The sequence below is a fragment of the Triticum aestivum genome, chromosome 3A (assembly GCF_018294505.1).
Source record: "Triticum aestivum cultivar Chinese Spring chromosome 3A, IWGSC CS RefSeq v2.1, whole genome shotgun sequence".
In the NCBI taxonomy this organism is placed as follows: domain Eukaryota; kingdom Viridiplantae; phylum Streptophyta; class Magnoliopsida; order Poales; family Poaceae; genus Triticum; species Triticum aestivum.
In genome coordinates, this window is record NC_057800.1 from 1,061,641 (window position 1) to 1,113,302 (window position 51,662).

General features: G+C 46.6%; 5 protein-coding genes across 9 annotated transcripts in view; 3 read left to right on the forward strand and 2 right to left on the reverse strand.

Annotated features, from left to right (window-relative positions):
* Positions 1 to 3,176: 3,176 nt before the first annotated feature.
* On the forward strand, positions 3,177 to 5,227 carry LOC123059745 (transcription factor bHLH168). Its single transcript, XM_044482227.1, has 2 exons — positions 3,177 to 3,577; positions 4,415 to 5,227. The coding sequence occupies exons 1-2, from the start codon at positions 3,323 to 3,325 to the stop codon at positions 4,865 to 4,867; spliced, it is 708 nt and encodes a 235-aa protein (XP_044338162.1). The 5' UTR covers positions 3,177 to 3,322; the 3' UTR covers positions 4,868 to 5,227.
* An 8,429-nt stretch (positions 5,228 to 13,656) lies between these two features.
* Positions 13,657 to 16,430, forward strand: LOC123059746 (uncharacterized). Of its 5 annotated transcripts, none has more exons than XM_044482228.1 (6): positions 13,664 to 13,865; positions 13,991 to 14,061; positions 14,231 to 14,894; positions 14,965 to 15,147; positions 15,243 to 15,334; positions 15,453 to 16,430. In XM_044482228.1, the coding sequence occupies exons 2-6, from the start codon at positions 14,009 to 14,011 to the stop codon at positions 16,165 to 16,167; spliced, it is 1,707 nt and encodes a 568-aa protein (XP_044338163.1). In that variant the 5' UTR covers positions 13,664 to 13,865; positions 13,991 to 14,008; the 3' UTR covers positions 16,168 to 16,430. The 5 variants fall into 5 exon arrangements, with proteins under 5 accessions (XP_044338165.1, XP_044338166.1, XP_044338163.1 ...); XM_044482229.1 differs by having other exon boundaries at positions 13,666 to 13,865; positions 14,986 to 15,147; XM_044482230.1 differs by lacking the exon at positions 13,991 to 14,061 and having other exon boundaries at positions 13,657 to 13,865.
* A 4,458-nt stretch (positions 16,431 to 20,888) lies between these two features.
* On the reverse strand, positions 20,889 to 29,707 carry LOC123063770 (phenylcoumaran benzylic ether reductase POP1-like). The gene is made up of 7 exons (XM_044487686.1): positions 29,702 to 29,707; positions 29,264 to 29,323; positions 29,016 to 29,153; positions 28,694 to 28,937; positions 28,405 to 28,608; positions 28,283 to 28,308; positions 20,889 to 21,029 (listed from the first exon to the last, which is right to left on the reverse strand). Exons 1-7 carry the CDS (start codon positions 29,705 to 29,707, stop codon positions 20,889 to 20,891), a joined length of 819 nt encoding a protein of 272 aa, XP_044343621.1.
* Positions 29,708 to 33,142: 3,435 nt separating this feature from the next.
* LOC123057399 (subtilisin-like protease SBT3.9) lies at positions 33,143 to 36,376 on the forward strand. The gene is made up of 9 exons (XM_044480394.1): positions 33,143 to 33,324; positions 33,415 to 33,604; positions 33,692 to 33,850; positions 33,980 to 34,596; positions 34,714 to 34,787; positions 34,871 to 35,134; positions 35,241 to 35,358; positions 35,471 to 35,642; positions 35,747 to 36,376. Exons 1-9 carry the CDS (start codon positions 33,208 to 33,210, stop codon positions 36,292 to 36,294), a joined length of 2,259 nt encoding a protein of 752 aa, XP_044336329.1. The 5' UTR covers positions 33,143 to 33,207; the 3' UTR covers positions 36,295 to 36,376.
* Positions 36,377 to 50,377: 14,001 nt separating this feature from the next.
* Positions 50,378 to 51,662, reverse strand: part of LOC123063771 (isoflavone reductase homolog IRL-like) — a 1,776-nt gene continuing 491 nt past the window's right edge. The window contains exons 2-6 of the mRNA XM_044487687.1: positions 51,369 to 51,428; positions 51,123 to 51,260; positions 50,801 to 51,044; positions 50,512 to 50,715; positions 50,378 to 50,415 (exon numbers count right to left, since the gene is read on the reverse strand). Of these exons, the coding sequence (XP_044343622.1) occupies positions 50,378 to 50,415; positions 50,512 to 50,715; positions 50,801 to 51,044; positions 51,123 to 51,260; positions 51,369 to 51,428 (684 nt within the window). The remainder of the gene's footprint in view (positions 50,416 to 50,511; positions 50,716 to 50,800; positions 51,045 to 51,122; positions 51,261 to 51,368; positions 51,429 to 51,662) is intronic.

Consider the following 51,662-nt stretch of genomic DNA (forward strand, 5'->3'; position numbering starts at 1 on the left):
GCATTCTCAAGAGCCCAGTTTTCGCCGGCTCGGGCCAAAATTGACGCCGGCGGACCCAACCCGAACCCGACGCGCTGGGGGTCGCTCGGGGGCGCCAGGCGAATCGTTTTTGGCGCAAAGAGCCGCGGGCCCGCCGCGTCAGCGACTCTACTCTCTTCTCGCCTCTTCGTCGTCCTCATCGCCTCGTTTCCCGTGGCGAATCAATGCCAAAGCTGCCGCGCGCTGCCGCACCGGTCAGCCTCCATTGATGCCTCACGGGCGGCGCAGTGAAGGCTGGGCGACGCGTCCCTCGGCAACCACGCAATCACGCCACACGTAACGCGCCGGTCAAGCCTACCACGCAGCGTCTCCGCCTATAAAAGTCGACTGCAAGCGCGCCGGAGAGACTCACCTCGATCATCCACCGACGACGCGCTCATTTCTCCCCCTTTCCTCCTCTCGCCGTCACCAGTTGAGAAAGCATGGCCGAGCGTTTCCCAGGCGACGGCGCGGCGGCGAATGGATTCGGGCGCCGTCATCTGCACGAGGACGAGGCTCGCCTCCTTTTCGAGGCCGAGTACCCGATCCCGCCGGACATGCGGGTGCCCGGGGCGTGGAGGATCAGCGTCGGCGGCGTGCCGGTGCCCCCGGTACCCACCGGCGCGGCGCGGCGTGTGGAGATCGCACGCATCCGCTCGTCCCTGCCGCGTGCGACGAGGGAGGGGCCCCGGTACATCCCCGACAGCCCAATCTGGGAGCCATACTTCCGCCGCCGGCACGACGAGCAGCTCGAGGCCACCAACGGCGTCGTGCCCTCCGGCAAGTTCAACGCCGACGGCCGGCGTCGGTGGTGGGGCGTGCCCGGGCGCATGTTGGAGTCCGCCCTCGAGTACATCGAGGGCGGCAACACGTCGCGCCTCTAGTACCCCGCTCCCCCGTCCTTCTCACGCCGTCGGGGAAGCTCCTGGACGCCGAGGCGCATGGAGACCGGGGTGTCCTCCTCCTCGTCCGGCGGCTCTCCCTGCCTCCACCTCTGCCCCGTCAAGCCGGAGCCCCAGGACACGCCTGTCAGCGCGCGTACCCGCAGCTCCGGCGCCCTCGTCGAGCCCAAGGTGGAGTCCAGCCTCCCCCCCCCCCAGTACGAGGAGATAGCCCGGCGCGGCTTCTCCGACGAGGACGCCATGCGGTGGTCGCGCGACGACTACCTGCGCGAGGAGATGGTCCGGCAGTGCCGGGCCCTGGAGGAGATCGCCGCCCGCAAACGTGGGCGCGAGGACGAGGACGGTGTCGTCGTCCTCGATAGCGACGACGACGACGCCCCCGGACCGTCCAACCCGCTGCGCCAACCGGGGGAGGGATGCAGCAGGGACGGCGGAGGCGTAGGCGGGGGCGACGACGACGACGACGATGATGACGACGACGGCGGTGACTACACGCGGTTCTACAGCCTCCTCGGCATGTAGAACCGCGTGGGCGACGACGACGACGACGACGACGGTGACTACACGCGGTTCTATAGCCTCCTCGGCATGTAGAACCGCGTGGGTGACGACGACGACGACGACGAAGGCTGTGACTACACGCGGTTCTACAGCCTCCTCGGCATGTAGAACCGCGTGGGCGGGCGGCGAGGCGGGCGGCGAGGGAGACAGCGGGGGTAGCCCGCGGTAGTTTTTTTCTTTTTTTTGTAAAATATGTTTAAATTTGAACGAACTCGCCCGTGTTTGCGTTGTGTTTGCGCCGAATTTGAACATTTTAAAAACCCGTGGGGGCCGCGACAGGGGGACATCACGCCCCCAGTGCGCGGTTTAGCGCCGGTGCGCCCCCAGGGGGTGATTTTTTGCCGCTCCTAGGGGGCCAACGGCTGGAGATGCCCTAAGTTGCTACTCATCCTTCCTCCGTCCATCCCTCATGCACTCAACTGATTCTTTCTGCTCTTTGTGGCTACTAGGGTGATAGATAACCATCGTTTTTAGCGAAAATCACAAAAGACCACTACCTCCACGGCAGGCAAGCGAGCAACAAATCACACCGATTCACAGGTTAGCTCGCAGAAACGGTAAAAACTGATCGGCGGGACCCACTTGTCAAGCCAACATGGCTAATCCATATATACACTTTGCTGAGGTGGATCGTGGGTCCCACATGTTATCCACCCACCTTGTTTTCCCTCTCTTCTCATTCCAGTCCATCCGTCCTCCTCTCTCTCTCGCTCGCTCCGGCGACTTCAGTTACTAGGTCATGTCACCGCCAAGAGCAGCACCCCATGAGATCCAGATCGTAGCCCTGCCATCCCGAGGATGACAACGAGATAGCCATCCTCCGCGCGCTGGCTCGATGGCGAGATCCGGTTGGGCCTGAAGCAACCCATCTATGTCGTGCACGCTCTACCCGGAGGCCTTGTTGCCCGGGTTTCCCACCAAGGTGCGCGTCGTCGTTAGGTTGCTATCCGGGGACCTGCACCCTCCTCGGATAGGGTATGGAGCCGATCCGATTCGGGGGATCCCTTCCCGTCCCATTTCGAGCCTCCTTGACCTCGCTCAGGTGGCCGCGGTGACCGACGCTCTTCATGGCGCCATCGACTAGGGGGCTGCTCGATCCCCTCTCTTGTGGAGCGCCGAGCCGATCTCCTCGGCCCTTGCTCTCGTGGAGCGTTTAGCCGACGCCTCCGACTCCGACTCCAGCGGCGGCAACTACGATGACGAGGAGAGTGGCCATCATAGGTACCCACGGATCCGGTCGCTGGAAATAGAGGATGGCTGTCTCTTCTTGCCCGGTTCGACTGCCTCGCCACATCATCTCGACAGACGGGTCCCGCATGTCAGTTCAGCTGTTAGACACAGCTTATTTTTGAATCAGTGTGTTTTTGTTACTCGCTTGATACTGAGTTGGCGGTCTTTTTGTGATTTTCGACAAAAACAGTGATAACTCGTTACCCTAGCACAGATGTGATTGGCTTTCATCAATTGACTCCATTTCACACAGCCGAGCAAAGCAACAAGGTGGTTGCGCGTGGCGGGCTACAGTGTAGAGAAAGCAGAGGATGATCAGTTGGTGGGACCCACACGAAACCAAACACGTTCCTTTTCTACCATTCTTTTTTCCTTTTTCTTTAGCTGGCCGCTTGCTCCATTTTAGTATTAATTAAGCAATCGCCGTCCGTCCAGAACAGAAGAGAGCACGGCTGTATAAATAAGCTCCTCCGTCCACCCCCGACTCCAATCTTCATCCACACCTTGAATCAAATCCATCCCTACACCAATACAGACTTCAACCCAATCCAATAGACCGATACCTCCTTGAGACTTGAGATAGACCACCCGCAGCTCGAATCGACTCGGCAATGAAGAGCAGGAGGCAGAGCGGCCGCGCCGGTGGCCTGGCCGTGGACACCACAAGCAGCGGCTGCGGCGGCGGCGGCGTCGTAGGGGGAGGAGGCTGCAGCGCCAGCAAGATGGAGCGCAAGGACGTGGAGAAGAACCGGCGGCTGCACATGAAGGGACTCTGCCTCAAGCTCTCCTCCCTCGTCCCGCCCTCCTCCGCACACCACCTCCGCCACTATTCTTCTACTTGTTCCTCGCCGCCGTCCAGCAACAAGGTCTGTCCCAAAATAAGTGTCTCAAGCATCATTCTTCTCTTCTCTTTTGGTCTCCTCTTCTGTTGATTCGCCATCAAAAGAAAGGTACGCGCGTAAAAAACTATTCATCTCCTGTTGATTCACCAGCACCAGCAAAAGGCAGATCGATTAGCGCAACTCATGCCGCTGTCACACTGTTACCGAGCACTAGTAACATATACTACTATGTAGTACACAGTTGAGAATACCGTATTTTTACACAAAAGAAAGGCGTCACTGTTGCTCATAGCTGCCTGTACACATAATATACTAGACCTGTTTTCTTTCTGAAAACAAATACGTACACACATATCTACTCCGGACTAATACATATGTACACATAATATACTGTATTTGTTTCTGAAAACAAATACATACGTACACACATAAGTCCACTCAAGATGAATTATTGTGCTCTCAAATTGGTTGGTGGTGGCGACGTGCACACCAAACGTGCTACTAGTATAACTCCACCAAGATTTTTATTTCCACACGCGGCAGATTCATTGATTCGCTCATCAGATTCAGACAGCGATTTCATCAGTCTACTATACTACAACTAGTACCACTCACTCATTCACCCACCTACACAAGATTGCAGGCAGATCACTCCTCTGAAATCTGAATCGAGGCACATGCCTTTTGTCAGACAAAATCTGATTTCTCTTTTGTACCAATCAGTGGATCATTTCTTTATTTTACCACTACTAGCTAGTAGCCACTAGAAAGGACAAGATTGTTTGTGTGTGTGTGCAGAACTGCAAATCAGTGGATCAATCGCACCATCTGACGACGACGGCTTTGCTTCTGTGTGTGCAGGACGCGGCGACGCAGCTGGACCAGCTGGACAGCGCGGCGGCCTACATCAAGCAGCTCCGGGCCCGGATCGACCACCTCAAGCGCCGCAAGCAGGCCGCCCTCACCGGCGGCTGCTCATCCTCCGTCTCCGCGGGCGACTACAAGGGAGCTCCTTCAACTTCAACGGCGCTGCCGGTGATCGAGGTGCGGTGCCAGGACGGGTCGGCGCTGGACGTGGCGCTGGCGAGCGAGGCCGGGCGTCCCTTCCGGCTGCACGAGGTGATCGCGGTGCTGGAGCAGGAGGGCGCCGAGGTGGTCAGCGCCAGCTTCTCCGTCGTGGGCGACAAGATCTTCTACACGGTCCACTCCCAGGCGCTCTGCCCCCGCATCGGCCTCGACGCCGGCCGGGTCGCCCAGAGGCTCCGCGGCCTCGCCGCGGCCGCAGCCACCGTCTCGACGCTGCTGACATGCTGATCTCTCTATGTCGTCTATCTATCTTTTTTGGCATGGCGACCGAACCGCCTGAGCCTGACTGACCGGAGGCTAGCTGATGCTAGATGGATTAATTTGCAGCTGTGCTGCGGGTAGTTGATCTTTTTTTCATCGGTCGGGTCAGGGCAGCAATGTTCTCCATGATGTTTGTTTCAGCTTAACCAAGATTTCTCTCCTTGTACGTACTACGTACTAGTAGCTAGTGTTGTTGCTGGCTGGGTTAGGCTTAGTGGTAGATAAGGTTGGTTGGCTAATGGCTCCTCTCTCTTCCGCTTGTGAATGAGTAAAGCTAGCTTGAGGTTTGTCTGAAATTGGGCTTCTGAGATACTCTTTCCTCCACAAGCTAGCTGTGTTGTTGAGCCTCCAGAACGCCTTGAGAAACTGAGTGGTGGCCGAATAATATGAGTGTGAATGAATGCAGTATAAGTAGTTTCTTGAAAGAAAATCAGTATTTTTTGAAAAAGAGTTGATCTCATCGTGATACAAAACATGCATTTTTTGTTGAAACTAGCAAGGTGGGCACCACATTTTACCTTTTTGAAAGCGGAGCTGCTAAAACTCAGTCGACTGAGACTTCGCGAAGTCTCAGTCGACGAGTTAGCCATTGGATGTTTTGTTCGCTTTAAGATTCACGCCAGGTGTGTTTGTCTTTGTTTCAGCCTGTATAAGGCGACCAGCCCGTTTCCTTGTTTTGTTGGGCCTTTTTGTAGCGTGCGTGTGTGTTGCTTTTGTGTTGGGCGGGTGTTCAGCCGGGCCTTTTTCATTGTTTTTTGCTTTTTTTGTCGTTGCTTCCTGTTGCTTTCGCTCTGGATTGTTTACCTGCTTTGCTCCCATTTTTCCTTTTCCCATTTCTTTTTCTGTTTTTCTATTAGTTTTTGTTTTTTCATAAATATTACCACATAGTTTGTTTTTGTGCGTAATTACATGTCAACTATCGGTATGCAACCTTTTCTTTTCTTTTCAAGAGTATTGTCATCGGTCACATCCATCGATCATACGGAGTTGCATGCGCATCAGCCACACGCTATTGTATATGTATGTCATCCGCGTGCAACTTACCTTTCTTTTTTTTCCTTTTTAAAAGTATTTTCTTGCCGGTCAACTATAAGTGTCGCGCTGACTGCAAGTGCATGTCTTCAGCTCAGTTGCAACTTACCAGTGTTTTTGTCGGAGGGGAAAGTTGCATGTCTGTCACTAGGCACGCAATTGAAAGTGTCGCTTCCGACTGCAACTGCATTGTCTTCAACACGATTACAACTTAGTGTTTTTTTTGTGTGTGTGTGTGGGGGGGGGGGGGGCAATTGCATGTTTTGTACTACAAACACAACTGCAAGTGTTGCCCTCGACTGCAATTGCATGTCTTCAACGCGACTGCAACTCCCTGGTGTTTTTTTTGTCGGGGAGGGGGTAGTTGCATGTCTGCCACTAGGCACGCAACTGCAAGTGTTGCCCTCGAGTGCAATTGCATGTCTTCAACGTGACTACAACTTTGTGGTGTTTTGTCGGGGAGGGGGTAGTTGCATGTCTGCCACTAGGCACGCAACTGCAAGTGTTGCCCTCGAGTGCAATTGCATGTCTTCAACATGACTGCAACTTTATGGTTTTTTTGTCGGGGAGGGGGTAGTTGCATGTCTGCCACTAGGCACGCAACTGCAAGTGTCTCCTCCGACTGCAATTGCATGTCTTCAACGCGACTGCAACTCCCTGGTGTTTTTTTTCATCGGGGAGGGGGTAGTTGCATGTCTGCCACTAGGCATGCAACTGCAAGTGTCTCCTCCGGCTGCAATTGCATGCATGTCTTCAACGTGACTGCAACTCAATGATGTTTTGTCAGGAGGGGGGCAGTTGCATATCTTTTCACTAGACACAATGTCGCCACGACTACAACTGCATGTTGTTGTTGTTGTTCTTGTGGTGGTGGTGGTTGTTGTTGTTGTTGTTGTTGTTGTTGTTGTTGTTGTTGTTGTTGTTATTATTATTATTATTATTATTATTATTATTATTATTATTATTATTATTATTATCATATTTTATTATATTTTTTATGCTTATTTTATTTTGTTGTTGCATTTTGAGTTCTTTTTGAAAACACACGTGAACATTTTTTTCAAAATACTTGATGTTTTTTAGGAACATTTTTTCCAACACATGATGAATAATTTTAAGAATAAACGAGCAATTTTTCCAAAATATCATGATAAATGTAAACAAAATGCTTCCATTTTTTTTACAGTGAGCTGATAACTAAATTTTCAAAGGAAATGAACGTTTAACAAACAATAGGAAAAAACAGAAAAACTAAACATAAACAAAAAAAACGGATGGAAGGAAAATCATGCAAACTTACTACTGGCCGGGCCTGTGTGCCAGAACGAGCAGCATCTCCAGAAACTCTCGATGGACTCAAAAAAACGCTGGCCTAAAGGCACAGAGCAACGTGAGAAACTGACAAAGGCATTAGACGCAATAGCGGGGCCGGCCCAACAATACTAGAAAAGTAGCAGACTAAATGAGAAATTAAAAATGGGCTGGGCTATTGTTAGATGATGTCATCTGACTGAGACTTCGCGAAGTCTCAGTCGACTAAGACCTAGACAGACCCTTTTGAAAGAGTTAACCACCTTTCTTATCTTATGCATACAATTTTTTACGAGCTATTTACCCATTCACTGCATAATACATAACATTTTAGGCATCGATTCTTTCTCGAATATGCACGAGTGTGCATATCATATATTAAAGAAGATAAGGCAAAGAGTGCCTCCACCAATTTTAGGCATCGATGTACATGTCTAAATGAGTGATATTGTCCTTTATTTTGTATAAGGGAGCATATGCTTGTGGTGCTGATACATAACCAGGAAGAATTGTTTATACATTGAGGCGTCGAGCTGAAATGGACCAAACAAACTAGGCCGCAACCATCTTATTCTTATCCGCCACATCAATTATCCCATGCTTTAGCATATGTCTTCATTTCTACGCCTCTTCGCCGTTTTATGCACAGAGTAATACTATTATTTTTCCCATTTGGTTTCCTCTCCTTTTATTAAATGTTAACGTTTTTATAAAAAAAAAACAAGGAGAAGGAAACCAAAGTGCCGGAAAAACCAACGCCCCGAACCAAAAAAATAAAACAGTTTGAACCCCTAATTCCTATTCGCCGTTTACGGGCATTTAAACAACCTGGCACACACCGAGCCTCCCAACCGATTTTTTGTAGGCCGGTCCATTTAAAAGGTACTCGATAGATTCAATCACTGGTTTTAGGAAGATTCCAGAATCTTCCAAGCCGGTTTTCTTTTTCTTTTTTTGTTTGTTTTGGATCAGTTTTCTTTGGTTTTATCTTTTTCATTTTTTTACTTTACTTTTCCTTCTTTTACTTTACTTTTTGTCTTTTTCAAATACATGAACATTTTTTAAAATTTCTGATTTTTTTTCTCAAATTCGTGAAATTGTTCTGAAATTTTGTGAATGTTTTCATTGAGTTCGTCAACTTTTTTCAAAGTTATCAACTTTTTCCCTCAAACATGTGAACCATTTTTTCAAGACAACGAATTTTTTAATCTATGAACTTTTTACTAAAATCAATATACTTTTTTTTCAAAATTGTGGTCGTTATTTCAAAAATTCTATAAACTATTTTCAAATTTCATGAAATTCTCTCGGAGTTTTTGTTAAATATTTCCAAATTAGTGAAATTTTTCGTATCCATGATGTTTTTATTTCATGAATTGTTTCCAATTTTGTGATATTTTTTTTCAAAATCCATCAACTTTCTTCAAATTTCATGAACTTTTCTTACTTATTCTAAATTTATTTTTCAAATTCGATAACTTTTCCATATTCATGATTTTTTTTACTTCATGAACTTTTCACAAGTTTGCAAATTTGTTTTCAAAATTTTGGAACTTTTTCGGATTTGTGATTTTTTTCTGAAAATATGAAAGTTTTTAGAAATTTTTGATTTTTTTTGTTTTTACGACTTTTTCTGAATCTTTTGAACTTTTTTGTCTGAAAATTCAACGGTCTACATGAGCCTAGTCAACATCAGCGGCGACCGGTCAAGCTAGCAACAGACCAAACCCTTTTAAACAGGGAAAGATAACCTAGCAAACTAAAAACTTACTCTTTTTTCGGAGAAACCCTTACTATTGAACAAGTGCTCGAAACGTTGTGTTTGGCCGGCCCATCAGCGCGAGTTGCCCCAAGTGGTGCATAAGGCGCCAATTAGGAGCTCTCCCGGAAATCACTATTCCACGCTTCAGGCGCCCGTTACAGTATAAACTTCAAAAGGACGCACACTCCCGCTTCGCTCTGGGCTGGCCCATGTCTGTTTCTTTTTTCGTTTAAACCTTACCGTTCGAAGGAAAGTGCAGCAACCACGAGGTCACTCATCCTCTCATGCATACCTACTTCTTTTTTTCTTCTATTTTATTCTTTAATTCGGTTTGTTCTTTTTCTTTTTCTCTTATCCTTTTTCTGTTTCTTTTCTTGTTTCCTTTAATGTGCGTTTTTTAAAGTTCGTGAGCATTTGTTTTCTAAATTGATGAACTTTTAAAATAGAATGAACATTTTTCCAAATTTGATGATTTTTTTTTGAAAATTACATAACCTTTTTTTTCCAAATTCAATGCAGTTTTTGCAAATTGGAAGACTTTTATTAAAATGTCATGAACTTTTATTTTCAAATTCAGGGGCTTTTTTAAAATTCAATGAACTTTTTTGAAAGATTCATGAACAATTTTCAATTTTGCAACTTATTTTGTTTTTAGTTTTATCTTTGTTTTCTAGAGTCAACGACTGGTTAACAACGACCGGTCGAACAATGCTCAAGTGCGCAACCAGGTGGGCGACCGCTGAAGTGATCAAGCACTTGCAATATGGGCCAACAAGTACTCTCTCCGTTCTAAATTACTCGTCGTAAAAATGGATGTATCTATAACTAAAATACATCTAGATACATCCATACATACGACAAGTAATTCGAAACAGAAGGAGTAGATGGCTGTGAAGCGCCAATTAGGACCTCCCAGCTCTCCCCCCGGCCCCCAAGAAGAATCAACGGAACGTTCCCCGGACCCTCAGGGTGATTCGCCCATAGAAAAAACAAACCTGAAATCCCCATAAAAGGGAAAGAAAACCAAAATAAGAAAGCCCATAGGCTGGGTCGAATACCAATTACTTCAGGGTGTGCCTATGCCTCGCTTGTGCACAAGGTATTTAAAAAATGTGGTTCTAAAAAGGTATTTAAACAATATTAACCATGTATAGAAAATATTACTGGTGTATAAAACAAAGTACAAGGTGTATGGAAATACGTAGACATCAAAAATAATATTTCAAACAATGTTGATCGTGCATTTAAAAACGGTTATGTGTATATAAAAAATGTTCCTGGTATATAAGAAAAATGTGGACGTGTATGAATAAAATTCAAATCAAAATGTATCTCTACTTCTATAAAAGTTTGAGTTGATGATGATGGCGTGTCTGCCATCCGTCGCTCACGACCGTCGGATCTGCATCAAACGCACACGAAACAACCTGTGCAATTTTGCAAAAAGACGCCCACCGCTCATTTGTAGATAACCCCCTCGGAGCCCCATTTTTCCCGTTCAGCTCTCTCTCCCACCTCCTCGAACCATCTGGAAACAAATCGATAGCGCTAGAATTGATCTGGCCGGGTGGTCGCTGCCGGCGATGTCCTCCCCCAGTGCCTCTCATGCCTCTCAGCCCCACCGCCCACCACCATGACGGCCCTCTAGCTCGACGTCCTCCCCACCCCCTTGCCCGTCTCCTCCGACGCGGACCTCGGCAAGCACGCGCCGATGTCGTCCGCCTGCCGATGCCGCTCCTGCATCCTCTACTGATGCCGCAGTTCCAGCGCCCCCACCTCCACCTTCCCGTCCTCATCTTCATTCCCTCCACCCCCTCCACCGCCCCCTGTATTACCAGCCACCGCAAGTACGTCGCAGGCGCCGTCCGTGCCCCAACGCCTCCCCTCCCTCCACCCTTTCTTACAGCAGCAGCCGACAACGACCTCTACAAGTATGCCGCCGGCTACGCGCTGCTCATCCTCGGTGTTGGTGGCGTCATCTACTGCATAACTGCGACACGCTTCATACTTCATACTTCAGGGTGTTTGACATGTTGTTAGTGTATTTTATTTTCCCACTACTAGCTACTACCAGATTTGAACCTTATTATCAGGCCTGCTTGTTGTGACAGGCTCTTGGCAAATGCTCTGAAATGATTTTGTATTTTAAGATTTTGATTCTTTTTTTCGCTAACCTTCCCTTTTGTTTTTGGGCGAAAGCACGCAGATCTTATGCCAAAATGTTACAGCCCTGAACGTGAGTCGTTCATTGCTTTCACTTGATAATATGTTGTTTGGTCATTTTTGTGTTCATACCGAAGTGATTTGGTGGCTGGTTTGCAGGATAGTTTAATTGCGAGAAAGTGTTATCTTTGCAATGTAGTTGTCAATGCATATTAAGGTTGCTTCATACTTAAAACATTTACATGTGCATAAAAATTGTGCATTCTGGCTATGAGGTAAAACTATAAATTATTCTTTCCTTTACGCGCATGCTGTGATGGTTAGGAGGCTTGATGTTTCATGTCACAAAGAAACCGACCAAGTACTTAGTTCCCTGTATGATTTCGAACTGACCAAATGGAGCTTGCCACCTTTTAAAGAGTAGTGGAAATTATTTGTCTAGCAAAATTGTGCTGGGTGGTTTACTTATGCAAATTTAGAATTTTGGTTAGGATTAATGGTAACCTTTGAGCAGCTTGATGTGTCTGATGGTAATTCCAAACTACTGCATAAGAGCGTCCCATCAATTTTGATGTGTGTAGGGCAATTGTACTTCTGAATTTTCTCAAAGAAATTTGCATTGTAGGGCTCAACTAATTCTAAATTATGGGGTGGCGACAACAAGGACGAGGTGCATGATCGTGACACAAAGATGGGCGATCGCAAGGAATGTAGGAATCGGCAAGGTGTTGCATTGCGGTTACCGCTGCAGGGTTGACTATGGAGGTTACTACTCCTAACTTAATTCATTTTGCTCGGCCATAGAAGCTTTACTTGCATTCTGGATCTTCCATCCACATTCGTTGCCATAAGTGATGCATGACCTTGAGGAGTAACGATTTCAATACCTTATGTTTTCTGCTCGAGCACTAATAATTTTTTTTGAATGGGAATATACCCAATGTGTGGATGTGTGGTAACCCTTTTGGTGATGTTGTTCGCCGTCCACACTCACCGTCCTCCTCCTCGCCCCACCCACCGTCCTCCTCGCCGGTCATCACCCCAAATCACCGACTTGGGGGCTAATCCTTGCCCGATTCCGGCAATCCCCCCAAATCGTCCACTAACCTCGTCTCCCCCAATCGCCGATGTTTATTTTGCTAAGAAACTTTCACCCTGGGCGTTTCTTCCCTAGGAAAACTTCCCCTAACTACCAAACAAAGCCTAAGGGGGCAAATGCCCCCCCCCCCCCCACACAAGGTTTGAACCAATTTTATGAAGAATTCTTTTTATAGGAGAGCATATATGAGAATATATTTGGCGCCCCTCCTCACCCCAACACTCGTATTCCGTCTTTGGCCTTCCGTGGATACATTTCGTCTAGCCCCGCCACTGCATACTAGTATACAATTTATGGAAGAAGGTATCAATAAGTTCGATTTTGCAACTCATATTTTGTCTTTGGCCCTCCTCGGCAGATTTCGTCTAGCTCTACCACTGCACACTAGAATATAATTTAACAAAAAAACATATAAACAGTTGGCTGGCTCAATAATCATCATGATGAAGATCGGCTGCTATTGCTCAGTTTATGTGTTCGTTCAAAAGCGTAAGCTCATGCATTTTATCTACACTAAAGACAGTTCAAGAACATTTTACATAAAGCACAACAGAAAGAAAAAAAGTAATTACCCACGTGCGAAGAGAAAATAACAGGCATGCACCCTGTTGCTACCGAATGCTGGGTATTAGGTCTAGACAGTGCATGGCCGACACATGTGCCATACCCGTTGTCACGATAATTGAAACAACTTTTCCCTCCACTCCTTAATTAATATTCACCATCTATAAAAAAATTATACTATGGTTCTTTGGCCTAGCACAATTGCGGAGGCGTAAAAAGGGGACAGAACAAGAAAGGGTAAACGGCATGTGGCGAATCATGGTAGCGATGAACGTACGGCGGCCTACGAGAGGGAAGGGCAGCACCGTCATCCCACCCGTGGGCGATCATCGGGACACGGAGAACTCTTGCATCTACGAAACACATATAGACAAGTCCGGCGATCCAGGCGAACACAACAGCGAATGAAGACAAGGGGGAGGAATAAGGGAGAGACACAGAAAGAAGGGTGCAAACATGAGCATACGTCATGTAACGACCGATGCTGGCAATGAACGAGCAGACAGGGAGAAGGGAGGAGGGGCGGCGCCGTCGTTTTGTCACATGGTCGAGGAGCTGAACACGGATGTCGTTACTGCTTTTAAGAACATGTAGACAAGTTGGACGATCCAGAAGAGCATTTTTGTTGTGGAGTCAAGGGACCAAATTGCACTGTAGTAACAAATTGTTGCATTTTTTTAGGAAAAAAAACAGAGCACAGGTCACGTGACAGGTGGCAGGGGCAGCGCCGTCATTTCGCCCCCTCAGCTCAGAGTCGACCGTTAAGCAACGTTCCAATTTCGTTTTCCTCATCTTCTCCCCTCCTCCTCCTTCTTTACCCTTCGTTGCTCCCTCCCCCGACCAGCTGCAATCTTTCTCTCCAGCTCCCCCCCGCGACCAGCTTCTCCACCCCCTCCCTCCCTCGTCGGCGGAAAGCTCCCCGTGATCTCGCCGTCGGCGCAAAGCTCCCCTCCGAGGCTCTCTCCGGCTGTCAATTCGTCGGCGGACGGCCGGCCGGCGCGGAGATCAAGCAGCCCCCCGGTCTCCTCTCCCAGGTACTGATCAGTCCATCACCCTGTTTGGTGGTTCCTCATCCCCTGTCTGCCCCGCTCGATGCCGCCATGATTGATTGGTTTCCTTTGCGCCAAGAACATTTCTGATCTGCCCTCTTCTTGAAAAGCCAAGAATTGAACTGCCCATGGCTTTCTTTCCCCGAATCAGCCGGGGTTTGCTCGGATCCGCTTCGTTCGGGTGCGGATTTGCTCGAATTCATACGCCCCGCACTCCAATTTAGCCTGGATCAAGAACGCGTTCCTGTTTTCTTTCCAAGAACAGAGCATTTCTTTCTTTCTTTCTTGCGATCCCCTCCCGGATCGCCGCCGGCTAGTGTGACTAACAGACTCGATTCCCATCTCGCCAGATCAGACCGCCAGGCGGCCATGGCGACGCTGTCGGCGGGCGTGCTGCTGAAGCTGCTGGACGGGATGAAGACGGGCGCGGCGAAGCCGGTGGGCGAGCACCGGACGGCGGTGCTGCAGGTGACGGACATCGTGCCGGCGGAGATGGACGAGGTGGACCTCTTCCCAAAGCACGGCCGCTTCTACGTCAAGGTCTCCGACTCCTCCCACTCCATCTACGCCACGCTGCCGCCGGCCCAGGCCGACCTCGTCCTCGCCAACAAGCTCAGCCTCGGCCAGTTCCTCCACGTCGACCGCCTCGACCCCGGCTCCCCCGTCCCCGTCGTCGTCGGCGCCAGGCCGATCCCCGGCCGCCACCCGCTCGTCGTCGGCACCCCCGAGCCCCTCGCCAGGAAGCCCGCCGCGCCGCGCAGAGGCTCCTGGGGCCCCGAGAACCATGGTGGCGCCACGGCGGCGTCGCCCAAGGTCGTCAGGCCCATCGCGCTCAGCTTCGAGGAGAGGACGCCCGTCAAGGAGCGGCCCTCGCCGGCGCGCAGCTCCGCGTCTTCCGTCAGGAAGAGCACCAGCGTCATGCCAAGGCTCATGACCCGCAGCCGGAGCTTCGTCGCCGACCGCGGCGACCCCCCTCCGCCGCCCAACAAGATCCCCAAGAGCCCCTTCCAACCTGTATGTTCTCTGTCTTATCTGCACACCTGAACCGAATTCCATGTTGCTGCTTCTGAAGTCTGAACTGAAGCTAAGCTGTTTGTGTGTGCAGGAGAAGAGTTCGCTGAGCTGCACGGCCGTCCGGACCATGAGCAGGAGGCCCAGGGAGGAGGAGCCCTCCTCGCCGGTCTCCGATGACGACGTCGGCAGCACCGCCACCTCCTCCAGGGCCGCCCGCGTGCCGGTGCCAGGGAAGCTCAGCTCCCTCGGCAAGGTGTGTGATCGTCAGATATTCAGATAGGCTTTTCTCTGTCAGTTCAGTTGTTCTATCTGAACTCTGAACCGATGCTGCGAATTTTGCCATTTCAGGAGGCCATGGAGCAGAGGGAGCAGGCGCAGAAGGTGGCGTTGGAGGCGCTGCGCAACGCGTCGGCGACGGATAACGTCGTCAGGATCTACAAGTATGTTGTCCATCAATGGCGGTTCTTGTTACTCATTGCGATCTTGAGTGACACTGTCTGTCTGTCTGCCACGAGCTGAGCTTACCAGAATGAATGTGTTTGATGGTTTTGTTGCCAGGATGTTCGCCGAGGTGAGCAAGGCGGCGAGGCCGGACGCGCCCGCGGCCTGCTTCGACGGCTTCCTCAGCTTCCACCAGGAGGCCGCGCAGGCCGTGGCCGACATCGAGTCCATCCAGGCGGCCACCTCCATGGCTGCCGCGGCGGCCACGAGCGACGTGCTCGCCGAGGCTGAGGCGACGCCGGCGCCGGCGCCGAACGTGCTCCAGGAGATCGCGCAGAACAGGGCCACCACGCCGGGGAGGCGGCGCGGCCTGCTCGGGTTCGGGAGCGTGTCCAAGTCGGTGTCCTTCGCGCCGGGCACGCTGCAGGACCCTTCGTCGCGGCCGGACGGCGCCGCCCGGAGCTCCAGCGCCAGCAGGAAGACGCCCGTCGGCGACGGCGACGACAAGAGCAAGAGGTCGTCGGCTCCGGCAGCGGTGGCGGTGGGCAACTCGCCTCTGGGGTCGTCGCTGAGGATGGCGAAGCAGATGCAGGCGGAGGCGGGGAGCTGGTTCATGGAGTTCCTGGAGGCCGCGCTGGAGGCCGGGCTGAAGAAGAAGCGGAGCAGCACTGGCAAGGGGGCGACGGCGGCGCAGGGCTGCCCGCAGTCGCTGGTGCTCCGGGTGATCAACTGGGTGGAGATGGAGCAGAGCGGCGGCGAGAGCCGGAAGGCCGGGCACCCGAGGGCGGCCGCCATCGCGAGGAAGCTGAGGATCAAGGCCAAGAACCCCTGAGCTGAGGCCCTCCTCCTTGCCCTGATCGATTGCTCATCAGTGAATGAGAGTGAGCTCTGCTCGTGTGCACTGAAGAACGAACACTGAAGCTCTTGTTCGGCTTTTTGTATGACCAAAAGCAACTTAAATTAGGGCGACGAAATCACATTTGGACCGAACAAGTTTTATCTTTTTTTTTGGCCAAGAATTCCACAAAAGTCAATTTGTCCTGAAACTTTACACTAGACAATGCTTTGTTCGGACAAATTTCATATATTTTTTTACATTTTTTTCGCCTAGTCCCAGCTTCCAAAAATCCGCACCGGACTTTCCCAATCCTGTGAGCTACACTGAAGAAGTGTTGGGAATTAGCACGTACTGCACTAAAACTGCATCGGAAACAAAGAAATATTAGCACCGCTCACTCCAAAGATCATGCTCATGTCATGTGTTTGTTTGTTTATATTTTGGAAATATTCTAAATACACATTTTTCAAAACTTTTTTTAAAATCTCATTTTAGAAATGTGAAGACAGTGTAATTTTTTATACATGTTTAATATTTATAAATATCTTTTTAGAATCACATTTGTTTAATACCTTGTGCACAAAGCGAGGCATAGGCGTATCCCACCCAACCTATGGGCTTCCTTATTTTGGTTTTCCTTCCGTTTTTATGGGGATTTCAGGTTTTCCTTTTCTTATTTCAGGTTTTTAAACAGGGGAGGCATCAGGGTACGTTGTTCCTATCATAAATAGATAAGAAAGAAAGGAATCGATAAGGTAATAGTAGAACCTTGAATGTTTGGTTCCTATGTTTTTATATGTGTAAAAGCACCCAAAAATCATGCATGGTTTTGTTTTGTCTATATATTCTAGTTAATCATGATACTAGTTATTTCCTAGGAAACATTCAACTAGTACTAGCACCTACAGGAGTCATTGCTTACTGCCAACACAGCAAGCTTGCATCCTTTCCATCCAACTACATGTTACAATGATCCAGATAAACAAAAATGTATTGTCTTGTTCGCTATGAAGTCCTCTGCTACACCCCTCGGCATCTTCATAAGGGCTTTGCTCTTCCTCGGTGTCCTTGTCATTGTTCTGGGAATATCGCTTGTCACAGCCGACGTTTTGCTCGTCAACTCTGTCCTCATGTTCAGCGTCATCTTCATCATCGTTGTTGCCATTTGCTCGCCACATGTCTTGCTCTTCATCGATGTTTCGTCCATGTCGCCATCTCTTCTTTTTGTCTCGGATGGGCCTGCTGACTGTTGACTCAATCTCCTCAGTATCCACTGTGGACTCAATTAGCTTCACCATCTCCTTTTTAAAAACAACACACTTGTTTTTCACCACTGCTACGATCTTTGTTCTTTTCTGATCCTCGTAATTGGAAATAGAATTGAGAATGGCCGTTAGATTGCTGTTGAAACAATAAAACAAAAATAAAGAAGAATACTATGGAAAACAGAAAGACATCCATGAGGGATTTACCTCAGGGTGGTGGTCGGGAGTTGGAAGCTTCGATGTGACGAACGCTTCAGCGGCTGCCACTCCAGTAAACAAATTATCTTTTGCCCTAGTGGTTGACTTGAGCTACAAAAGAAAAATGTGAGAGAAGGCACGAAAAGAAGAGAAAAGTAAAAGGAAAAATGTGGTGTGGGTTGTTGCTTACTTGCAGCTGCCAGAACTCCCCGCATGCATTCATGTCCATGCCTATTACATCCGTGATCATTTTGTTATCCCATGCTTCGGCGCGTATAACACAGTTGCTGATGGGTAATACCAATTTTCTCCTGATGTAAACCATACTCCGAGGCAATAAAATTTGTTAATTCTTTTTTCTGCTCCAAGTTTACCCTAGTGAGCGATGGAGAGGAACCCTAGCTCGCTCGCTCTATTCAGGTTCGGGGAGGGGGAGTGGGGGTGGGGTTCAGAGCCGGTTCAAAGTATTTTTGGGCCCGGGGCGATGTAAAATATTTGTTTTTTATACTAAACTTTTATAATTATTTTAAATAATGTGTACCACATTATAATTGTAATTAATATATATTTTATATTGCTTAGCCACATAAGATTGTTTTCAAATAATAGTTATATTATTCATTGTTATGCAATTGTAATGTATATCATTGAAAATTTTAATTCTACAAAATGAAAATTTTATCATGTACCAAAAGTTTTCTTTATTGTTAAAATAATTTTTGGATCTATTTTTCGAATATTGCATAAACAGTGTAGTGTATACACATTTGAATATCTATGCATGTGTTCATATATATTTTAATATTATTGAATATTATGGTAGAGATTTCTAAATCATATACACACTAACAAATATTTTAATAGTTCTTTCTAGTGTATATTAGGCAGTCATATTCTTGGAAACTTCTAGGGCATAGAAATTGTGACTTGCAAGTTGGGTTCGACAATAGAATCATCGAAGAACTAAAAATATTGTTGATTATACTTCTACATATGATTTGATTAACTAACATGTTCATCCAGACTCACATGGTTTGATTTGATGCAAATGAGATGTCTTACATGTTTACCGAATTAAAAATTATGCATTTGTTTAAACATTAAAAATCTAGTTATCATAATTTTCATTATGATATTAAAACATCCATCATAAAGAGAGACTAGTGTATTTGAACTCAACTCCGCCAGTGAGACTGATTTGCCTATGCATGGTACAACTTATTAGTATGTGACGTGAACTTATGTTTTGACATATAGTGCTTACTAGTATAAGTTCAGTTGGGGCCTTTCCCTATTGGGGCCCGGGGCGGTCGCCCTTTTTGCCCGGCTTATGGGCCGGCTCTGGTGGGGATCGACCGAGGAACAAGGGAGGTCGGACTCGAAACTAATAGTTTTCTAGAGGGGAGGGCATTTGCTTTGTAATATCGAGCTGAAAGAGGGGAGGGCATTTGCTTTGCGCATATTCGTCCGTTAGAAATCCTAGAAGTATTTTTTTTACTATGGACACCTTTGTTTGGTTGGTTTCTAGGGCGCTATTGTTTAGGTCTCGTGTTCGATACCGGCCCTCCTTGGTTCCATCTTCGAGCTTCTAGATACAATGGGATCATTATTTATTTCTTTGCAAGAAGGGATTATATTATTTTGGCTAGCTAAATAATTCGATATCTCTTCCCTTCCTCCTACTCATGAAAAGAACAATGTTTATGCTTTCACTCAATCCATCATTCAATCTTTTCCCTTAGACAAAGGATGGATTTTATTGAACAATATTTTGTTACGCAAGGAATCATATATGCAATATAGGTATATGATGCACCCCACTAGGCTAGTAGGTATATTTTCTCGCCCTTCTCCTTCATCTATGTCATCATCCAAACAATCTTAATTATGCTTTTGGGAGTGCATGTGCATTCACCGCTACATGAATACATCCATGGGTCATATGTTTCTACTGCAACACTTGTTTACTTTCAGCTTTGTGTTGCTTAAGTGTGTGTAAGCAAACCAAATTATTGAAAAAAGGTTTTCTCCCCGCTTTATATACAGAGGAACAACCGAGGCATACATCCAACTTACAACCGAAAGAAAAAAGTAATGGCAAATATACAAGAATCAAAGGAACAACTAATGTGTTCCGAATGCACCAAGAACAAGCTTCGAGCATCGAAACCCTCAGTGAACTTCAGATCTGCCCTTGTTGCAACGAATTCAATGACGCAACTCATCGTCTGTGGAGACCACTCCGTCTAGTCCCATGAGGCCACCACTGCGGACTCGCCATCCCCCTCCTAAGAAGGCCCCCTTCCCTTTGGCTCTTGGGAGGACATGGTATTTACCAAAGGTGGTGAGGTTGTTAGGGGTTAGACTTTGTGAGATGTGGTCGCCATGCTTGTCGTCCTCTAGCTGGCAACTAGCTGGCATGCCCACGTGTGCTCATGGGTGAGTTGCTTTACCAGACGATGGCATAGCGTCCTCTAATCTAGGACGACCGAGCAGGAACACCAGTAAAAAAACCTATTTTTCATTTCTTGTGGTGTTTAATTATGTACAACCAGTTCTTTGCATTGGTTTTCTTTGGTCTTTTCTATTCTTTTTTTCATGAAACATTTTTAAAAAATGTTAACCATTTTTTCTATTCGTCGTGGATAACGTTTATAAAATACATGAAACATTTTTCATATACATCTAAAATATTTTTTCATGTACATGTTGAGCATTTCCTAAATATGTGATTAATTTTATTTAAATATATGTTTAGATCGCGCAACACACAATCCAGCACTGCAGCACACTTCTCTTATCATCTCAGCGGGCGGGCGCCGGTGCTGCAGAGGTTGATGAGGTCCAGGAGGGTGGAGTAGAGCACCTCCAGGGAATATATATGTGAACTATTAACTTGGAAATAAGGAAGCATGGCGATAATCCTTAAATGTATCATCATATGTACTCCCTGCACTGAACACAACATTTCGACAAATTAAAGGACAAAATATCGCACATAGGTCCTTCCTAAATTGTCATGCTGAAACTCGCCATAAGCAGCAGCATAATGTCTTGGAGCAGAATAGTTATCAGTAGCATATGGATAAGTCTTGTTTGAATCAATTATTGGTGCACCGGCCAGTAGTAGCAACATAAAAATTTGCACACAAGACCACACACATCATTGGATTTGGAGAGGCCACTGCTCCATCATCTTTATTGTGGACGTCAGCTCTTGTCATGGTTGACATTCCATCCAGACAACAACTGTCAGAGGAGGCGGTCTAGGTACTCGTCGACGGTGGTGTACTTCACGTCAGGGTACAGCTCAGTGGCCTCGACACCAAAGGACGGCTCGATGTCGAAGTTGGCTTGGTCGCCCCTCACAAAGACGGAGAGTGAGTGGGACATGTAGAAATTTTAGGATGGCTAATATTGTATTGTATTGATCTGACCGGTGTATGAGGTATATATAGAGGTACAATGGAGGGAGAGAGACTTGGAGTAGAGGACAAGCTAAACCTATCATATCCCTATCTCTTATCTCTATCTTAAACATAAATATACTTCTAACATTCCCCCTCAGTTTTAGCGAGAGTAAAGCGGACGATTACGATTGAATTTGAAGTCTTGTTCTTTTGTCATCTTCTCCGCTGCGCCATCATCAACTGCGTCTCTGATGGGTTGGCAGTTAGGGCGGTGACCGCATCCCCTTCTAGTGCCTTCCTGCCTTCTCCTCTATTCCCTCCTGCAGTCACGGCGGGAGTGTCGTGGACGCAAGTGACGAGGCGGACGCTGTTGACTGGAGTTGTTGCCGATGAGTTATTGTAGACGTAGCCATTAATGTCGAAATAGCCGACCATGGTGATGTAGCCATGGTCGAGGTAGTCGTGGTCGTCGTGGATGATGAAGCCGCACAAAGCCGGAGGCGTAAAAAAAGTGCTATGACGGAGCTGCAGACATGGACGATGCACCTTGCGGATGTCAGAGGGTGCCGTCGGCGATGAGTCCACCAATTTTGCCAAGATCGGAGGAAGCTCATCGAGGACACATCGATTTTGCCAGAACCATGTGGCTGTGTAGGGTCGTCACTGTTGTGACGCCGCGTCTATGCAGTCGTGCCGTCGTGGATGACGCGGTCGATGCCGTCGTCGTGACGCGGCCATTGCCGTCGTCGAGGTCGCGCCTTGCAGAAAAGTCTGTCAGAGAACGTTAGGTGTCCATCTTGTGGATGAGGCGGCGGCGGTGCGTTGACGAAGATGTTGATGAAGACCACGGTGATGAAGACCTTAGTGATGAAGTGCCGGCGATGACGTTGCAGCAGCGTGTCGGCGATGATGCGTCATTTGAAAGCGTCCCTCCATGACGACGAAGTGTCGACGCCCTGTCATGCCAAAGAAGTATGTTGCCCGTAACCTGGCACAGTCGTACAGCTCAATGCAGGGATTCAACTCGATGAAGAATATCTGGTGCAGATCATGGTGATGTCATCGTGCTCGGTGCAGGTACAGATCGGCGGCGTAGGTTGACGCAGGAGGTGATGTAGCTCGATGGCTTGGTACAGATGCAGATCGGTCGATGTAGATGATGGTGCCGCGGGCGTCGTAGTTGGCTAGCAGAAAACTGCTCTCCCGTGATCACAGACGTGTGTCGTCCGTGCGCTGGAGACCAGTTGGAGCTGCAGCGAAGAGATTGCATCTGGCCGACGACCCAATGCAGTAATTAGCATCGATGGAATAACCTGCATGCAAACATGTAATCTTCTGATCTTCTTGGGTCCACGTCCATTGTTGCCTGTGTCAAACGAGATATGTATGAGGAGATAGATAAGATAGACAACCGCATGGGTAGTTTAAATTCTGTATTTGGTTGTAACTATACTTTTTATCTCCTATACTTCTTCTCCCTCAGTATCTCCAACAGATTTGTACGCGTATCAGGGACTCGCAATCCCCTATATAACACGTACCACGTCCCCCTCGAAGGGTAAGACGTTTCCGCATCGCACATGGTATACAGAGCCTCCTCTTCCAATCTCATCTAGCCTAGCTCATCGCCATTAGTGCCCTAGCCATGTCTTCCTTCGGCTCCTCCCACCCAAACCTCAACCAACAGGTCATGGAGAAGCTTACCCGCACGAACTATGTTCTGTGGCGCGCCCAGATCGTGCCGCAGCTGCGGGGCGCCGGTGTCTTTGGCTATGCCGACGGCACCAAACCGGAGCCGGCCCGACTCCTCGTCACCAAGGACAAAGACGGGAAGGAGTCCTCGACGCCCAACCCTCTCCACCCAATTTGGGTACAGGAGGACCAGCAGGTACTTGGTTATCTGCTCAACAATCTGTCCAAAGAGGTCCTTGTGCAGGTGACCGCGATCACCACGTCGCCAGCGCTCTGGGCTGCTCTGGCGGGCATATTTTTGTCACAGTCTCTCAGCCGGGTGAACAACATCCGCACGGCCCTCATCAACGCGCAGAAGGGGAACCAGTCCGTCGCCACCTACTTCGCCCACATGCGCGGCCTCGCGGACGAACTCTCCGCGGCCAGCAAGCCTCTCCAAGATGACGAGCTTGTCTCCTACATCCTCCATGGGCTGGACATGGACTACCAGCCCCTGGTGTCCGCCCTCGACGCCTGCATCGTGCCCGTCTCCCTCGACGAGCTCTTCTCCATGATGAGCAACTTCGACCAGTGCGTGGCGCTCTTCCAGTCCTCGGGCGGCTTCAAGTCGCCGGCCAACGCCGCTCTTCGTGGCCGCGGCGGCGGCTCCTCTCATCAGCGCGGTTCACCTCGCAACAGGGGCAAGGCCTCGGGCGGGGGACACGGCAACAGCAACTCCAGCACTCGCGGCGGCGGCAGGCGGCCCTCTTCTGGCAACAACAGGGTCCGTCGCGGTGGCTCCACCAGGTCACGGCCAGATGCACCTCGCTACCAGATCTGTGGTAAGCTCGGGCATACGGCCAAAGACTGCTGGTATCGCTACGACGACGACGGCGACTCCTCCCAAGACGAGGACAACTTCCTGCTGCTGTGGATGGCTCCTATGGGATCGACACCAACTGGTACGTCGACAGTGGCGCCACCAACCACATCACCAATGAACTTAAAAAGGTGACAATGAAGGAAAAGTATCGTGGCAAGGATCAAATCCACACAGCTAATGGTGAAGGTATGAGGATTAACCACATTGGTCACTCAATTTTTCATACCCCCCTAGAAAAATTCATCTTAAGAAAATCTTGCATGTTCCTAGTGCCAATAAAAGCCTTCTTTCTGTTCATAGAATTGCTCTTGATAATCACATTTTTCTTGAATTTCATCCATATTTCTTTTTGATTAAGGATCAGGACACGAAGAGAATTCTCTATCGAGGTAGATGTGTTCGAGGGCTTTACCCGTTGATTCCGGAGCGCACAAGATTCAATAAACAGGCTTTTGGTGTTGTCAAACTCTCGTCAACACGATGGCACGATCGTTTAGGACATGCTTCTTTTGCTTTAGTTGAAAAACTTCTTAGGAAAAATAAGCTCCCATATGTTGGTGAGCGCAATGTTGAAATTATTTGTGATTCTTGTCAGCGAGCTAAAAGTCATCAGCTCCCCTATCCAATTTCTACTAGTGTGTCTACCCAACCATTACAATTGATTTTCTCTGATGTTTGAGGACCGGCCCCTAGCTCTGTTGGTCGGCACACTTACTACGTAAGCTTTATTGATGACTATAGCAAGTTTTCATGGATCTATCTCCTTAAGAAAAGATCCGACGTTTTCCAAGTGTTTAAAAACTTTCAAGCACTTGTTGAGCGTAAATTTGATTCCAAAATCATTGTTGTCCAATCCGATTGGGAAGGGGAATACGAGAAGTTGAACTCCTTCTTCCAAACCCTTGGCATCTCACACCATGTGTCATGCCCCCACGCTCACCAACAAAACGGCTCAGCTGAGCGCAAACACCGTCACATTGTTGAAGTTGGTCTTGCTCTTTTAGCTCATGCGTCCATGCCATTAAAGTTTTGGGACGAAGCGATTCTTACTGCTGTTCACATTATCAACATGCTCCCTAGTCGTGTCATAAATAATGAAACTCCAGTAGAACGCCTTCTTCATGTCAAACCTGACTATTCCACTCTTCGTGTGTTTGGGTGTGCGTGATGGCCTAACCTACGCCCATACAACAAATGCAAGCTTATGTTTTGATCAATCCAGTGTGCTTTCCTTGGATACAGCGCCCAACACAAAGGCGTAAAGTGTCTTGACATCTCCACTGGTCGAGTCTATATATCACGCGATGTGGTTTCTGATGAGACAAAATTCCCTTTTTCTGGTCTTCATCCAAACACTGGTGCTGTACTTCAACAAGAAATTCTCTTGCTTCCTCCAAGTCTCTCTGGTTATGATCAAGGGGGTGTTGATAATTGTTGTGATCATATGTTGGCTAACCCTAACCCTCTTGCGCATGAGACACCTGATGATGTTACAGGAGCACCACACTATGGAAACAGAGAAGAAAATGGCGAAGAAATCAACCCAAACGGTGAAGAAATACATTCAGATGCCCTTCATCACATGTGTCGTGGCGAGGGGAGCAAATCCCCCTCGGGATCGGAGCTGCAGATGCCCAGGCAATCGCCTCTGGGATCCGTGCCAACGACCAGCCGCACGCCCGCGTCAGACGCGCCAGGCGCGGTCGGTCGCGTGGGCTCCAGTAGCCCACTGCATGACGCGCGGCCCCCTCCGACAGGGCGAGACGCGCCCTCCAGCCCGCACCGGTCTCCCGCTGCCACGCGGCAGCGTGACAGTGGCCTGGACCGCACGCGCTTCGCAGACCAGCCGGTTTGCTACAAGCGGCGTGGCCTCACACGCCAGGCGGATGCGGGGTCGGCTCCTGATTCAGGCGGCCCCACGCAATCACGTGCTCATGATGAGCCGGTCGGCGCCCCTGGATCGTCTGCGGCCCCTGCGGCGTCTTCCTCACCACCGCCTCGGGCCACAGCCACAGAAAATCCCGTGCATCCAGAATCGACAGTGGCGGGCGAATCTTCCTTGAGTTCTGCTGCTGATCTGGCTCCTATGGGATCCTCTGTGGCTGCAGATCCTGCTGGTTCACCAAAACGCCGCACAAGACTACAACAAGGTTTGATTCAACCAAAAAATTACAAAGACATAATCAAATATGGTCTAGTTTGTTCCACAGGTGAACCAGGTGAGCCCAACACAATTGAAGAGGCTCTCAGTGATGACAAGTGGAAAAAGGCAATGGTAGAAGAATATAAGGCACTTGAAAGAAATAAAACGTGGCACTTGGTTCCCCCCAAGCAAGGTAAAAACCTCATTGACTGCAAGTGGGTATTCAGAATTAAGAGAAAGTCTGATGGAACCATTGATCGCTATAAGGCTAGACTAGTTGCCAAAGGCTTCAAGCAACGGTATGGCATAGACTACGAGGATACTTTTAGTCCAGTTGTGAAAGCTGCTACCATTCGTCTCGTACTGTCTATTGCTGTTTCCAGGGGATGGAGCCTTCGACAATTAGATGTACAGAACGCGTTTCTTCACGGTGTTCTGGAAGAGGTACTGTACGTGAGACAACCTCCTGGGTTTGAAAGCAAACATACACCTTCCTATGTGTGCAAGCTAGATAAAGCATTATATGGACTGAAACAAGCTCCAAGGGCATGGTATTCCCGTCTCAGTAAAAAGATGCAGACACTTGGCTTTGTTCCTTCCAAATCTGACACCTCCTTGTTCATTTATAACAAGTTCAACACCTCCATGTTTGTTCTCATATATGTTGATGATATTATTGTCACGAGCTCATCTAATGAGGCAATATCAGGACTCTTGAAGGATTTAGGTGCTGAATTTGCTCTCAAGGATCTAGGAGAATTGCATTACTTCCTAGGAATTGAGGTGAAGCAGCACAAGGATGTGCTACATCTTTCTCAAGAAAAATATGCCACAGATTTGGTAAGGAAGGCAGGTTTGCAAGGTTGTAAACCTACACCCACTCCTCTCTCTAGTACAGAAAAATTATCTCTTATAGAGGGAACACTTTTGGGTCCAGAGGATAGTACAAAATACAGAAGTCTTGTAGGTGCACTTCAGTACTTAACATTGACCAGGCCAGACATTTCCTTTGCTGTCAACAAAGTATGTCAGTTCCTACATGCACCCACCACAGTTCACTTGACTGCAGCTAAGCGCATTGTCAAATATGTCAAGTATACTTTGAATGTTGGTCTAAACTTCAGCAAGTCGCCCTCTACTCTTGTCAGTGCCTTTTCTGATTCAGATTGGGCAGGATGTTTGGATGACAGACGCTCCACTGGTGGCTTTGCAGTATTTTTTGGACCCAACCTTATATCATGGTGTGCCAAAAAAACAAGCCACAGTGTCCAGGTCGAGCACTGAAGCAGAATACAAAGCCTTGGCCAATGCAACAACAGAAATTATCTGGGTACAGTCAATCTTGAAGGAGTTAGGTGTGAAAAGCTCTCAAGCTCCATGTTTATGGTGTGATAATCTTGGTGCCACCTATCTGTCTGCAAACCCAGTATTTCATGCTAGAACAAAGCACATTGAAATATATTTCCATTTTGTCAGAGAAAGAGTTGCTAATAAACTCTTGGACATTCGTTTCATTCATTCACGGGATCAAGTGGCAGATGGGTTTACAAAAGCTTTGCCTACAAGGAGTTTTGAAGATTTCAAGCATAATCTCAACTTGATGAAGTTGTGATTAAGGGAGGGTGTCAAACGAGATATGTATGAGGAGATAGATAAGATAGACAACCGCATGGGTAGTTTAAATTCTGTATTTGGTTGTAACTATACTTCTTATCTCCTATACTTCTTCTCCCTCAAGTCATGTATCTCCAACAGATTTATACGCGTATCAGGGACTCGCAATCCCCTGTATAACACGTACCACGTCCCCTCAAAGGGTAAGATGTTTCCGCATCGCACAGCCTGCCCCGGTCGAAGTCGACGTGCGGCTGGGCTGGAAGGAGCCCTGTGCCGCGCGCGGCGTCGCCTCATTGAAACCGGCTGCTCCAGCGCCTGGTCTCGGCGCGTGGCTGCTCTGGAAACACACCGTCGTACCCACATTGAGCCGTCAAGAAGCTCCGTGATTCTGGCCTGCTCGACGACGCTCGCACCTCGCAGGATCGGATCGAGGAAGACTCGGGCGGTCGAACGGCTCGTGGCTGCTTGTACAGTTTGGCGATGCATCGTCCAAGTGGAGGTAGGTTGGCGGTGCAGCCACCGCACCGATCTGCTGGATTTTCTTCACCAGATGGGATCAATCTAATAAGAATTTATTTGGCTAATGGAAAGAAATCAACCTAATATAATTTGGTCTACCAAAAATTCGAAATTTGAAGAATTGATTCTAAACTAATCTAAAGAACCAATCTAATCTTTGATCGGATCGGGTGCCGCGCCCCCAGTCTACATAAATCCCACGTCTAAGAGCTAAATAAGTCTAGACGTGAGGGGGGTGTTGAAGTATATTGCCCGCCTCTCTCCATCAGTTCGGATTTTTGGAGCAATTGGCTGGAGCATGAATTCAATATGGTATCCGAACCAAAAGAAATATATTGCCCACCTCCCTCCATCAGTTCAGATTTTTGGATGAGTTAGCTGAAGCATGAATTCAATAGGACATCGTCATGTTGAGATGGTATGCCGCCTCTGCGTGGTCACACATGTCAACAAATTAAGAGTGGTCAGAGATGCAACAGTTGTAGCTACGTACATTCTCAAAGCACAATGATGGATGTACCCTACCCTTGATCAACTTGAGGAGATCCGCCTCTGGGATGCGAGCGATCTGGAAAGTCCTTCCCGCTTTTTTCTCCCAAAGTGCGATGAGCTCGTTGTGGGACACGATGTTCACCGGCGGCCTCATGTACATGATCTTGTTCAGGGTCCTCGTATCGTCGATTGCTCTCACCGTATAGGCAGCTATGTCCTCTTCCACCACAAACACCCCTGCGTGCGTCCATCGATACAGATCAACACAGGATAGCGTGGATTTACAGTGGCACGAAAAAGGACATGATGCGTGCTTACATACCATTTGCATCTCCATCGCCTAGGACAGTGGTCTTGTCAGACGGAGGACCAGTGCCAACAGCCGTAACATCGCCGATGCTCACAAGGTAGGTTTCGGCGAACCCGTTCCAGCAGACATATGTATGAGGTATACCCTCCGCCTCGATCAGACGGCGAAGGCTGATTTTACCAGCGTAAAGTGTGGTCGCTGGATCCACGGGGTGAACCCGCTCTGGGTCAGAGCCGAACTCAGACGACAGGAACCTCTGTGCAGCAACGATTCAGCGATTGATTTGCATCCATCGTTCGATCAACAAAGAAGACAAAATGATAATCTCACTGACCTTGATGACATTGCCGGCCTCCTTGATGGCCATGACAATCCTCGTCTGCTCGTCGAGCTGAGGGGTCCCCACGGCCGAGATCACGACATCTGCACCCTTGATGGCATTTACGAGGCTCCCGTGGTCAAATAAACCTCCCTGCTCACCAGACAGAAAAAAAATATATCAGAATCCACACAGAAAACTGTGAAAAACTAAAGAGTAGATGAAAGAAAGGCAGACAACACCAAATGATATTAATCTTATACCTTGATGAGAGCGACACCGGAATCAATGAAGCTCTTGCACAAATTACCGGCTGGCTCGGCCTACGAACCAGCTTCTGGTCCCTCGGATTCAAGTTAAGTGAAGTTCTAGATTTATACTAGGTTCCAAGTTTACATGAAAATATATCAATGTCTTGTACAGTTAATTGGTTTCATTAGATTCTTTTATGTTTATACTATGTACATATATTTAAGGTTGGACGTCTTACAACATAATTTATGAACTTGATATAACTTAAAAGAACTTTCACAAAATAAGGTTTGACTCAAAACAAACATAGAACTTTGGTAAATTCGGAATATTGGGGGGGGGGGAGGGGGGGGGGGGGTTGCAATTGCCTTGGTTTCTCGTGCTTATTCAATATTAATTAATTACATATGTTGTTGATCATCTGGTGCACCAAGAATCCAAAGAAAAACCAGCATGTGGGATATTACTGGATTCCCACACGCACCGAGTTCTCACTCTTTGTTGACCCGAGTCTTGAAGGGGTATTGAAACAACAGGCGCGTGAGAGTTGGTTGATATAGATGCATGTACGTAAGAGATGTATAAAAGGTGCTTTGACGTGACGTGACTTAATTTGAAACTTTCAACGGGTGAAAAATATGTATATTCGGATTTAGTCAAATTAGTTTAATCCAATCGCGGCGAGTGAACGCACATATGATCCATTCGTGCGTGTCCAAATTATGTGCCGCCCTGTGCTTCTTAATTTAGTGTTAATCACCATACATTATGTTTGAAAGAGAACACTAGTAATTAAAAGAAGACTTAGTCAATGTTTGATTTTCTCCGTGTTAATTTACTTGGCTACATACGTCTTTTTAGAGAAAAGGCACATGCCGAGCCCGAGAAAAGGCTCGAACCTCGCTCGGCTTCAGAAATGCTCCAATTTGGTCAAACTAGTTAAAAATCCAATCGCGGTGGCAGAGCATACGTACGTATGATCGAGACACGTACAAATGATCGCATTTCGTCGTTGTTGCTCGTAGCCGCTTGTTTTTTAGTTTAGTGTTAACCACCACTTTTGTACATTATTTGTGAAAGCAGACGCTATTTAATTAATACATGACCTAATCAATGTGCAGGCGTTGTCATATTGCTACCTACCACGGAATTTGTTTTTCTAAATAATCTATTGTCCTGCGACCATGACCACATTCCAATTTCCTTATCTGACAAATATCTACGATCAACCTACACACAAACAAGTATCCCTAACTATGTATTGCACTGCGAATAGCTCGAACCATAATTAATGGGTGGCCAAACGGGATCACAGACAAGATATAGCTAAAACGATTAGAGAAGCCGGGTGATTAGAAGAGATATTAGCAGCAGGAGGATGGATAATTTCTCACGGAAGGGGGAACCAGGGCCCGGTTGGTCACATCGACGCTCCGCCACTGCCTACGAACCAGCTTCTACTCCCTCGGATTCAAATTAAATGAAGTTCTAGATTTATGCTCAATTCCAAGTTTATAGGAAAGTATTTCAACGTGTAGAACACTTCGTTAGTTTCATTAGATTCTTTATAAACATATGTTTATAGGGAATGTCTAGAGCACATCTAGATGTGCCCTACTTATTGCACATCTAAGTGAGTGAATCAATTATGAAGAGGAAAAGAAAAAAGAAAAAAAAATATCCACACGAATCTCAACGTAAGATTAATGATGTAGGACTTAGATGTGCAATACTTATGGCACATCTAGATGTGCTTTAGCAAAACTGATGTTTATACTACCATGTCTATTTTTAATATTGGAGGTCTTACCATATTTTTCGTGAACTTGATTAAACTTAAACCGGTTTGTCTTAAATCAAACATATAACTTAACTTAATTTGGAATAGAAAGGGTGGTGGGATGGGGGTGGGGTGCAATCGCCTAAGATTAATTTCTTGAGCTAATTCAATATTATTTACATAGCCGTTGATTTTTTAAAAGGCATAGCCATTGATTTTTCAAAGGTATAGCCGTTAATCAATCTGATGCACCAATAATCCAAAGAAAAATAAACATGTATGCTGTCACTGGATTCCCACAGGCACCGAGTTCTCACTCTTTATTGACCGGAGTCTTGAAGGGGTGTTGAAAAAACAGACGTGTGGGAGTTGGTTCATGTCGATTTACGTACATGAGAGATGTGTTAAAGAAGGTTTGACATGATGTGACTTAATTTGAAACTTTCCACCAGAGAAAAAATATATTCAGATTTGGTCAAATTAGATTAATCCATTAGCAGTGGGTGAACACATGATTCATTCGTGCGCGTACAAATGATTGCATTTTGTCACTGTCATAACTCCATGCTTCTTAGTTAAGTGTTAGTCACCACATGTGTCTACACTTTCCCTTCTTCTTCCTCCATGGGCGCTGATCACCGTGTAGCTTTGGTGGTGCTACTGCTTTGCCTTTGCATGTTGTCATGCAGAGTACACGCAGGATCATCTCACAAGGTGATTAATTACTTATAATGCTTGATCTGAGTTTGTATATACCCGTATATGTAGATCTCACGTAGGCAAAGCTTGTCGGGAGAGCTTGAGCCGGCGTCGGATTGACACCGGTGGCAGCTAACCCCAATATACGTCAGCGCTTCGGCCTCTTGGTTGATTGGAAAAAATATATTTTGTACCAAAAAATTGCATTATAAGTAAAAATTATTAGTAGTTCAATGTAAATATGTAAGCATGCCCGTCAAATTAACTATCGGCTGGCTCGGCCTAGCTACGTTTGAAATAGCTTCTAAATGCAATGGGTGGATGGGATTCGATTAATTCCGCGCACTAAGTCAATGCATTGTTTAAAAATGTCGTTAATCAACCTGGCGCACCAAGAACCCGGAAAAAATGGACATGTATGATATTACTGGATTCACACACCATGCATCAATCCATCCTCCATCGTTCCTTTGAGATTCATGCCCTGTTTTTGTGGCAAAGTTTATCTTGTTTCAAAATATTACATGATGTTCCATTGAGTTTTTTTTCTTGTTTAAAAATATTATATGATGTTTAGTTGAGGTTTTTTCTTGTTTCAGAGTGTATCATAATATTTCATTGTGTAGTAGAAAATCCACTCCACTCTTATTTGTTGGTATATATGAAAATGTTATGCTACACTTTCAAAGAAGAAGAAAATACCTGATGAAACTCTATGAAACAAAACAAATTTCTGTCGCAAATTAGAAAATGTTCCACAAATTTAAATCAGCAACGGACATGACAAAAATATGATTTCTCGGCGCGGGAGCTCCATCAAGCTTGACCGGCGCGAGCGTGTCTTGAAAAGGTATGGAAACAAACATGTGGAAGTTGGTTGATGTAGATGCACGCATGTGGTATAAAAGGTGCTTGACGTGATGTGACTGAAGCTTTCAACTGGAGAAAATATATTTGGATTTGAACAGGTCTGGAACTTCTCCATCACTGATATGTCTGAACTGGGCATGTAAACTTCAAACATTATAAATAAGTTCAAGTTCAGGAATGATCGGTGAAAAACAATTGTAGAGGTAGTCGTTCAACACGATTTTGTGTGTGTGTGTGAGAGAGAGAGGACCATGTCTAAATTATTGCTTCTTACTTTAGCGTTAACCACCACATGCCAATTAGTAAAGAGATGACTTAATCAATGCTTACCTTACCTCTGTTTATTGACTTGGCTACGCATGTCCCGATCAATAGTAGGCCAGGGGTGCTTTCGCTTTGGTTTCAGAAAACTCACGTAAAAGATTAGGTGGTGGTTTATAATTCTTGAATGGAAATTGTTGAGAAGGCTCGTTTGCTTCGAGAAAGGGAATAAAAGAGGTGATGGTTGGAACAGAGGACTAGTTCTAACGCGCAGCATGTATCCACTATAAATTCGTACTCGAGTACCCATCACATTACACATTACATCTCAGAACCAAGCGAGCAATGGCAAAGGGGTTCTTCTCTTCTTCCTCCTCGCGCGCCCATCACCGTGTAGCATGGGTGCTGCTTTGCCTTTGCATGATGCTATGCAGAGTGCACGGAGGATCATCATCTCGCAAGGTATGTAATTAATCAAGCAAGCAAGTTTCCTTAGTTCAATTAGTTAACCCACCTTCCTTTGCACGCACTCATGCGTCTATATATGTTTAGGTCTACATAGTTTACCTAGGCGACGTGAAGCATGGGCACCCGGACCACGTCGTGGCTTCGCACCATGACATGCTCACCACTCTTCTCGGAAGCAAGGAGGAATCTATGGCCTCCGTGGTGTACAACTACAAGCACGGCTTCTCAGGCTTCGCCGCCATGCTTACGCCGGAGCAAGCAGAGCGACTTGCAGGTCGGGACTCGTCGTCCAGTTAACATCTCAGATCAGTTTTGCCTTGCATGACAAATTTTTGATGTCATTCATGTGTGATGCATGCAGAGTTTCCGGAGGTAATCAGCGTCGAACCAAGCAGAAGGCACAAGGCGAGCACCACGCGGAGCTGGGACTTTCTTGGGCTCAACTACCAGATGTCTGGCAGTGCGGTTCCCCATGGAACCAACTACGGAGAGGATGTGATCATCGGAGTGATTGACAGCGGTTAGTATTTAGTATTGATAATTTCATGTCAGTCTCAGCCAATCACTCCCATTTCATTTTTTACTTTTTGCCAATACGCTCCCGTTTTAATTTGGCACCATGTTTTTCTTACACAAACCGATTAATCAGGGATCTGGCCGGAGTCACGAAGCTTTAGCGACCAAGGGTACCCACCGATACCGTCAAGGTGGAAAGGGATGTGCCAACTAGGGCCAGACTGGGACAAGAACAACTGCAGCCGCAAGATTATCGGCGCACGGTTCTACAGCGCAGGACTTCCCGACGAGGTCCTCAAGACGGACTCGCTCTCACCTCGTGACTATGGCGGGCACGGCACGCATTGTGCATCCACCGCGGCGGGCTCGGCCGTGCAGGCGGCCAGCTTCAACGGCCTCGCCAAGGGGGTTGCACGGGGAGGCGCACCACACGCTCGCATAGCGGTCTACAAGACCTTATGGGGCGCCCAAGGCATTGGCTATACGTCGGACTTTCTTGCTGCCATCGATGATGCAATCCACGATGGTGTGGACGTGCTATCGTTGTCCGTCGGATTCCCGGACGAGAACTCGTTCGGCGCCCTGCATGCGGTTCAGAAGGGGATCACCGTGGTGTACGCGGCCGGGAACGACGGACCTAGGCCGCAGACCCTTGAGAACACTTCACCGTGGGTCATCACCGTGGCAGCGAGCAAGGTTGATCGGTCATTTCCGACGGCGATCACACTAGGAAACAACCAGCATATACTGGTAAGTATACGCGTATGACTGAGAAAAGCTCCGAAAAAAAAATCATAGTTTGAAATGTTCCGGTGTGTATATATTCCTATTCCTGAGCAAACTCTGCCTGGCTATTCCTTTTTGTAGGGTCAGTCCCTCAACTACCACGTGGTGAACTCATCGGCCGGGAGCAGCCGTTTCACAGGCCTTGTGTCAGACGAGTAAGTAAATCAAGTTACCCGTTAGTTTTTTAATATCTATAGGGCAATTCTGACGCAGACTTCATTTTTCTTTCTGTATGTAGATGTACCATAGCATCTCTTAATGCCACTGCCAAGGACGTGAAAGGGAAAATCCTGCTCTGTTCTCCCTTGCCAGATGATCCATTGGCGATCGCCCCAGGGATCACTTTCAACAACGCGTTACAATATGTCCGGAATGGCGGGGGATCTGGACTTATTTTCGCTCAATATACAACAGACCTTTTAGGTGTTTGCCAAGGCATAGCCTGCGTCATCGTGGACCTTGACACTGGTAAGAAGATCAAAAAATACATCCTTGGCACAAGGTACGTACGTAGGCGCACCCAATTTCATCACATTTAATTTGTTGCAGCTAGCTGCATTGAGTCTATCCCTTCTGATTAATAGACATTTTCATTTGTAACTAAGCAGCTCTCCCATGGCAAAGATCGAACTGGCACGCACCGTTATCGGGAAAGAGATATCCGCACCAAAAGTGGCCTCCTTCTCCTCTAGAGGTCCATCACCTGATTACCCCGAAATTATCAAGGTACATACAATACAAACGTGGCAACAGTGGACTATAGCGAGCCATTACCAAGCCTATCATCAGCACATCCTTGTATCAGCTTTTGTCTCACACTGTCTTCCTTCTTCAATAGCCTGACATAGCTGCACCGGGAGCCAACATCTTGGCAGCAGTGGGAAATTCCTACGTATTTATGTCTGGAACGTCAATGGCAACCCCACACGTAGCTGGCATCGTCGCACTGTTGAAAGCTCAGCACCCAGATTGGTCTCCTGCGGCGATTAAATCAGCCATCATAACCTCCGGTAAGCGGACTGCAGCTAGCCATTGCCTTGAGATCATCCGATTCCTAGTTCACCAGTTCGTGACTTTTTTACCTTTGTTTTGTTGTTTCTGCCTGGTGATAAAGCCCATGTAACCGACGAGCGTGGCATGCCGATACTGGCAGAAGGGCTGCCTCGAAAAATCGCTGACCCATTCGACTACGGCGGCGGGAACATCAATCCTGGCGGCGCGGCCGATCCCGGTCTGGTCTATGACATCGATCCCCGCGACTACAACAAATTCTTCGGGTGCACCATCATCAGGAGGGCAAACGTGAGTTGTGATGCGACAACGTTACCGGCATATCACCTGAACCTGCCCTCCATCGCGATCCCTGAGCTGAGGCATCCAATCACCGTGTGGAGGACAGTGACAAACGTCGGCGAGGTCAACTCCGTGTACCACGCAGAAGTCCAAAGCCCAGCTGGAGTCAAGATGGAGATTGAGCCGCCGGTGCTCGTGTTCAACGCCATGAACAAAGTTCATACGTTTAAGGTGAAATTCTCGCCTATGTGGAAGCTGCAAGGGGACTACACCTTCGGCAGCATTACGTGGCATAAGGAACAGAAGGCTGTGAGGATTCCTGTTGCAGCCCGAATTACAATTCAGGACTTTTATGCAGATGTTGCATAAATAACTCGAGGTGCAACTTAAGTACACGAAATTCTGCTCTTGATTTGTACTATAATGAATAACAACAGTAAATGGATATAAATTCTTTATAAAGGTTGTCTCGGGGCCACTTTTGATACTCACTTAGCCTAGAAAGACATTTATCTTGTCGGAAGGCATTACTTACGATACTTAACCACTGTCCGTCATAGTGGGAGTAACTTAGCTAGTAACATAGCGTGGCCCGAGATAAGTGTGCTTATGTGCCATGTAGTTAATGAGAAAAGAGGTGTTTTAAGTAAACATCATATGTTACGTCACATAGCACTTCCTAAAATAAAAATAGTGTACAAGCTAATAAACACAACCACTTATGACACTATCTCTATGTTAGTCCCAACTATGAAAGTAGTAACATAAACTAGTGTAAGTTACTCTCCCTTTATGACTAGCCTAAAAAGTGAACCGGATAGAGTGTTGACAAGAACAAATTAACCATGCATATGATTACTAGTCAGAAGATTATAACATTTAACTCTTTAATTATCCTTAATTTTCACGGGTATCTGGTTTGTTTAATACTAGATTCGAGATCTTTTTAACAAAAACTCATTTTAAATTTTCTTGATCGAAAGATATCGGTGGTCGACCAACCTGTAATGTAAAGTTTAGTTTCACTTCTATCAGTTGGCTCGGCTTACTTCCGGACTAGCTTCTATTAGATGGAATGGGTTTCGATTAATTCCACGCATTAATTTGATATGTATCACTTACAAGTGCCTTATGATATCATTGGGTTCCCTCATGAGTCGACTTCTCACTCTTTGTTGTTGTAGTACATGGCACAGTAGTAACATAATCTAGTCTGATGTGTAGATCGAGTGCCTGTCAGCTGGATGCGTGCCCGAGACTATAGTCGATGTGGCCAATACTTTGAAAGTTTCAACCATAGAATCAAAATATTCAGAGTTGGTCCCATTTGGTCAAACTAGTTTAATCCAATCGCGGTGGGAGAGTTATGTACGTATGATCTAGTCACATCCAAATGATTGCATTTCCTCGTTGTTGCTCGTAGCCGCCTGTTTCTTAGTTCAGTGTTAGCCTCCTACATTATTTGTGAAAGCAGTCGTTTTTTATTTAATAGAAGATCTAATGCATGCTTAATTATCCCTGTCTTATAAAACTGGCTTTGGAGTGGTCAGGAGTGGCCCTATGGGGGTGGGGCAGACACGGCATGCATCTGTTATAAACTAGATGATACCCCGTACGTTGCTGCAGAATCGGTTGCAATATATTTTAATGAGATTTTATTAGGTGGAATATAAATATTTAGATAAATAACACATGAACCAAAATTAAAAATACATATAACTTATTGTATTTGATTATGTGTAGTTGTAAAATATATATTGAATATAATTAGAATAATAAAATAAAAATCTTTTCCCATGCATGGTTGCATGTGGTGGTGGGTCTTTTCCCATGTATGGTTGCTTGTTGAGGTGGACCTTATCTCATCCATAATTGTATGGTGATATGGCATGCTTGCATGTTGAGATAAATAAGTTAGTGGGGTTGAATCTTTTAAATATATAGGGTTCATGCTCCGCTACCACCATCACATTACACATTACATCTCACGTTCAAACAAGCAATGGCAATGGAGTTCCTCTCTTCTTCCTTCTCGTGCCCTCATCACCATGTAGCTTCAGTGATGCTACTGTTGCTTTTCCTGTGCATGTTTTCATGCAGAGTACATGGAGGATCATCTCTCGGTTTTGCTTTGCACGACCATTTCTGATGCCATTGGTGATCATGTGCAGAGTTTCCTGAGGTCATCAGTGTCCAGAGGAGCAAAAGGTACAGGGCGACCACCACACGGAGCTGGGACATTCTTGGGCTCAATTATCAGATACCTGGAACAGCTGGCAGTGGGTTAGAACCACTGTCTAGCTTTGTACGTACCTACTCCCTCTATCCGCGAATAAGTGTACTTCTAGCTTTTGTCATAAATCAAAATTCTAAAATGGGAGTACATTTTAGAGGACTGGGAGATAACTATAATATTGATATAATGATCCAGTAAGACTAAGAACTACTCCCTCCGACACATAATATAAGAGCGATTTTGACACTAGTGTTGTGTCAAAAACATTCTTATATTATGAGACGGAGGGAGTAATTGTATCCTAGTCAGACCGAGCCGGTCACTCCCATTTTAACTTGACACCATTTCTTTCTTGTACAAACCGACTAATCAGGGATCGGGCTGGAGTCATGAAGCTTTAACGATGGGAGGAACGGGCCAATACCATCACGGTGGAAAGGAAAGTGCCAACTCGGGCCATACTGGGGCAGCAACAAGTGCATCACAAGATCATCGACATCGGTTCTACATCGCCTAGGTGTCTGGCAAGGACCTCAAGACGGACTCACTCTTGTCTCATGACCACAATGGCCATGGTAGGCATTGTTTGTAAGCCGCGGCGGGCTCGGCCGTTTAGGCTTCCAGCTTCCACGGCCTCCCCAAGGGGGGTGCACGGGGAGAGGTGCCACGCACTCGCATAGTGGTCTACAAGATCTTATGGAGCGCTAGAACCCTCCAGCGATACGTCATTTGTGTTCGCTGCCATCAATCATGTGATCCACGATGGTGTCGACGTACCTCGTCTGTCGGATGAGTACTCATTCGGCACCCAACATGCGGTTTAGAAAGGGATGGCGTGGTGTATCTGGGCGGGAACGACGGACCTAGGCCGCAGAGCCTTGAGAACAGTTCACCATGGATCATCACGTTTATCAGCGGGCAAGATGGACCGATCGTCCCTACAACGAGTACATTGGAAAACAAACAACATATAATGGTATGTAACTATGGAGCTAGCTAATCGGATAAGAAACTACCGACACCGCTTTTTGGCTTACATGATAACGTCCAAAAAACATATATCTAAGAAACAAGTTATTATCATGTGTTGCACCTGCATTGGGAAACATCAAACCGAGAAACATTTGCAAAACGATATTTAAAACCAGGTGGGGCCTGAGTAACTTGCATTTAAACTAGCTAAAAATACAGAAAACAGCAATACGATAAAAAAATAGGTCGTTACCATGTATTTCACCTGCCCATCATGAGCAGATGCGCGCGTTTGCTCCACTGTCAATTGCCGTCTGTCCCAGGTGGTTACGGGTGCATTTATTTGTCGCCTACTGCGAGCTGGATTGGCAGCTCACCTACAACGCGCAATACATGGGTCAGGCCCATAGTAGCGACAACTCGCCAATAGTATTTTGTCTAACGACGCTCGCATACAGTTGCTTCTCTTTCTTATTCATTGTATTGTTTAGTTTGTTTTTCTGTATTCTTTTAGCTAAAATATAAGAATGTTCATATTGTACTTAAAAATATGTGAACACTTTTTAAAATACACTAACATATTTGAAATAGGGAGCGAGTGTGGACATGTTCAGGTATGGCCAGATGGTGTCTGCCTTGTCAGTATGTATTATGATGTATATCTGCAGGAAAATGAATCGCATGTTTATACTTGAGACGGCCGCTCCAATCTGAATGACACAGTTGACGGTGGATTTCCAACAGTAGGTACCTACCGGTTCTGGTAAATTTACTTATTTGCTCCCACATGTCTGTTTCAGTAAAACACACGGGTTACTTTAAAACTTTTACGGCCACTGATGCTACTTTGGTTTTTCTTTTCCTGCAAACCCAGGTGCTGCCGCCTGCTGTTTCTGAACTGATGTTTACATTACAACTGCTCGATTGGATATATTTTTAATCAAGAAAATGAGAAGTAATAGGTTTTCCATGGCCGTGGATGGTGACTGCAGGCAAATAATTCGCACAACAAAGTGAGTAGTCAGTTTTCCATGTCATGGTACGTAGCAATATGACAAATATATGCCTACACCATTGATTACGAGTGCAGTCTCAAAAGATGCAAATAGTTATAGACCGAGCCCACCCATAGTTTTTGCATGAGACATGCGCGATGTTACATAGTTACGTGGAACTAATGTTTACATTCCGACTGGTCGAAAGATTTGTCAATCAAGGAAATCAAGAGTAACTCTTTTTTATTTGTCGTACGTGGATGGTGACATGCCAACAAGTAGTTATCAAACCAAAGTGACTAGTCGTGTAATATATGCATCCCCCCCCCCCCCCCCCCGAGTTTCCTTGCAAAATAACCACCCCAAATTGTCTGGTCGCATGCATGTGATTGGTGTAGATGAAAAGAGAAAGGAAGAGAAAAGAAATAAGTTAGTGGGCCTTATCCTATGTGGCGGACTGTCTGGACATCCCATATCATTCCCACATATTGATTTGATATTGGAATTTGTGGACTGCCCCGACACACCCAAAAAAATTGGGGGTTGCAGTTGGGTGGATATTTTTTCTTCTCTCTTCTGTCCGGGTAATGATCGGGCCGTCTGCCTGGGCGTTTGGGGAGGATATGAGGGCTCGGGTTATAGATGCTCTTACCCGCGCATGATAGGTACCATCTTTTGACTGGCTGGAAAAGGCACTAAAAGATAGGTCTCCCTAAATCGCGGTATGAGGGGAGACTGACTGGAAAAGGCACTCTTGGAAGAGACTCAATAATATGCAGGGACGGATATTCTTGGTCTCAAGCACACTACACAGTTCTACAGAACTCTACCTTGGTGACCCCGTATGTCGATGAACACAAGAACAGTCTGCGCTCCAAACACCCGGAGCAGTGCGATGACTGGATTACATATGAACACATCAGGACTTTCAGCAGTTGGTTGGAAACACGTCTCAGAGGTGACAACACTGTTTGTGATGAGTTGTACTTGTTGTCCAGCGGACCGTCTTTGACTGTATTGACTTACAAAGGATACGAGATAAATGGCAATACATTTCACACGATCGCCCAAGATCAAAAGAGCACCAACCAAAACAGCGGTATCCGCTTTGATGCAGCAACCGAGAGCGGAAAGGACACATATTATGGTTACATAGTGGACATATGGGAACTTGACTATGGACCTGATTTTAAGGTCCCTTTATTTAAGTGCAAATGGGTCAATCTGTTAGGCGGCGGGGTATAGGTAGACCCACAATACGGAATGACAATAGTGGATCTGAAAAATCTTGGGTACACTGACGAACCGTTCGTCCTAGCCAATGATGTGGCACAGGTTATCTATGTGAAGGACATGTCTACCAAACCGAGAAAAAGAAAAGATAAGGAAGTGAATACATCATACGATGAGCCAAAGCGCCACATAGTTCTTTCAGAAAAAAGGGACATCCTGGGAGTGGACGGCAAGACAGACATGTCTGAAGATTATGAAAAGTTTCATGAAATTCCTCCCTACAATGTCAAGGCTGACCCAAGCATCCTGATAAACAATGAAGATTATCCATGGTTACGGCGCAATAAGCAAATGACACAAGCGAAGAAAAAGTGAAGACTTTCTCCCGCAACTATTATGATGATACCATGCCAACTTTGTAACACACGAACATGCTACCATTGTCCGTTTTGTACATGCACATGCTATGTGGGTGAAATAATGATACCATGCCAACTTTCAACTTTTTCGGAGTTCATTTGAAATGCTTTCATGTCTTATGGTTCGGCCCTCGTAATACCATGACCATTAGTCCCTGGCCCATGCCAACTTTCAACTTTCAACTTTCTAAAACTAATGGCACTAACAGAAAGTTTATAATTTTGCTCCTCGCCCCTGGCCCATGACCATTAGTCCCGGTTTGTGCCACAAACCGGGACTAAAGGGTTGGTCCTCGTTGCGGGCAGAGTTTAGTCCCACCTCGCCAACCGAAGGGGGCTCACACCGGTTTATAAGCCCTTCCCTCTCTGCGTTGTTGAGCTCCTCTCAAAGTGAAAATAGATGCCGTAATAGAGAAAAGTTTAACCTAAATTCATAGTGAATTTCTCTGAAATTCATAGAAATTTACTAGGAATTTAGGTTGAATTTTCTCTATAAGCGCATCTATTCATATTTTTTAGTAAGTTAATCACAAACTTGTGATTCAAACAATTTTCAAAGAATTCAAATTTTAACTATTCAAATTTGAAAACTAATGGCATTAACAGAAAGTTTATAATTCTTTTAAAACTAATGGCACTAACAGAAAGTTTATAATTTTGCTAACCTAAAAGCAAACAGAATTAAAAATTAAAGCAAAAAACAAAAGAAAATAAATAATGCAAACAACAAATCAAAAAAACAGGAAAAACCTATTTTTATAGTAAAGTTAATCACAAAATAAAATAAATAAAGCAACAAAGAAAACAAAAAAACTAAAAAGTGTTTTCAAATTTGAAAACTAATGGCACTAACAGAAAGTTTATAATTTTTCTAAAACTAAAAGCAAAAAGAATAAAAAAATAAAGCAAAAAACAAAAGAAAATAAATAATGCAGAAAACAAAACAAAAAACTGGAAAAAATAGCAACAATAAGTATTTTGTTGTAAGTAGAAACAAAATAAAATAAATAAAGCAACAGAAAGTTTATAATTTTTCTGACCTAAAAGCAAAAAAGAATTAAAAAATAAAGCAAAAAACAAAAGAAAATAAATAATACAGAAAACAAAACAAAAAAACTGGAAAAAAATAAAAATAGCAACAATAAGTATTTTGTTGTAAGTAGAAACAAAATAAAATAAATAAAGCAACAAAGAAAACAGAAAAAACAAAAAGTGTTTTTTGAAAACTAATGGCACTAACAGAAAGTTTATATTTTTTTAAAACTAAAAGCAAAAAAGAATTATAAAATAAAGCAAAAAACAAAAGAAAAAATAAATAATGCAGAAAACAAAACAAAAAAACTGGAAAAAAATTAAATATAGCAACAATAAGTATTTTGTTGTAAGTAGAAACAAAAAAACAAAAAATCAAAAAAAGTGCCACCTACTGGGCACCCACGGCCTGAATACGACTACAAACCCTATCATGGGCCAGGATTTAGGCCCGAGGGAGGCCCAGTAGGCCCACGGGCACACATTGCACGGTTAGGCCCGAAAGCCTGCTTTAGAGAGGAGCTCAAGAGGGAAGGCACACCGCACCTTATAAACAGGTGCGGCTCCCTCTCAACTAGCAAGGTGGGACTAAACATTTGGGCACGGGGCAGCACAAGGCCTTTGGTCCCGGTTGGTGGCACCAACCGGGACTAAAGGGGCATTGGTCACGGTTGGTGCCACGAACCGTGACCAATGCCCCTCTTTAGTCCCGGTTGGTGCCACCAACCGAGACCAAAGGCCGCCGCTTCCCGCCCTTTGGGCTGCTGAAAATTGGCCTTTGGTCCCGGTTGGTGGCACCAACCGGGACTAAAGAGGGCATTAGTCCCGGTTTGTGCCACGAACCAGGACTAAAGGCTTTGCTATATAAGCAGCACTTAGCAGTTTCTCCAAAATCCATCCCTTTCTTCTCCGCCCGACGCCCGCTGCTCTGCCTCGTCACCGTCGCCGCCGAGCCGTCAGGCTGCTCCACCTCGTCGTCGCCACCGCCTCCGACGCCGTCAAGCTGGTCCACCTCACCGTCGTCGCCGCCTCCGACGCCGTCAGGCTGCTCAACTTTGCCGTCGCCGCCGCCCTCGAACGCCACCTCACCGTCGTCCCCGCACCCCGACGCCGCCCGCCGTGCTCCGCCACCCCTCTGTGAGCACCTGCCTCGCGCCCCTGCCTTGCCTCGCTCCCGCGCCCCTGCCCTGCCCTGCCCCGCCGGCGCCACCGCTGCCGCCATGCCCCTCTGCCCCGCCAACGCCACCACTTTTTTTATTAGTTTAATTTTTTTCATATATATATATATAATGTATGTGTATGTATGTGGCTATATGTTTTTGTTCATATGTTGCAATATGTTTTTTTTCTTTTTATTAGTTTATTTTTTGTTCATATGTGATGTATATGTGTATGTGGCTATAATGTATATGTGTATGTGATGTATGTGGCTAGAATTTGCTAAATATATATGTTAAAAATGTTTTTTTTGTTCATAGAAAGTTTTTTGTTCATATATAGAAAGTTACAATTTTAGAAAAGTTTTATATATGCAAAAGTTACAATTTTAGAAAAAGAAGGATAGGAAAGAAGAAAATAAGAAGAGGAAAGAAAGAAGAAGAGGAGAGGAAAAGAAGAGGAGAAATAAATAAGAAGAAGAAAAAAGAAGGAAAAGAAGAGGAGAAGAAGAAATGAATAGTGGATAGGAAGAGAAAATATAATATTTTATTTCTATTTTCTCTTCTTCTCCACTATTCCTTTCTTCTTCTCCTCTTTTTTTCTTTTTTTTCTTCGATCTTCTCCTCTAGCTATTCCTTTCTTATTCTCCTCTTTTTTCTTCTTCTTCTTCTTCTTAATTTTTATCGGGAACGAGGGTGTCGAGGATCGCCGAGGGGTCGAGGGTCGGGAACTAGGGTAGAGGGTCGAGGGTCGTTAAGGGGTCAAGGGTCGAGGGTTTCAGGGTCGAGGGTTCGAGGGTTCTATAGGGTCTAGGGATCGAGGGTCGAGGGTTCCAGGGTCGTCTAGCGGTCGAGGGTTCCAGGGTCGTCGAGGGTTCGAGGGGTCTAGGGTCGCTGAGGGGTCGAGGGTCGTCGAACATGAGAGGAAGAAGAGGATAAAAAAAGAAGAGGAATAAGAAAAAAAAGAGAAGAAGAAAGAATAGAGGAGAAGATCTCCTCTATTCTTTCTTCTCCTCTTTTTTTTTCTTCTTCTTCCTCTTTTTTTTATCGGGAACGAGGGTCGTCGAGGGTCGCCGAGCGGTAGAGGAGAAACCCTAAATAGAAAGTATCGTCGGTGTGAGATACATGTACCGTCGGTGTCGGACACTACATCCACGTCCCACAAGTGGCGCGGGCTTCGACGCCCACGTCACTTGTGGGACGTGGATGTAGTGTCCGACACCGACGGCCACATGTATCTCACACCCACGATACTTGCTATTTAGGGTTTCCTCTACCGCTCGGTGACCCTCGACGACCCTCGTTCTCGATAAAAAAAAGAGGAAGAAGAAGAAAAAAAGAGGAGAAGAAAGAATAGAGGAGTTCTTACTCCTCTATTCTTTCTTCTCCTCTTTTTTTTCTTCTTCCTCTTCTTTTTTTATCCTTGAAGCATTGTCGAGGCCACCCCAAACCCTAGATAAGCAGCATCGAGGCCACCCCAAACCCTAGAGAAGCAGCATCGAGGCCACTAATTAATATTAGTTCTACGTTTGCCACTAATATATCCATCTGTCATGTTTGAATAATAATTGCCATGTTGTCAATATTTGTAGAAACTATGGACAACGCCCGAGACGAAGTACAAGAAGAGTTGTTGGGGGACATAATCGCACGAGGAAGTGATGCCGTCTACTCGTTGTTTCTCAATGACACCGATGGTCTGGAAGCAGCTGGCTATGATTATGATGGCTCCGGTGACCTAATGCCGGTGCAAGAAGGAGACCGTGAGGACGGCTCCGGTGACCCAATGCCAGTGCAAGAAGGAGACCGTGATGACGTCTCCGGTGACCGAACCGAGTCCGGCCAGGTATATATATTAGTTAAGCTTCTGCTGACTAGCTAATTGATGCATTCATTGTTTTGGTATGTACACATATTAATTAAGTCTTTGTTCTTTTTTCTAGCCCTCCGGATCGAGCACAACTTCGGTAAAGAGACGAGGCCCGAAGAAAAAGTTGAGCTCGGATGAAAATTTTGAGATCATAGGAATCGCGCCCGACGGCCAACCGATTGAACCCCTCCGGACAAAGAGCGCATTTGTTGCTCAGTGCGGGGTTTTGGTTAGGGACAAGATCCCGATCAGCATCCAGCAATGGTTTAAGCCGGCTACAGAAGACCCTGAGGTGTCTTATGTCAATGATATGCAGAAAAATGATCTTTGGACTGAGCTGAAGTCAAATTTCACCCTACCGCCAGAGGATAATTCAGAGAAGCCAGTTAAAGAGCAATTAATCAAGTCTTTTGCTCTTAAGAGGATGGCAGAACTATTCAGGAGGTGGAAGAAAGAGCTGAATAAGTTTGTCGAAAATAATGAGACACCAGAATTCACGGGCAGATATGAGAAGATCAGAGATCACTGGCCCGCATTTGTGGCCCACAAGACATCGGAAAAGAGTAAGAAGATGTCGGCGACAAACAAGCAAAATGCTGCGAAGAAGAAGCATCACCATCGCACGGGGTCAGGTGGCTACCTCGTAGCCCGGCCTAAGTGGGCCAAGACTGAGAATGATCTGGTTGATAAAGGGATGGAACCAGAGACAATTAACTGGCCAGACCGTTGCCGGACTTGGTTCTTCGGGGCTGGCGGAACCTTGGACCCTGTAACAGGGAAGTGCATTTGGACGAACGATCAAATGGACATACCAGTCAGGAAGCTTCACCAGTATATCGAAGCAGCGCAGCAAGGGACGTTCTTTCCAGATAGAGAGAACGACGAGCTCACAATGGCCCTCGGGAATCCTGAGCACCCTGGACGGACACGAGGCACGCCAGGCTCCATTCCGTGGAAGGTTGGGTTTCCGGACGCAGGCGGTTACAAATCCCATGAGAGGAGGAAAAAAGTGCAGCAGACCCAAATGCAGGCGCTGCAAGCAAGGGTACAAGCGATAGAGGAACGAGAAGCAAATCGCAGCAAACGTACTACCGAAGCTTCCCCCTAAGCTACCCCGCCATCTCAGCGGAGAAGCAGCGTGGCTTCCACCGAGCTACTTCAGCCGGAGCATGCCTTGACGGCACACTTACTACGTAAGCTTTATTGATGACTATAGCAAGTTTTCATGGATCTATCTCCTTAAGAAAAGATCCGACGTTTTCCAAGTGTTTAAAAACTTTCAAGCACTTGTTGAGCGTAAATTTGATTCCAAAATCATTGTTGTCCAATCCGATTGGGAAGGGGAATACGAGAAGTTGAACTCCTTCTTCCAAACCCTTGGCATCTCACACCATGTGTCATGCCCCCACGCTCACCAACAAAACGGCTCAGCTGAGCGCAAACACCGTCACATTGTTGAAGTTCGTCTTGCTCTTTTAGCTCATGCGTCCATGCCATTAAAGTTTTGGGACGAAGCGTTTCTTACTGCTGTTCACATTATCAACATGCTCCCTAGTCGTGTCATAAATAATGAAACTCCAGTAGAACGCCTTCTTCATGTCAAACCTGACTATTCCACTCTTCGTGTGTTTGGGTGTGCGTGATGGCCTAACCTACGCCCATACAACAAACGCAAGCTCATGTTTTGATCAATCCAGTGTGCTTTCCTTGGATACATCGCCCAACACAAAGGCGTAAAGTGTCTTGACATCTCCACTGGTCGAGTCTATATATCACGCGATGTGGTTTTTGATGAGACCAAATTCCCTTTTTCTGGTCTTCATCCAAACGCTAGTGCTCTACTTCAACAAGAAATTCTCTTGCTTCCTCCAAGTCTCTCTGGTTATGATCAAGGGGTCGTTGATAATTGTTGTGATCATATGTTGGCTAACCCTAACCCTCTTGCGCATGAGACACCTGATGATGTTACAGGAGCACCACACTATGGAAACAGAGAAGAAAATGGCGAAGAAATCAACCCAAACGGTGAAGAAATCCATTCAGATGCCCTTCATCACATGTGTCGTGGCGAGGGGAGCAAATCCCCCTCGGGATCGGAGCTGCAGATGCCCAGGCAATCGCCTCTGGGATCCGTGCCAACGACCAGCCGCACGCCCGCGTCAGACGCGCCAGGCGCGGTCGGTCGCGTGGGCTCCAGTAGCCCACTGCATGACGCGCGGCCCCCTCCGACAGGGCGAGACGCGCCCTCCAGCCCGCACCGGTCTCCCGCTGCCACGCGGCAGCGCGACAGTGGCCTGGACCGCACGCGCTTCGCAGACCAGCCGGTTTGCTACAAGCGGCGTGGCCTCACGCGCCAGGCGGATGCGGGGTCGGCTCCTGATTCAGGCGGCCCCACGCAATCACGTGCTCATGATGAGCCGGTCGGCGCCCCTGGATCGTCTGCGGCCCCTGCGGCGTCTTCCTCACCACCGCCTCGGGCCACAGCCACAGAAAATCCCGTGCATCCAGAATCGACAGTGGCGGGCGAATCTTCCTTGAGTTCTGCTGCTGATCTGGCTCCTATGGGATCCTCTGTGGCTGCAGATCCTGCTGGTTCACCAAAACACCGCACAAGACTACAACAAGGTTTGATTCAACCGAAAAATTACAAAGACATAATCAAATATGGTCTAGTTTGTTCCACAGGTGAACCAGGTGAGCCCAACACAATTGAAGAGGCTCTCAGTGATGACAAGTGGAAAAAGGCAATGGTAGAAGAATATAAGGCACTTGAAAGAAATAAAACGTGGCACTTGGTTCCCCCCAAGCAAGGTAAAAACCTCATTGACTGCAAGTGGGTATTCAGAATTAAGAGAAAGTCTGATGGAACCATTGATCGCTATAAGGCTAGACTAGTTGCCAAAGGCTTCAAGCAACGGTATGGCATAGACTACGAGGATACTTTTAGTCCAGTTGTGAAAGCTGCTACCATTCGTCTCGTACTGTCTATTGCTGTTTCCAGGGGATGGAGCCTTCGACAATTAGATGTACAGAACACGTTTCTTCACGGTGTTCTGGAAGAGGTACTGTACGTGAGACAACCTCCTGGGTTTGAAAGCAAACATACACCTTCCTATGTGTGCAAGCTAGATAAAGCATTATATGGATTGAAACAAGCTCCAAGGGCATGGTATTCCCATCTCAGTAAAAAGATGCAGACACTTGGCTTTGTTCCTTCCAAATCTGACACCTCCTTGTTCATTTATAACAAGTTCAACACCTCCATGTTTGTTCTCATATATGTTGATGATATTATTGTCACGAGCTCATCTAATGAGGCAATATCAGGACTCTTGAAGGATTTAGGTGCTGAATTTTCTCTCAAGGATCTAGGAGAATTGCATTACTTCCTAGGAATTGAGGTGAAGCAGCACAAGGATGTGCTACATCTTTCTCAAGAAAAATATGCCACAGATTTGGTAAGGAAGGCAGGTTTGCAAGGTTGTAAACCCACACCCACTCCTCTCTCTAGTACAGAAAAATTATCTCTTACAGAGGGAACACTTTTGGGTCCAGAGGATAGTACAAAATACAGAAGTCTTGTAGGTGCACTTCAGTACTTAACATTGACCAGGCCAGACATTTCCTTTGCTGTCAACAAAGTATGTCAGTTCCTACATGCACCCACCACAGTTCACTTGACTGCAGCTAAGCGCATTGTCAAATATGTCAAGTATACTTTGAATGTTGGTCTAAACTTCAGCAAGTCGCCCTCTACTCTTGTCAGTGCCTTTTCTGATTCAGGGACTCGCAATCCCCTGTATAACACGTACCACGTCCCCTCGAAGGGTAAGACGTTTCCGCATCGCACAGCCTGCCCCGGTCGAAGTCGACGTGCGGCTGGGCTGGAAGGAGCCCTGTGCCGCGCGCGGCGTCGCCTCATTGAAACCGGCTGCTCCAGCGCCTGGTCTCGGCGCGTGGCTGCTCTGGAAACACACCGTCGTACCCACATTGAGCCGTCAAGAAGCTCCGTGATTCTGGCCTGCTCGACGATGCTCGCACCTCGCAGGATCGGATCGAGGAAGACTCGGGCGGTCGAACGGCTCGTGGCTGCTTGTACAGTTTGGCGATGCATCGTCCAAGTGGAGGTAGGTTGGCGGTGCAGCCACCGCACTGATCTGCTGGATTTTCTTCACCAGATGGGATCAATCTAATAAGAATTTATTTGGCTAATGGAAAGAAATCAACCTAATATAATTTGGTGTACCAAAAATTCGAAATTTGAAGAATTGATTCTAAACTAATCTAAAGAACCAATCTAATCTTTGATCGGATCGGGTGCCGCGCCCCCAGTCTACATAAATCCCACGTCTAAGAGCTAAATAAGTCTAGACGTGAGGGGGGTGTTGAAGTATATTGCCCGCCTCTCTCCATCAGTTCGGATTTTTGGAGCAATTGGCTGGAGCATGAATTCAATATGGTATCCGAACCAAAAGAAATATATTGCCCACCTCCCTCCATCAGTTCGGATTTTTGGATGAGTTAGCTGAAGCATGAATTCAATAGGACATCGTCATGTTGAGATGGTATGCCGCCTCTGCGTGGTCACACATGTCAACAAATTAAGAGTGGTCAGAGATGCAACAGTTGTAGCTACGTACATTCTCAAAGCACAATGATGGATGTACCCTACCCTTGATCAACTTGAGGAGATCCGCCTCTGGGATGCGAGCGATCTGGAAAGTCCTTCCCGCTTTTTTCTCCCAAAGTGCGATGAGCTCGTTGTGGGACACGATGTTCACCGGCGGCCTCATGTACATGATCTTGTTCAGGGTCCTCGTATCGTCGATTGCTCTCACCGTATAGGCAGCTATGTCCTCTTCCACCACAAACACCCCTGCGTGCGTCCATCGATACAGATCAACACAGGACAGCGTGGATTTACAGTGGCACGAAAAAGGACATGATGCGTGCTTACATACCATTTGCATCTCCATCGCCTAGGACAGTGGTCTTGTCAGACAGAGGACCAGTGCCAACAGCCGTAACATCGCCGATGCTCACAAGGTAGGTTTCGGCGAACCCGTTGCAGCAGACATATGTATGAGGTATACCCTCCGCCTCGATCAGACGGCGAAGGCTGATTTTACCAGCGTAAAGTGTGGTCGCTGGATCCACGGGGTGAACCCGCTCTGGGTCAGAGCCGAACTCAGACGGCAGGAACCTCTGTGCAGCAACGATTCAGCGATTGATTTGCATCCATCGTTCGATCAACAAAGAAGTCAAAATGATAATCTCACTGACCTTGATGACATTGCCGGCCTCCTTGATGGCCATGACAATCCTCGTCTGCTCGTCGAGCTGAGGGGTCCCCACGGCCGAGATCACGACATCTGCACCCTTGATGGCATTTACGAGGCTCCCGTGGTCAAATAAACCTCCCTGCTCACCAGACAGAAAAAAAAATATCAGAATCCACACAGAAAACTGTGAAAAACTAAAGAGTAGATGAAAGAAAGGCAGACAACACCAAATGATATAATCTTATACCTTGATGAGAGCGACACCGGAATCAATGAAGCTCTTGCACAAATTACTGGCTGGCTCGGCCTACGAACCAGCTTCTGGTCCCTGGGATTCAAGTTAAGTGAAGTTCTAGATTTATACTAGGTTCCAAGTTTACATGAAAATATATCAATGTCTTGTACAGTTAATTGGTTTCATTAGATTCTTTTATGTTTATACTATGTACATATATTTAAGGTTGGACGTCTTACAACATAATTTATGAACTTGATATAACTTAAAAGAACATTCACAAAATAAGGTTTGACTCAAAACAAA

What these genes read in the sequence shown, in the direction of transcription:
- LOC123059745 (XM_044482227.1), top strand. Translation starts at nt 3,323, where the DNA reads ATGAAGAGCAGGAGGCAGAGCGGCCGCGCCGGTGGCCTGGCCGTGGAC. An exon ending in CGCCGCCGTCCAGCAACAAG is followed by an intron (nt 3,578 to 4,414) that starts GTCTGTCCCAAA and finishes CTGTGTGTGCAG; the next exon opens with GACGCGGCGACGCAGCTGGA.
- LOC123059746 (XM_044482228.1), top strand. Translation starts at nt 14,009, where the DNA reads ATGGCTTTCTTTCCCCGAATCAGCCGGGGTTTGCTCGGATCCGCTTCG. An exon ending in CTCGGATCCGCTTCGTTCGG is followed by an intron (nt 14,062 to 14,230) that starts GTGCGGATTTGC and finishes CCATCTCGCCAG; the next exon opens with ATCAGACCGCCAGGCGGCCA. An exon ending in AACGTCGTCAGGATCTACAA is followed by an intron (nt 15,335 to 15,452) that starts GTATGTTGTCCA and finishes TTTTGTTGCCAG; the next exon opens with GATGTTCGCCGAGGTGAGCA.
- LOC123063770 (XM_044487686.1), bottom strand. An exon ending in CCGGTGTCGCTCTCATCAAG is followed by an intron (nt 29,154 to 29,263) that starts GTATAAGATTAA and finishes TCTGGTGAGCAG; the next exon opens with GGAGGTTTATTTGACCACGG. An exon ending in AGGCCGGCAATGTCATCAAG is followed by an intron (nt 28,938 to 29,015) that starts GTCAGTGAGATT and finishes GTTGCTGCACAG; the next exon opens with AGGTTCCTGTCGTCTGAGTT.
- LOC123057399 (XM_044480394.1), top strand. Translation starts at nt 33,208, where the DNA reads ATGGCAAAGGGGTTCTTCTCTTCTTCCTCCTCGCGCGCCCATCACCGT. An exon ending in GAGGATCATCATCTCGCAAG is followed by an intron (nt 33,325 to 33,414) that starts GTATGTAATTAA and finishes ATATATGTTTAG; the next exon opens with GTCTACATAGTTTACCTAGG. An exon ending in ACAGGCCTTGTGTCAGACGA is followed by an intron (nt 34,788 to 34,870) that starts GTAAGTAAATCA and finishes TTCTGTATGTAG; the next exon opens with ATGTACCATAGCATCTCTTA.